This window comes from Trachemys scripta, chromosome 2 (assembly GCF_013100865.1).
Source record: "Trachemys scripta elegans isolate TJP31775 chromosome 2, CAS_Tse_1.0, whole genome shotgun sequence".
Taxonomy (NCBI): domain Eukaryota; kingdom Metazoa; phylum Chordata; order Testudines; family Emydidae; genus Trachemys; species Trachemys scripta.
Genome location: NC_048299.1, coordinates 150110977 through 150174543, shown reverse-complemented (window position 1 = coordinate 150174543; position 63567 = coordinate 150110977). Strand labels below are relative to the sequence as shown.

The 63567-nt window shown below is 42.9% G+C and overlaps 1 protein-coding gene across 1 annotated transcript; it reads left to right on the top strand.

Annotated features, from left to right (window-relative positions):
- The first annotated feature begins 13639 nt into the window (after window positions 1-13639).
- Window positions 13640-57259, top strand: LOC117872949 (zinc metalloproteinase-disintegrin-like ohanin). Its single transcript, XM_034761833.1, has 25 exons — window positions 13640-13812; window positions 21362-21474; window positions 22614-22690; window positions 24531-24609; window positions 26650-26726; window positions 28086-28278; window positions 29623-29685; window positions 33845-33916; window positions 35411-35580; window positions 36669-36753; window positions 38186-38316; window positions 39685-39862; window positions 41427-41516; window positions 42868-43063; window positions 45923-46025; window positions 46595-46751; window positions 48438-48518; window positions 49491-49569; window positions 51159-51261; window positions 51619-51706; window positions 52228-52293; window positions 54288-54344; window positions 54555-54632; window positions 55734-55796; window positions 56805-57259. Exons 1-25 carry the CDS (start codon window positions 13761-13763, stop codon window positions 56835-56837), a joined length of 2484 nt encoding a protein of 827 aa, XP_034617724.1. The 5' UTR covers window positions 13640-13760; the 3' UTR covers window positions 56838-57259.
- The last annotated feature ends 6308 nt before the right edge of the window (window positions 57260-63567 follow it).

The following is a 63567-nucleotide window of genomic DNA, read 5'->3' as shown; positions in this document are numbered from 1 at the left end:
CACCTCCTGCCGCCCCAGCCCAGGGCTCTTCTCCCCCCCTGCACCCACACCTCCTGCCGCCCCAGCTCTGGCCCTCACCCGCATCTCCTGCTGCCCCAGCCCAGGGCTCTTCTCCCCCCCTACACCCACACCTCCTGCCACCCCAACTTCGGGGCTCTTCTTCCCTCCCGCCTGCCACCCCAGCCCAGGGCTCTTCTCCCCCCCTGCACCCGTACCCCCTGCCGCCCCAGCTCTGGCCCCCACCTGCACCTCCTGCCGCCCCAGCCCTGGGCTCTTCTCCCCCCCCCACCCAGACTCCCTGCCACCCCAGCCCTGGGCTCTTCTCCCCCCCTGCACCAGCACTGCCTACTGCCCCAGCTCTGCCCCCCCCCCACACCTCCTGCTGCCCCAGCACTGGGCTCTCCCCCAAAGAAAGAATTGGGGGGACTAAATGGACATTGCACCTCTCTATCTGAAGCCTAGCAAGGCAGGTACATGGATCCCACTAGAATTTAAAATGAAAAGTAAGGGAGGGGAGGCTCTACTAGACTGGGCAGCTTTAGATACAGTACCAGGCACGTAGGAGGATTTACACTTCTGAGCCATGGAAGCAGAAATTGACTTCTCTTTTCCAGATTTAGCTAATATTCAGAAAGGGAATCCAGCACCTGCCTTCCAGATTTGAACATCCTCAAAATTCAGGAGTGCTCAAGCTCAATTTGGGCAGCTGTTACTTCATTTCTCCCAAATCAAATATACTGATCCACTGTAACTTGCTGTAGGAAAATGTAGAATAAATAGAGCAAGAAATGCTTCCCAGTGGTTATTAGGACTGGAATTGCTATTTTCAGCCATTGCTTTTTTTATTATTATTATTATTATTATTAAGTTTTAGTTTTATTTGTTTAAAAGGAAGACAGTGATATTGTATTGGCAAATTCCCCATAGAAAGAAAGAGTGGAACAAAAGAATAATAAAGGCACCTCAACTTTTCCTCATTTATGTAGGACAGTCTTATAATATGCATCCAGATAGCCTTCAATCACACAAGCTGAAAATTGTTCCACTTTACTGCAGTTCTGTAACCATATGGGAACCAATCCTGTCTGTGTTCTGTGCACATCCAAAATTCCTGCTGAATGACCCGTCCTGGGAACGAGTTACCAGTGACCCAGGGCTGGGGCAGCAGGAGAGTGCGGGGGGGGGAGGGGGCAGCAAATAACCTAGAGCCGGCCCTGCCCATGTCTAGGTCAGAGTGTTTCAGGCTGTACTAAGTTCCCACAGGGAATCTGTGGCAGAGATAGGAACTGAATTTAGATCTCCATGGTCCTATCCTATCCTTTATACAACATGCAGACGTCATGTGTTCTATGATATTACAAAGAATGCTATGGTAGGAAAGTTATTATTATTCTTCAAACACGCTAATGCCGAGTTATCATCAGGTAAAAAGAAAGATTACATCAGAATGCCAGGGTGGACTATGCAGCCTTTGAAGTTGTAAGCATTATTTTCTTTTAATAGTTTGCGTCTAGTCAGCTGTTCACAAAATGTGACACCTTTGTAAATTCTGGTATCTCACAGTTTGTCCAGTGACATAAAAGGTGCAGCTTTCTGGAAATGAGAATTTCCAAGAACATGAAAATACACTGCTTTCTCTCTGAAGGGATGATAGCTTGATTTATATGCTAACTATTCTGAAGATAATTTCTCTTACTATATATTTATTTGCAGAATATTTTTTAAACCCCTTGGAGAGCAAACTAATATAAAAAATAAAAAACGACTTACCACCAGCAGAATGTTTCTTCAGCGTATTTTGCTACTATTGTGTCAGGAATGGTCCCTCATTAAATCAAATTTTCCAAACTGGGCCATTAATTTTTCACACACACTTTTGCATGCACTCCCCCTTACGCACCAAAAGATTGCCTTTGTAAACACATGCAAATTCTATACCTAATTGCAGGGTAAAATTTCCAAAAGCACATCTGCCGTTTAGGAGGCTCAGAGCTTGTCTATACAGGAACAACTCAGGAAAATGAATCCAAATTAAATAAAGGTGTGACTTTCAAGTGGATTAGTTAAACCTCATTAAACCCTGTGTGAATGCTCTTATTCAGAATTAAAGTGGCCTTAGTTTGGTTTATCTTATTTATTTAAAGCCACCTAAATTCTCAATAAGACACCTATACAGGGGTCTAATGCAAGTTAACAAATCCACTATAAAATATAAGTCCTGAATGTCCCTGTGTAGACAAGCCCTTAGCCTCACTGACTTTCAGTGGGACTGCAGGTGCATTAGAAAATGATATTTAGGCTCCTTAGTGATTTAGGTGTTTTTTAAATTTTACCCACATCATTTGCATATGTAGATTTTGTTATTTATATCTGCAGCATACCAGTGTGTGCAGAAATATACATTCAAATACATACTTGTAATATGTGCAGTCATAGAAGCCAGGCTCAGGCTCCTTGTAAAATTTGCTTTATCTTAATAGATTCTCACTTAATATAAACTAGGGCTCACTTATAAAACAGAGCCAAATCCTGTTTCCATCTCTTATTGAATTCAAGGGGAGTGTGACAAAGTTCCTCCTCTATCTTGATGGGTCCTGCGCTTATTGGCAGATTTTCTTGCCTCAGAGATTCACCATGTGGGTTGGGGAACAGCCCAGAGACCTTCCCCTCTGGAAGAACCCACAGTCCAGGTCAATTGGGAGGTTTGGGGCCCACCCTCTACTCCAGGTTCCAGCCCAGGGCCCTGTGGACTGCAGCTGTCTATAGTGCCTCCTGTAACAGCTGCATGACACCTACAATTCCCTGGGCTACTTCCCCATGGCCTCCTCTAAACACCTTCCTTATTCTCACCACAGGACCTTCTTCCTGGTGTCTGATAGTGTCATACCACAGCCCCTCCCCCTCTCAGCTTCTTGCTCCCAGCGCCTCACACCACAAACTGAAGTGAGCTCCTTTTAAAACCCAGGTGCCCTGATTAGCCTGCCTTAATTGATTCTAGCAGCTTCTTCTTAATTGGCTCCAGGTGTCCTAATTAGCCTGCCTGCCTTAACTGGTTGTAGCAGGTTCCTGATGACTCTAGTGCAGCCCCTTCTCTGGTCACTCAGCGAACAGAAAACTACTCATCCAGTGACCAGTATATTTGCCCTCTACCAGACTCCTCTACCCCACTGGTCTGGGTCTGTCACAGGAGTTTAGCCCAAATAAGGATGGCAGGAATTGATCTATGGTGAATCAGGACCAGTAGGGTTACCATATTTCAGCAAGCAAAAAAGAGGACGGGAGGAGCCCCGCCCCTGTCCTGCCCTAGCCCCGCCCCTGCCCCACCCACTTCCCACCCCCCTCAGAACCCCCAACCCTCCTCTCTGCTCCTTGTCCCCTGACTGCCCCCTCCTGGGACCCCTGCCCCTAACTGCCCCTCAGGACCCTACCCCCTACCTGTACCCTGACTGCCCAAAACCTTATCCACAGCCCCAGAAAGCCCCCCCCCCCCCCCCCCCCCCCCCCCCCCCGTCTCTTGACTGCCCCCTCCACAACCTCCCTGCCCCTTCTCTGACCCCTTGGCCCCTTGTTGTTGGCCTTTCTTCACCTAATGTCTCGGTGAACTTGCTCAGGAACTGCCTGAGCCGCTGGGCAGCAGCGGGGGAGGAGCTCCAGACTGCCGGAGCCGATCTGCGATGCAGGGAGGGAGGGAGGGAGGGAGTGAGTGAGCTCTGCTGCAGGGGAAGTGGAAGAGGGACTCTCTCTCGCTGTTGGAGCCCCATGTAAGTGGCACCATCCGGCTGCCCTGTTAGCCGCGCGTGCTCTGCATGGGGGGGGGGGGGGGGGGAGTCTGGACATTAACAAATTCCCCCCGGATGCTATTTTTAGTTCAAAAATCCGGACATGTCTGGGGGAATCCGGACGAATGGTAACCCTAAGGACCAGTGACTCTTTGTTTGTACTACAGTGCACGATAGGATGCAATACTCAACTCCAGTTATAGCCAAACTCTACTAGGAATGCAAATTTTCTGCAAAAATAAATGCTGTTGTACTTAAGTACCATGACCACGATGGGGACAGTTTCTTTACATTTAGATTGGATTTGCATTTGTGTAACTCCATTAATCTCAGGGGAGCTACTTGTGATTTGCTGAAACAACAGGAGAAGATGGGCCACACATGAGTGTACATTCCAAGTGTGAAGCTTTACCTCATGTTAGCTTATATCGAGACATGTCTAATCAGTGTAAGGCTGTAGTATAGATATACCCATAGATTTCTCTGCCAAAAGATCCTACAGAGGTAGCTTTAAAAGAAGCAATAACCACTAATGGAAGTTTGATTTCAAAACTGGAATATAATATCTTCCTTTCTGCTAGGCTTCCATTGCATAGCTAGAAAAGAAATAATTTACTTTGTGAGTTAGCGAGACTGGTAATTGTTTCATAACTGTTTTCTTAGGTCTGTTGCCCAGATCTGGTTCTGATTTCTAAGAAACTAAAAGAAGAATGTTCCATCCAAGGCAGCTTTAATGTGCAGTATTTGGGGTCCTTGACATCATATTCCAGGAATGACGAGTTCATATTCCTCATGCCTGAATTAGTAACTGCAGCTCTGTCTGTAGTGGGGGTAAAAAAAGTCACAGAGGGCCAGTATACGGTATCTCCCACCACAGACCTCAAAATAGGGCTTAAGTGGTACATAGACCTTGGTACTGGCAGGGCCGGCTCCAGGCACCAGCTTACCAAGCAGGTGCTTGGGGCGGCCACTTCAGAGAGGGGCGGCACATCCAGCTGTTTGGCGGCAATTTGGCGGATGGTCCCTCACTCCTGCTCGGAGCGAAGGACCTTCCGCTGAATTGCCGCTGCAGATCGCGATCGCAGCGTTTTTTGTTTGTTTGTTTGGCTGCTTGGGGCAGCCAAAACCCTGGAGCCGGCCCTGGGTACTGACCCTGTGCACCAGTGTGCATTTTACCATAGGCTCAAAGAGTTCCATACTCTTATCTGGAAAATAATATTAATTAGAAATATAGAATTTTCCTTTTGTGGGAAATTTCACTCTGTCAAAGTTATTCTCCATTCTGAGTTGGAACAAAAATTCAAAATATTGAAAATTTTCACCAAACAAAAAATTCCAAACATTTCAAAGTGGATGTTGACATTTTCAATCAAAACCAAATGATTCAACATTTCAAAGCCAACATTTTTCACTTCAGTTCTCCCTGTAGGAACATTGACCAAAAAAAAAAGGAATTAGACATTTTTCCCATGGAAAATTTCAATCTTGACAGAATTACATTTTCCTATGGGAAAAGCAACAGAGGGTCCTGTGGCACCTTTGAGACTAACAGAAGTATTGGGAGCATAAGCTTTTGTGGGTAAGAACCTCATTTCTTCAGATGCAAGTAATGGAAATTTCCAGAGGCAGGTATAAATCAGTATGGAGATAAGGAGGTTATGCTCCCAATACTTCTGTTAGTCTCAAAGGTGCCACAGGACCCTCTGTTGCTTTTTACAGATTCAGACTAACACGGCTACCCCTCTGATACTATTTTCCTATGGGAACATTTTTGGCAATACAAGTTTTAACCAGCTTTAATATTAATGTTTCTTTGTGTTTTCTAATCTATCACAATGTTACCAAACCTACTTCTCCAACAGAGCCCATATGGATGGACAGGAAGTGTTAGAGTCACAGATCAAGTGCTTATACATGTGTGCCTGGCAAGGGCATTCCAGAAGGCCTCATGCTTCTAGCACCAGAACCTATTATCATATCAGAGGTCTAGGCAGATGCATGGAGCTTATGAATAGTATAGTGTAGAGGTCAGAGTACAGCAGGAGGGATACTTGTGGGCCATATTTTGGTCTCAGGAAAATCAGAGTAACTGTGAGTTGACTCTACTACCTTGGGTCTAAAACACCAGATTGAGACTCATGAAACCTTGGTTTTAGTTCCTGGCTCTACCATTAGCCTGCTGGATGGCCTTGGGAAAAGTCATTTCCCCTCTTTGTGCCTCAGTTTTCCCATCTGTGAAATGGGGACGATGATACTGCTCTCCTTTGTAAAGTACTTTAGGATCAACTGATGAAAAGTGCTATATAACAGCTAGATATTATTCTTAATAGATTCATTGGGTCAGCTTCTCATTCACAATAAGGCAGTGTAAAAGGACCTTAAAGTGTGCTTCAGTTACATTCACACTCACTTTACACTCTCAGAGCACTATAAAGGGTGCTTAATGTAAACGAAAATCAAGCCCACTCTGAATTAAACTGGCATAACAGAGAATTTGGCCCCTCCATAGTTGTTACACCAGGGCAAAGTAGGTGTAAAGTTTTAATCCATTCTTACATTCACTTTGCACACAGATACAAAGAAGTGGAGAACCAGGTTCAGAGCACTCGGCTTACTGGGCCAAACCACTAGAAATGGAGGCTGTTTTTTTCTAGCCAATCAAGTCTTGAGTCCTGTTTCCAGCAGTGGCCAAAACCTGATGCTTCAGATAGAGGCTAAAGGCAAAATGTCCCTGATTAATTATAGAATGTAGTATTTTGGAGGTGTGGGAAATTCTTTCCTGTCCCCCGTGGGTAAGAAATCAATCACTTACCAGATAATACCTTTCTGTAACCTCCACATGTCAGCAGGGATATATCACACAAAGGAACTGTTGTATTTTCTATCAGATGTGACTCAGGTGTGGTAATAGTCAGAAGCAGGAAATTGTATTCCCAGAAAACAAAAGGGCCAAATTCTCATCTCAGTTACACAGGGGGTAAATACAGAGTGACTTCGCTGAAGTCATTAGTAGGCTTGATTCTTCACTGCTTTGTATCTTTTGTAAGGATTTACATGTATGAAAAGTAGGGTGACCAGATAGCAAGTGTGAAAAATCGGGACAGGGCGGGAATTAACAGGTGCCTTTATAAGACAAAGCCCCGCATATCGGGACTTTCTCTATAAAATCGGGACATTTGGTCACCCTAATGCAAAATGGGTGCATTCCTGGTTGAAGAACTTTTACGTTTTTGTTGAATCAGGGCCCAAAAGCTGAAAGCCAAACTCCCATCGACTTCAGTGGTAGCAAGATTAGACTGATAGGAAAGATCAGGTAAAATATTTGGTATGTGCTGTATGTGACAAGAACCCATTGCAGAAGCATCATCCATGTACAACTATTTCTGCTTCCCCCTTTGCAAATAAATAAATACAGACAAAAGGGATGTGCCTGACTCTCTTCTGAACTTTTCCCAGTGACATAAATCCCCAAATTAAAATTAAGGATCAAATTGTGACCCAGCTTGCAGGGCAACACATAGGACCAAGAAAGTGTAACCGGCCCTTTAACTTGTTTGCACTGGCTTACTATACCAGTGTTTGAAGCATGGACAGTAGATCCACTGGTGGGATGGAGTGGAGTTAGCCTTTGCTCCACTCCCCCAATGCACTGGCTAGAATGGCTGCACTGATATGCTGGGCCAGAGAGGCAGGTATACTGCCTTAGTTATAGTCCTGGAGTAGGGTGCTTCCTCGGTGGAGCATGGGAAGACCAGGATATAGGTTGTGAGACGGAGGCCTTGTCTACACTACCAAGTTTTGTCGCCAAAAACTGCCTTTTGGTGACAGAACAGCAAGAGCGTACACACTACAGTCAAGTATCAGAGGGGTAGCCGTGTTAGTCTGAATCTGTAAAAAGCAACAGAGTGTCCTGTGGCACCTTTAAGACTAACAGAAGTATTGGGAGCATAAGCTTTCGTGGGTAAGAACCTCACTTCTTCACACTACAGTGGGACTTTTGTCGCGAAGAACGCCCAATTTTGGCGACAAAAAACTTCCATCCCTCTGAGAGACTTTTGTCTTTTCCCCTCCCTTTAGTGTCAACAAAGAGCCAGTGTAGACGCTGCCGATTGTTTTGTCGAGAGAACTGGCTTCCGCTAGTATCCCACACTGCCTGCCCGGATTGCTCTGCTCTGTGTTTTGATCTCTGCTGCCCTCCCCTTTCAAAGCTCCGGGAAGTATCTGTGTGCTGCTCCCTTTGGGGAACCAATAAAGGGCAAATCATTGGAATGCTCCTGTTCTGCCCGGCACTAGGAACACAGCAGCAGGCAGACTGCTGCTGCGGGGGCGGGGAGGGGGACAGACTGCTGAGCTGCTTTGCCATTCCTCAGCACGGAGAGCTCACGGAGCTGTTCATGATGCTGCTCTCCGCAGCTGAGGGGGCTGTGGGAGAACTCTGAGAGAATTCCAAGATGTGCAGCGATCAGCTCTTCCTTCCCACAACACTGCACTGTGGGATACATACCCACGGTGCATTGCTCATCCTGCCGATGATGGTGTCCCCGGTGTGGACATGATCTGTCGACAGAGGGAGCGTGAACACTCTTTTGGTGATTTTTGTTCTGTCGACTTTTGGGTATCAACCTAAGTTCTGTCAACAAAACTTGGTAGTGTAGACAGGCCCCGAGTCATAGACTCGCTTCCTTCTCCACTCTGAGGCCAGCACAACGACTTGCTGCCCCTTTGCAAAGCCACACTTCGATTTGATTTTAAAGGAGAAAGGAACGTCTTCTAAAAGAAGAGTTTGATGATAACAGGGCCTGATCCTCCATTGCTTTGCCTCATCATTTACACTGCACACTTTGCACTGGTGCAAATGATGGCTCGGGATGCAGGGCAATGAGGAATCAGGCCCCTATTAAGACAAATTGTTAGGAAAAGTTAGAGTTACTCCCCCTTCTGCCATGCTTCCTCCTGCAACACGTGCTGTGGCAGTCTTATTCCTCTTACGTACTGATGCGGTGGAAGGATGAGGTAAGCAAAAGACAGTAGACATAGTGGAATCGGGCAGGAAGTTGTAATAATAAATGAATTCCTTTAAAATAAAAGGAGAAGGAAGGAATAGAGGGAGGGACCTAGGACAGAGTTTTCATTATCATCTACTTATATTATGCATATGCAACTCCACAAGACAGAAAGCGTGACATGGGCCCAGCCTTAAAGAGTTTGTGATCTAAGGCCCTTCCTTAGATTCTAAATGGACCTGAGTGGGAAGTGAGGGGACTCAGTATCACACAGGAGAGACTCTGCACTTGTGAGATTGCACCTTATTACAAGTAAGACCAAACAGGGTAATCTAGGCGAATGCAGGGAGACCAAGAGAGGGGAACGCTTCATGGAAGAAGTAGGTTTTAAGGAGGGATATGAGGGACAGAGCCAAAGTCCCTTGAAGCCAATAGCAAGGCTTTCACTGACTTAATTGGGCTACAGATTACCTGTAGAGAAGGAGGGAGGAGATGCTGGGCTGGCAAGAAGCAGCAATATGTTGGGGGAAGGTTAGAATGTAGCTGAGAACAGAGAAAAGGAGCAAACAGGGACAGTCGGCCTAGAACCCTGATGCTCAGAGACCATGCAAAAGCTTAATGAATTTGTATCTCAGAAATATTTTTTTTTGGATGTAGCTTGGGTTTGAGTTCTGGGAAAGGAAATGTGGAGAAGGCAGTGGGAAGATGGGCATTATTATTTCATCCAAATCAGTTTGCCCATCACCAAAGGAATGTTCTGGGATGGCAATTGGGTCTCAGATGTCACATGCTCACTGAAAACATACCAGCAGGGACTAACTTATTAACAGTCAGTCCCCATTTGCTGAGAACTAGAAGTTGAACCACTCTCTTGAAATTGTGCATGGGGCCAGCATAAAGTCTCTGCTATGGTAGTTGCATGGCCCTCATTACCTTAAGCACTGAGCACTTCACAGCTGCTAATGTCATGAACCTCACAGGACTCCTGTGAGATAGGGAAGTGCCATAATCAGCATTTTACTGGTGGGGAACTGAGGCCCGGAGATCCAACTTCTATTGAAATTAATGGGAGTTCGGTGCTTCATCTGCATCTTTAGGCATCTCAAAACCTTTGACAACCGATTCCTAATTGATTTGCCCTAGGTCATACAGGGAATCAGTAGCAGAGCTGAGAATGGCACCCTGTTTTCCTGAGTCCCAGCCTAGCATCCTAACCACTGGACCATCCTTCTGCATTTAATCCACATTTAATTCCTAATCTCAGGATGTAAATGCAGCATAGGGTTGTGTTGGGCCTCTGCACAGGGCTGAATTTCACCCTTAGAGATTATAGATTATTGTGGGATTTTGATAACACATCTGGCTTTTTCCTCCTTTCATTAAACAAAGCATGTGATGCATATTTAAGGTAAACTAACTAGCGGTGAGATGCAAAGATGCTAGTTATCGAAATTAAAGGTGGAATAAACCAAACTTGCAAAAACTGTGATAAAATTTTACCAGCCCAGGAACAAAATCTACTTGCCTGGCCATTACAGTGAGGATGAATGATACTGAAAAAGCAAATGATAGCTTACATGCCAATCAGATCATACTGTATGAATATATTTCTGATCCCCTACCTAGAGAGACGCTAGAAAGTATTAGGCCATTAGGAAATCCCTGAAACAAGAGGATAACCATTTAAAGTTACATCCAAAGCCCTTTCCACTCCATCCAGGGACTTCGTTCATCATCACATGGTCTGGTGCTAATATTGTCAGCTTCTTGGCATGCCGTAACCGTCTTCAGGATTAATTTGTATTCATTTAGATTTTGAAAGTACAGTTTTTTTAAAAAACAACAATTAATTTATGAGATCACTATGGACACGGATGATGTTCAAAGGCATTGTATTGAGTTCATGCCTTGGGATGAATGCTTGGGAAGAAGCCAGACAATTGTAAGCATAATTGTTCAGATGAAGATAATTTTTTTGGCAATCGAGTGCAACCATATTTATACTAACTGAGGATATGGCCCAGTAGATTTACTTTATAAGTATTCTTTTAAACAAAAATGTTCTCAGATTTCTATGCACATCTACAATAAACAAGCAAGCAAACAAACAAGTAAATACCTAGCTCATCTATAGCATTCTTCATCCATAGATCTCAAAATGTTTTCGAGGAGGTCAGTATCATTATCCCCATTTTACAGATGGGGAAATCAAAGCACAGAGGGGCAGAGTGGCTTGCAACAGGCACCCAGCAGGCCAGTGGCAATACATTCCAAGTCTCCTGAGTCCCAACTCAATGGTCTATGCAGTAGGCAACACTGTCTTTATTTATAATTATACATATTTTCTCACTTGCATAAGACCTCTCAAATACCTTACATCAGCTAGACACCTTGCAAACACGAATTAAACCATGCAACCCCTCTGCGAGGTTTGCCGTTATTAAAATACAGTTACATTGTGTGTGCACACACCCTTCACAATGAGGCCTCTTGAGGTACTAGTGTTGATGGCTCTTGCCCTGTATGGAGCAACCATGGCTGGTTACACCTCTTGCTTTATTTGGAGGCAGCTGTCTTGCAGAAAGTAAACATTCTGTGTCACCAAGCAGGAGTGCCCCAAAGTACTTACCTCCAAAGAGCCTTTCTGTCCCAGGGGTGTTGCATTACAACTTTGTCCCAATGAGGTTTCGCTCCTTACAGACCTATCGCAAGAGGCATGACGTTAATGGAGATGGGAGAGAACCGTCCACCGTGGTGTTCTTTGCGTGGGCAAAATACAGTCTGAAATTAAGACAGATCACATCAGCGGAAACAAATAGAATTAGAGATTATCATTGGCATCAATTGTCAATTGTGGCTTGTCAAAATGCCTGGGTTCCATTCTTTGAATATAGGAGGGGCATAGACCTAGTCACCAGTGCTGGAGATCAGGACTGTTCCATGTATTCTCTTCCATGTTCTGCCACTGTGTGGCCTTGGGCAAATCACTTAACTTCCCTCAATTAAATGCCTCGGTGTTACCCATCTGGGAAATGGACACACTGTATATGGTGTTGGGAGGTTTAATTAAATAGTGTTTTTTAAACCTCTATGAAAGGGGAACAAAGATATTGGGTACAAATATGTGCACTTCAACTCTTTTAGGCCTCTATTCTGTGGCAGGTTCTATTAGCACAGACTTCTGGGCCCATGCAGTGTTCACTTGAAGCCAGTGTGTCTCTTCATAAGCCACAGGGTTTGCACTAGCAGATCCCAAAGCAGGACCAGGGCCCAGATAGGGTGTTTGGCCCACATGATCTCCTGTGAGGAAGGATTTTACATTTGTGACACTTTGTAAAAAAACGCTGTCACTGTGCCAAAGCTTGGGCTAGATTCTCCACTACCCTGCACTTTATGTAGTCATTTACACTAGTGCAAAGTAAATGCAAAGTGATTGCAAAATGCTACCATTCTAATTTTGTAGAGTTTTACACCCATTTTACAATAGCTTTAGCTTAGTGTAATGACTACAAAAAGTATCAGGCAACAGAGAATTGGGCCCTTGTCTTGGAATCAGTTTTTATTAAATTGCTACCTCTACTGATAGACTTACATATTGCAATCAGCCTTGGACTTGTTTTACTAATCCTTGTGAATCTAGACTATTAAGGAAAGCTCAATGTATTGAGACTTACAATACTGACTGACAGACAGACAGACAGACCCCTAACTCTCACTGCACCCTGTAGATTAAATACATGTTATCAAAGCTTTTTAACCAAGGGTTAGAACTGAAAAACATGGAGGTTAATACCAATATTTCCAAATAAGGATGCTTTGAGATAGACACCTAAAACTATGTTTAAACACCTAAGTAAGGCCTGTTCTTCACTTGAAAGTTTTACTGGTATAACTACTTCTGTTAGGAGATGGAATTTTTACTGATATAGTATAGTAGGGGGAAAAACCGAGTGTGGACAGGGTTATATCGTATAAAGATGGCTTATACCAATATAGTTATTACACTTCTCAAAGCTAAACTGGCATAAAGCCCCTTTATTCACATAACTGCTTCTACTCTAGGGGGTTTGTACTGCTTTAGTTACACCGATATAGTTAAAGCAGTATAACTTTGTAGTGTAGGCAAGGTCTAAATTGTAGAAACTTACTTTGTTTCTTTCCTTCTAGATTTTTGACTTCCAGGTTGTTCTCATTGATTTCATGATTTCCATTTTCACTTCTCAATATATTCCAAAGCTACATCATCAGCCCAAAGCGAACATCACTCATGCAGGCGTCATGGGGGAGGGGACATGAGTGCAGTGTTTATAAAATGGAAATGATTCACAGACTGGCCATTATTTTCCCCTTACTTATTGCTCAGAGCCCTACCCTGCCTTACAATTTAAATGCTAATCAGCACAAACTGAAATTCACATTGATTAAATGGTGATAAGTCAGGACCTGAAATCTTTGTGGTGCTGAAATCCACTGCATATCTTTAATTCTCCATGGAAGTATAAGGTGCTCAACATTCCACAGTCTCTGATCCTCTCTTCCCTAACCCTGTATTTACATGTAAAGGCATGAACATACATATAATCCCAACTCTAACGGCATAAAAAGAAAAGCCCCCTGCATTGTAAGCAGCCATGTTTGTTTTCTACCAGCCAGGCTAAACTAAAAAAGAGCCTTCGGACAATTCCAGTTCCTTTGGCGAGAGGCAGTAGCTCTGTGAAATCATTTGAAAAAAGCAATCAGTATATCACAATTCAAGTGACACCAACTAACTGGCAGGAACTTCCGCATGTAGTGGCATTGCTGTAACTTGAAAATTGTGCAACACCTTTAGTAAACACTTCCTCATGTAGGAACAAGAATAAAGCTGAAGGACCCAGTCTCCCTCCTTCACTGCAGAAGGCAGGGCAGGTTAAAGTAGGAAGAAGCTAGAGGCCAGTCTTTTTCCAAGCAAGGAGACCGCTTTCCAGGCTTAGCTGACATGATTAAAGTACTTCTGATTTCTACAGCTTTGCTCCTTTCTCAACACCGAGGTAAGTTTTTTCCCCTTTTATCAAATCGCTGCTAAGTACAGTGACAAATACGTTTCTATAGCTTTTATGAGTTTTTAATTATTAACAGGTGGCTGATACTGAAGAACCATGATTTCATTTGTTGTACTCACACCAAATGAAGTCACTTGAAGACAATGGCGTTGCTGAATATAGAGGTTTTTGTTTCACTACTAAAGTTAAAAAGTAATCATTAAAATTCTTGAGAAAGGCAGATTAGTAAAGAAAACATTTTACCCGATTGACTAAACTGGACAAAGATTGACTCAAGACTTGGAACAAGTTTGTTCTGAGGAAGTGAGAAAACCATTTTTCGACAATTGTGAGAGAATTTATTCAACTTGGCTAATTTGTTGCATTTACAACATTTTAATTGTAAAAGAAATAATTTTATTGGAATTAAATGAACAGAAGTCGTCTACTTGCAATTGAAATAGAATGATAAACATATATTTATGCAGCACCAGGATAATACCTTGAGATCACTCAGAATATGATTAAATAATTATATATTAAATCCTTTCAATATTAAGTAAGTATAATTATTTAACCATATTCTATATGAGGTGCCATACATTAGTTTTTGAGTGTATTCTTGCTTGCTTGCTTGCTATTTGAATCAGGAGCAGATTTTCAGACCACGACATGCACAAATATTCGCACATGCAATTCGTGGTCACTTGGACATGTAATTGTCTTCAGTGCACACACATATTATGTACAGAATTAAACAGATTTGTGTATGGAATTATATGCATTTTCTTGTGAAGAGTTCTGAAAATCTTCCCCTTGAGACTTTATATATCTTGATCAAACAGATTTCGTTTTCATGTGTAGATCCACACTAACTAGTGGTGTTAATTCCTGATTTAAGATGGTTGGGAAATTGCAGTATTTATTTATGCCTTATCACCAATATTTTACCTGTTGTAACAGATCCAGAATACATTTCTTGCTCAGAAAAAACTGAGTTAAAATCATGCCTGAAGCAAAACAAGATGACACTGTACATTCACTCTGAAGAACTGACTCTAGGAAAACTATTAGAAACAGAACAAAATATAACTGCCTACTTAACACACCCAGAATCTTGTAGCTAAAAATCCTCATATGAAATACATACCAAAGGTATTAAACTGTAAGGCTTGTCTCGACTAGAGAAAAGGTCAGGTTTAGATCAGGCTACCTAGCTAAACCCAACCTAACTTGAGCAATCGAGCCTGTAATTTGACTTGCTAAAAATCAAGCTAAAGGCGTTACTGTGAATCTGCAATAGGAAGTTTTGGTTAGGTTGATTTTACTAACACCACTCAACCACTTTTCCTATTTTAGACAAAGTCAAGCTAGGGGCTGTTTCAGGAACTCATATTCTCTGATTAGTGCTCGCTCACATTATTCACTGAAGAGACCCATTGATTTCACTGAAACTATTTACATAAGGAAACTATTTACTTCTCAAATGGAGTAGCTGCAAAATCAGACCCATAGAAAGTAACATTCGTTGGGTGCTGAGCTCTTTTGAAAATCTATCTACAAGTGTCACAATGGGAGATGCTGGGTCCTGAGCGCTTAGGAAAACCTGGCCTTTATTTATGTGATTAAAATAGGAGCTGACCTATTTTTGAAATTCTGGTCCCAAATGTAGGTGATGAACCCTTGAAAATTTGTCCCTTAGGGTGAAATTCACCCCCATGCAACAGGATTAAAGGGGGCTTATGCGGTACATAGGCCTTGTGATATCTCAAGGATAGAATCTGATTTTCAGGGACTCTGAACACCTTCAAGGGAAGTCACATGTGCGAGCACCTCTGAAAATCAGGTCGTGATACACTGATGTTCTTCATGTGCAGAAGTTGAAAAACTCTTCTTACCCTTAGTAAGCTCTTCACTACCACAATACCTCTACCAGAGGGGTAGGCAACCTATGGCACACGTGCCAAAGGCACCATGCAAGCTGATTTTCAGTGGCACTCACACTGCCCGGGTCCTGGCCACCAGTCTGGTAGGCTCTGCATTTTAATTTAATTTTAAATGAAGATTCTTAAATATTTTAAAAACCTTATTTACTTTACATACAATAATAGTTGAGTTATATATTATAGACCTATAGAAAGAGACCTTCTAAAAATGTTAAAATGTATTGCTGGCACGCGAAACCTTAAATTAGAGTGAATAAATGAAGACTCGTCACACCACTTCTCAAAGGTTGCCGACCACTGCTCTACCACATACTTCACTACTAAACAGACAGACATACAACATATCCACGTACACAAGGGGAGATGGAAAAAGGCCATTTGGGTCATCCAAGATGTCTCTCCTGCCACCTCCATCATGTACATGTATGTTCCCTACCTCCAGCACATTTTCCAGTGCTTTGCCCAGTCCATTTCAAATGCCACCAGCCACAACGGGTCAAAAATGTCATTGAAATAGAAACTTTTCATGGCAATGTGTCAATTTCAACAAAGTTTCAGTTTTTTAAAAACAAAAGTTGAAATGAAGCGTTTTGACCTTTTCAGAACAAAGCATTTTGAAGGTATGCATTGAAATGACTTTTCATTTCAAAATGTATTTTATTTTATATTATAAATTATGATACAACATAACATTTTAAAAAGTCAAAAATCAGAGCAAAACATTTCAACTTTAACACAATGGAATGTTTTGATTGGTGCAAAACAATTCCCCCCCCCCCTTCCCCAAAATCATTTTGTGGGAAACTTTGAATTTTTTTTGTTTTCATTCCAATTTGGACCCAGGAGCCCCACACCCGGATTCTAGTTCTGCACATCCTAATGCCCTCTCACTCTAGTGATCCTAATGGATTCTGGATGTGGCTCCATGCTCCAGACAGGGATATCAAGAGCTTTCACACCACATCACACTGATACTAGTGTATGACTCACACTGGGCGCGATCTGTCCAAAACAGGAGTGTGGTTATCATCGAGAGCAGGGGTTCTCAAACTTCATTGAACTGCGATCCCCATTCTGACAACAATAATTACTACATGATCCCAGGAGGGGGGACTGAAGCGTGAGCCCATCCAAGCGGGGCGCCAAAGCTGAAACCCCAGGGCTTCATCCCCAGGTGTGGGGCTTGTAACCTGAGCCCTGCCGCCCTCAGCTGAAGCCGAAGTCTGACCCCAGGCAGGGGATTCGGGCTTGGGCTTCAGCCCCGGGTCCCAGACAGTCTAACTCCAAACCTGGTGACCCTATTAAAACAGGGTCGTGATCCACTTTGGGGTCCCGACCCACAGTTTGAGAACCGCTGGATTAGAGGATGAGGGAACAAGAGCAGCTTGGAAAACAAGAACAGCTGTTACCATAGATATTAGAGAATATTTCATGACTCAGTTCTGGATTGGTGACAAAGAAGCTATACGGATATGGAGATCTAACAGGTGCAGAGTAACCGTAATACTCTGATCCAGATCCAGCAGCTAGGATAGGCTGAACCGCAGTGGTACCAGTATTAGTCATTGTTCCATATCTGAAGTAGTGGGCACTGTACAGCCATTTACATTCCGATCACTTTGCAAACGCAATGGCTAATATTGCTCAGAAGGCAGCACAAGAGAACATTTTTGGCTACCAAATATTTTCGCAGCCTGGCAGCTGCTTGTAGCAGAAGCAATGCAAAAACTAGGAGACATGTTGCCCATTGGCCCAGAACACTCTGGGGCCAGGTGCATCCTCTTTCTGCTGGGAATGATAAAGGGGCCTTCCCTTCCATTGTGAGACTATTTCTAATTGCCTCATAAAGTAAAGTGAATAAATGCCAGCAGTTTTAGCTGAGCTGTTTGTTCTGTGGATACAGAATAGTGTCCAGAGGACACAAAGCTAGATCTTCTCTGGAATAGTTTAGACCAGGGGTTCTCAAACTTCATTGCACTGCGACCCCCTTCTGACAACAAAAATTACGACCGGACCCCAGGAAGGGGGTCCAAAGCCCGAGCCCTGCCACCCTGAGGTGGGCAAAGCCAAAGCCCAAGGCTTCAGCCACGGGCTGGGAGCCTGTAACCTGAGCCCCGCCACCCTGTGTGGTTGGGCTCGGGCTTTGGCCCTGGGTGGTGAGGCTCAGGCCCTGGCTCCAGCAAGTCTAATGCCAGCCCTGGTGACCCCATTCAAATGGGGTCCCAACCCACTTTGGGGTCCCGACCCACAGTTTGAGAACCGCTGGTCCAGTGCATCAGTCATATGGCTTCTGCTCTCTCAAAGCTTGTTGAAAGGGAGATCATGGTAGATGGAAATAATACAGGAGTAAAAGATTCACTGCAGCCACCTGGGATAGGAAGATAGATGGACTCGTGTATATACCCACATATGTCTAGTAATGATCAACATCACAAAGGAATCAGTAGCAATCCAGAACAATCAAGTTCTTCCTGAAGGCCCCTATGCAACTGGTCTGTTACAGCTATTATGTAATATGCTAATCGTACCTAATGGTATGCTAGATGCTACCCAATACGTACAAGTTCTCTGCTGCAAAGAGATTAAAAACTAAGTTAGACCCTGATTCAAGAAAGCATTTCTATTTAGGACAATACTTAAGCATGTGCTTATGTCCCATTGGACTTATATTTAAGTATGGGCTTAAGTGCTTTCTTGCATTGGGGCCTCAGATATAATGCAATAAATGGGTTGTACAGAAGGTTGGAGGAGTGAGCCCAGAGTTAAGATCATGGGGTTACTCAGCAGAGGCCGGTGTACAGCATGATGGAATAATATTTAGAGTAAACAGATTATAGCTGGGCCTAGTGCATAAAAGACACACAGGTGCCACAAATCCTGTGCAGCCTGAGTGGAAATTCTATTTATATTCCTCCCACTCAGAAACAATCAGAAATTAGTCTGTTCACATGAAATAGGTCAGATTTTTCAAAAACACTCATGCACCTTGAAACAGATGCTCTGTCCCAGTCTTTCTTCTGTGCACTGCTCCAAGGTCTGAGTTTGTCGACAGAGGGATCTAGAAGCAAGATCACATCTAGCCAGATCTACAGGCTTAGCTAATAATTTAATAAGGGCTGGGCTCCCACAGCCAAATCCACAATGCCCATCTGAAATGCAATCTGCTCTCCTACCCTTGCGCTGAGCTCAGCATTATACCCAATAGAGATTTGAGAGCCCTGAGAGGAGAATTTTGCTCTTCAGGTAGGACAGAAAACACACACTGGCAAAAAAACACTGGCAACATGACTAGGGCTAGATCGTGATAGCACAAGGGGAGCAAGAGAAGGAATGAGGAGCCGGCTCTGCATAGGGAAGGTACAATTGAAGCCCCCGGGCCTTCCTCAGCTCATGGTTAACTCCTTGCTATCACCCATTTGGTTGCAATCCACCCAAAAAGAGCCATGGTCCTGCTCCCATCTGCACACCAACCAGTGAAGATAGCCAGATGCACGGGGTGGGCGGGGGAGGGCAAGGGGAGAAGGGTAACTTACTGCACCTTCCTTAACACAATCCCCACCCACACCTACTCACCAGCCCCTGGGACAGCCGGATGCACCTGCCCCAAAGAACTATCTACCCTCGAGCTAACACTAGTTGATGCAGCTCTGAAATGGCCCCAGTGTGGGCAGGTGCCTATCAAAGTACAATCTGACCCTTAATACAGACTGCAGCTCTCCCATGGAATAATGGCACAGGAGACAACTGCTGGGTATTGCAAAATGTGCACATGCTGATGTACTGACTAACCATGAGGTTCCCTGATTACCTAACTGGTTTTCTTGTATTCTGGCATGATGAGTAGTGCTGTGCACAGCTGTTCACAGTGAAGTGTGCTGTCAGTCAGTCATGACCAAAGTTTCATAGCCTCAGGGCCTTTTAGCATTTAACTCACTCTGGTCTTGGATATCTACAGGGCTTTTGTGTGAATCCGTAGAACATTTAAATAGCCTAAAGAGGAGTTAATTAATGAGATTTGACCATACTAATACATACGCTTTGCTGGATAAAATATCCATATTCTACCAACTGATACTTCTAGTATGCAAGCATCTGTATGCGGTCTGTGAAATGTATTTTTCCCTAGGATAGTTCCCTTTGAAATTTTTCTGATTTTGGCATACAAAGATTCAGATTTTCATGTTTTCAGTGAAAACCCTCTTTTTTGGGGACAAAACCAGAACTTTTTTGGCAAAAATTTCTGTTTCATCAACAAGCCATTTTCCATAGGAAAAAAAGACATGTTGATGGAAATTTTCCAACTTACTCAAGTGAGAAGGGGCAGAGAAAAATGGTTAGATCACACGCCTAGCCATCTAGCCTCTTGGGGTTTATTCTCAGCTCTGCCACTGACTCACTATGCAACTTACTTACCCTTTCTATGCCTAAGTTTACCCACCTATAAAATAGGGCTAATAAAAATACCTGTCTCACGCCGGTGTTATGAGAATTAACCATGCACGGAAAATGCTTTGATATCCTCAAGAGAAAGGTGCAGTCTCAGCCCAGGCTATTAATATTAATGAGTTCAGGCTAAATTTTCAAAAGAGATTAGTGTCCAATTTTTCCAATGCTCAACTTGAGACAGATGTTTTAGCAGGGCCTGATTTTCAGAGCACGTTTGCTTAGCCCTTAATGAAAATCAGACCCTCTAAGGTTGTTGCAGGTTGGACACCCAAAATCCAAGGCACCAAAAAATCACTAGTCACTTTTGAAAATTTTGGCCGCACAATCCAGTGTTGCGTTTGGTTTCAGCACCATGTGGCGCCCAACTGCTTGTGCTATGGACTGGGCATAGTTTCCGCATGAGGAATGCAATATGGAAGCTCAGTTCTAAGGAAACATGGTGGTCATCAATTCTGCTTCCAGAAGAGATAGCTGCAACCTCTTGGCCAGCTGAAGATGAGAAAAAAGCCAATATGGCTGTTGCTGTCCCGGGATATTCTAGCAGCAGCTGAGGGGCTAACTACAAACGCAGACTATGAATCCAATCAACCAATGATGGGCACACCCTCAGTCTAAGGGTCTGATATCACTGCTGCCATCTCTTACAGTTCCTTCCTGTGGCCAATATCACTTGGACTGTATTATGCAGGAAGCCAGATTAGCTGATCGTAATGGTCCCTTCTGGCTTTAAAATCTACGAACCACTCTTTCTCCTACAAACATCCTTCTACACAACTATATTGATCACAAAACAGCTGGTATGAAGTGTTCTTATAAGGAACAAAACATATTCCATACTCCTATATAAAACCCCAATAAAAAGTGGGAGCAGGGAGTAGGAGAGGACTGAACAAAAGGAGAGAAAAAGACGACAATCAAAAGCAGAAAAGAGAAAAGTTTTCAACTATCACATGCACATAATCACACCCAGTAAAATATAATAGGTGAAACATGCTACAGGAGGAGGATTAACTGGAACTATTTCTGTGAAAAAACAAAATCGTGCAGTGCTAGAATAGGATTCTATGAATTGCATGAAAATTAAATAAAATGATACAGCATTTAGAAACTGTGGAATTTTAAAAAATAAATACATTTGTTTTGACAAATCTTTTTGTTTCCCCTAGGGACTGCACGAAGGGAATTACCTGGGGTGAAGGACTATGAAGTGGTATATCCACAAAAACTACACACGTTACATAAAAGAGATGTAGCAGGAAATCAAAATCCCAACAATGGGGTAATAAAGGAGGCATTTTTTATTTGTTTGCATGGGAATGGGATAGTTTTGTCTTGGATCAGAGTGTACTTAACTTTCAAGACAAGTTAGATCCAGACATCAGATCATACTATTGAATCCATTCCCCTGCAAGGGCAGGCCATGATAGTCTCACAGTAAAAGTAGGTGGCAAAGTTTAAATGCGATTGGTGAATCTCCTCCTAGTTCATGACCATACATTTATTCACAGTGTAAACCAACTCATTAGTTGGCATTAGTGGCACTTTTTGCTCAAAAGTAGAGCTCGGTAGATAGTGGAAAACAGTAGAACAGAAGCACCTAGCATTTCAGGGTGTTGAGTTTTAGATCCAAAGTATGCAGCACAGCCACACCCTCAAATCTACCTTTGGGTGGAGGTGGAACAAATCAGAGGGTTCAGGACAGAGTTCTACTCCTAGCTCTGCTACCAACCTGCTGGGGGATGTTGAGTAAGTCACTTAACTTCTCTTGGTCTCTCTTTCTCCATCTGTCAAATGGGGTAGTGAGACTTGCTGTACTTTATAAAGTACTTTGAGATCTATGGATAAAGGCCCCAACAAAGGAGAGCATAAGCACATGCTTAACTTTAAGCACTTTAATAATTATTACTATTATTGAGATAGTGCCTAGTGATCCACCAAGTGCCTATTGTGTTAGGCACTGCATAAACTGAGTAGTAGATAGTCCCTGCCCTGAAAAGTTTACAATCTAAATAGACAAGACAGATAAAGGGTACGGGAAAGGGATATAACATACCACTGAGTTCAACTAAGACAATTCATATGCTTAAAGTTAAGATCATGCTTAGGTGCTTGGATTAATAGGGATGGGATTATTCACATGCTTAAAGTTAAGCATGTGCTTGAGTGCTTTCCAGAATTGGGTCTTAAGCGAAGTAGAGACTCTTATGGAAGTCAGCAGAGCTGTACATGTACCTTTGAGAGCAGACTTTAGATTTTAGAGTTCAATTTATTGAAGTCATTTAAAAACTGATGCTTAGTCTAGAACTGAGAGCAGGTTTACTGTTGTGGCAGAGTTGGTGTTGGCATCTCAAGACCAGTAAATTCACAGTGAGGTTGGTGCTTATTGCTATCGACATTATGACACTCAAATATTTGCAGGCAAGATATGACGACAGGATGCAATATGAAATTAAAGTCAACGGCCAGAAAGTGATACTTCATCTTGAAAAAAATAAGTAAGTTCAATTTCTTTTCTTATAACATTATCACTCTCTATCACCCAGGTCACTGGAAAGAGGTACTATACAGCACTGAGGATACAGTTTCTAAAAGCAAATGGGACTTAGGATCCTAAGAGATGGGTGTATCTGAAATTTTAACTCTCAGATATCATAATGATGGCAGCAGAATAAGAGCCTTAATAGAATAGAATAGAATCAGTGGCACTATAGCAGAGCCTGGCTAGCATGACAAAACTCCAAAACAGATATAAGACATTTGTTGTGATTGTAACGACATTCCTGCAGCTTTGATTCCTGTTTGCAGGTACTTAGGCTCTCTCAGAATGAAAAATATTATAATAGTAATAATAAGAAGTCGTCCTGACATTTTACAAATGATCAGACTTCTAAATCTTACTGGGTTCTGAATTAATATTGCAAAATAAGAAACACATCCTGGCCTTAGAAGCTTAGCCTATACATATAGTATATGCAAGGTACATAGAGAAGAGGCTATAATACAAAACAGAGAATATCAGAACACTATCGGATCATACAGAGCAAACATGAAATAACGTGTAATTGTTATTTTGCACTGGCTGGGTGTGTCTTTTGAATTCTTTATGTTTGATGTTGTGTCAATTTAGGTCCGTTTTAAGTGGCGTGTTTTTAAAGATTGTGTAAATATGCCTTAAAGTGGCAATCGGTTTATATTAAATGTATCAGAAATAGAAACAGAAACAATAAATAAATGTTAGTCCCTGCTTTAATCTAATCAAACTATTTGAAGGGAGCAGAGGAAGAGGAATTGGGAAGCCTTTTTGTGTTAGCTTCCTTTCTTTAAAAAGATGGTGATCCGTCGAAATTGCTCATAGAGGTTTGGAACATTAGTACTAGCTGAAGTGAATTGGGCCCCAATTCACGACTGACTTCTGTGGGACTGCTCTGGTTACTTTAAATTAAGCATCTGTTTCAGTGCTTTTGTGGACTGGGACCAGAGTGCTCAGAAACTTGCAAGATTGAGTCATTGGTGATCAGTGTGCATGCAAGCAAGTCAGAATGCAAAATGAATGCAGTGTATTCAGTGGTTGCCGAATTAAAAAAATGTATTCCAGGGATATCATGTCCACATAGAATCACAGAATATCAGAGTTGGAAGGGACCTCAGGAGGTCATCTAGTCCAACCCCCTGCTCAAAGCAGGACCAATTAGTGTTTTCTATTTCTGTATCTACACCTATATGTATGTCTTTCTAAATGTAGCTATACTTACAGTGAAAAAAAATCAGCCTCAACTACAAACCAACTGTGGACAATTTCATCCCCACGGGTTAAAGTTTGACAAAGTTATAAATAACTGGAACAGAGGGTAATAATGGAAAGTATTGTTCAATCTCTATATGTGGGTGTGTCTTGTACATAGATGAGCCAGATCTTCCATTGCTCTGCATGTTAGTCAAAGTGGGTGGAAAGCACGAACACATCAGAATAGTAGCGTTTCACACTCACTTTGAACTGGCACAAATGACTATCCAAGGTGTAGCCCAAGAAAGAATCAGGTCCATATATGTATTTAAAAATGGTATAGTCTTTTACTCTCAGGAAGTTATTTTATATTAATACAATGAATGGGCTTTGGGTTGACTTTAGAAATCTCCCTTTGTTTGGATAAGGGTTGTGAAGAGGCCTAACTGTTCAGCGGCCTTAATTCTCTAGTCTTTTGATGCTAAAAATAACACCAGTATGCATGCTAGTGTTTAAAAAATGGTTTGAAGCTCATTATGTAATTACTTCTTCCCTTGATTACTCCAGCATCATTATTAGCTGGAATAACAGGCCCATTGTATTCTTTCCAGGGATCTATTTGCCAAGGACTACTCTGAAACTCATTACTCACATGAGGGTCAAGAAGTGACAACAAGCCCTCAGATCAAGGTAACATACGAAGGCTCTTCTACAAATCTGTAATCACATGGTGTTCCATGTGGGATTCACCGGCATAGTAGCAACAGCACAATCCACTCTTTAATGGAAGATATAGGTCCAGATCCTAAGATCCAGATCCTAAGCTTGTATAAATTGACATAGTTTCACTCGCCTTCATGAATGAGTGACTGAGGCTGTGTTTCTTGACCTCAATGGAACTGCACTGATTTACGCCACTTGAGAATCCGAACCATAGCTTTCTTTATAACAAAGAAAACATTTTTCATGTCTATAGCTTATGAACACATCTCCTGACCTGCTGGAATTCCTGGAGGAAAGGGAATGGGGCCCACTGAGACTAAACATTCTATGGCTCTGTATGCATAACTTAGTTTCACAAAAGGAGCAATGTTATTCATTTAAAGAGCCTAATCTCAGTGAGATCATGAATTCAGATAAACACACCTTCACTCACACACGTACTCTGCCTCCCACCCACATAGCAGATGCATTAAAATGTATTACAGGTTATACCAGATGGCTTCCTTGGACCATGACCAATCAGTTACTCAGTTATAAGCACAAAGGCAGTCACTGTACAAGTTCTTTTTTTTTTTTAATTAACTGTATGTCTGTGGGTCTTGACCCACTGAACTACAAAACTCCTCTATTTTAAGCCATTGTTCATTGTATGTTTTTTTAACAATTACAATTTGAAATGCAGAAATAAATATTCTTTGTCCTGGAGAGTAACAATAGAATTTGGATGGGTAAAATCTGTGTAAGGACTTCAGGATTTCTCCTCTTAATATTACAGAGGCCATTCCTCATTGTTCTATTTATTTCTCTCACCAAATGGAAGTTTGCATTTGGTTAAAGATTATTCCAAACAAGGCATGCTGCACAGACATCTGACATGCTGTATGACTGAGGAATTCCACCTTTGCTCATACTGCTCGGTGGTTAAACGTTTTTCAGGTTTCCTTGCATCAGCATGAAGTGTACAGCAATTGTTCATTATTTTCTCTAATAATGTTCCTTTCGTCAATGATTCTTTCATTGTAAAGAAGCTGACATATCATGATGAATGGATGTTAAACCGTAATGTGAAACCCAGCATCCATGAGCAATAAAAGAAGTACATTTGTATGTGGGTTTAAATGCCATTTCACAAGCCCGTATTCAAGAAAGTAGTTAGGGTAACATTTTCAAAAGTACCCAAGTGACTTAGGCATCCCATTGAACCCACGTGGCTCTATTGGAAGTTAGGTTCTTAAATCACCTGGGCATCTTTGAAAATTTTATCCTCAAGCACATGTTCACTTTTAAGCATATTCTTAATGGCTTAGCTTCAATGGGACTTGACAAGACTTAATCGTGTTAAAGTTAAGCACATAATTAAGTGCTTTCCTGCATTGGGGTCATACTGAAAGAACATAATCTGACCCCTGATTCTGCAAAGCACTTAAGCATGTGCTTAACTTTAAATACAGGGGTAATCCTAACCCTATTCCACATTTAAGCACATGCTTAACTTTGAGAACATGGGAAACACATGTTTAAAGTTAAGTACATGAAAAAGTGCTTTGCTGAATCAGGCCAACAGAAGGCAAATAAACTTGGCAGCTGTAATCCACTGGAAGATTCTTCTATGGAAGGGAAAGCCTGCGCTGGTTAGACTTGCCAAAGTTAGGGCACCTTTGTGCCAACAGACCAACAACAGAGCTGCTGTAACTAACCTGGGAATTGTCACCCTCTATTTCCATTTCAAGCAGGAGGTACCACAGGTCACAATTTCCTTTTGAAAGCATATGCAATTAAAGTGGATGGTGGAGGGGGTACCAGTCTCCTTTCTGACCAGAACACCGTAACTCAGATTTGATATAAAACAAAATTTACAATATTCAGAGAAAAATTATAATCTCCAAATGGGACATATCCGCAGATAATGTAACATGACATAATGCTACGGATGTAATTGGAGCTAAGCCAGTTCACACCAGCTGAAGATCTGGCCCAATATGACAATTTATCATTGCTTCCTAACAGGACCACTGTTTTTACGACGGTCACATCCAAAATGATAATGACTCAGAAGCAAGCATCAGTGCCTGCAGTGGTTTGAAGTAAGATTGTTGCTAATGGTCTTCACAGTGAAATGATACAAGAATGTACTTTTTAATCTACAAGGCTTTTTGTTCACTTGCTCTTTATTTACAGTCACAGTTGCAGCCAGTGCTATGAATCAGTAAGATCTCAAAGGTTTAGCTTTACAAGCGTGAAATAACCAGGGGCGGCTCCAGGCACCAGCGCAGCAAGCGCGTGCCTGGGGCGGCAAGCCGCGGGGGGCAGCCTGCCGGTCGCCGTGACCAGCGGACCTCCCGCAGGCGTGCCGCCAAAGGCCACCTGACTGCCGTGCTTGGGGTGGCAAGAAACATAGAGCCACCCCTGGAAATCACTATGAGAATGGGTCTGAGTAGTTATCCTATAGATCTCCTTCTGAAGAAAACTGTTTATAAAGAAAAGGGAAAAGGATAAGAAAAAGCTAGAGGGTATCAGCAATTGTTTGGAGGGGGTGCAATGGCATATTTTCACTCTGGTTCTAATACTAGATAGGAAACTAAAGGAACACCGATGTGCTGTAGTAGGAAGTTATGTTGATGCTTCAGCAGGAAATGCTGAATCTTCTCATTCAATGCTGAACCAGTGCTTGAATATGGTGTTAGGTGGAGCTGTGTTGATGGAGATCCAGTCTTTTGCACGAGACAATCAATTCAAAGATCTGTCCTTTTGTAACCATTAAAGATTCCATTGCACAATTTGAAGGGCTGGGAACATTAGTCAAACAATTTTCAAAGGAATATTTTTCCATCAGAAAATGGGGTTTCATCCACACAGAAATTTTCTGGGAAAGATTGATTTCAGCAGAATTCTCTGTCTGAATGTTTTGTTTCATGTTAACACACTGAAATGAAACCTTCTGATTTTGGAATGTGAAAACATTTTATTTTGATCACAAATGTCAAAACAAAACATTTTGACATTTCCAATTAAAATATTAAAAAGAAAAGTTCTGCATAATTTTAATCTTTTCTTCTTGAATTAGGATGAACACAAACGCCAAAATATCAAATTTCCCATGGAATCAAAATTCCATTTTCTGGTCAGATCTTATCAGTATAAAAGTCATGAACAAAATTCTGTTCCACTGGCTTAATTCCAGTTTGAGTAGTTTTACTTTTCTAACCTAATTTCCCCTAGAATTTCAGTTTGTCATGGCATTTTTTACTTCCTGTTGTATATTGTATCTGAGGGCTGTTAAAATTCTACTATGTACCATTACACTAGTGTGTAGTGTGATCCTTATACTAGGGGAGAAAAGTGCTTCACAAATGTGAGTCATCATTATTCTGATAAAATCCTATGGATTCTCAAAGATCCTCACCTTCATTCTAATCTGAAGGTTTTAAAAAAATGTTTCATAGAGGATATTTCAAGACCCATGGTCAAAGATACCTTATCCAACCCCTGAAGCTCACAGACAGCGAGGAACATGCAGTCTTTAAATATGAAAACCTGGAAGATGTTGAAGGCCCAAAAACTTGCGGCGTAACCAACACTACCTGGGAATCAGAAGATCCTATCAAAAAGTCCTCTAGATCCAGCACCAGTCTGGAAGTGAGTACCGACCTGAAGATAAACTAAATCACTAAGAACATTTCTGAGAATTAGTTTTGTGATTCTGGCATAAAGTGGTGAATTACACCATATTTTGAAAATAAATAATCAATTATTCCTACCCAGAAGGGCAATGTGAGACAGGATCTTAGGTGTAGTTAGGGATTCACCATGCTATTGCTGGAATAGAGGCAATCTGTGTTTCATGTTGTCTGTGCTGGGTAACTCCACAAGAGAATTACGTGTTTGTAAGACTAAATAGGTTCTTCATTAAAGCACCTATTTATAGAGATTCTGCAACTGTGACTAGCATTCTAGCCATGTGCACACAGACTGACTCCTGGTGCCTGCTCTGAACACTTCTCTCCTGCAACCTGTGCTCCTCCCTCCAAGTTCCATGCAGGTTGCTACACTTTGTTGTTTTAATTGGGACCCACAGCTTAGAAAGGGAGGAAAATATTATCCGTTTTCAGCTAATTTAGTTTTAAAGCAGTACAGATAAAATCCTAAAGTCAGCTTCTGTAACCACGGGCCTGATCCTCAGTTACAGCTCCTTTACATCAGAATCAGTCCCTATGCATGAAAAATGCGCAGTTCCATCCAAATTACACATCAAATGCCCCAAATTTAATGTGCAAATATTGCATCTGCAAATGCACATTTTCCACATGGAAATGGCACAGTTTGCACACAGATTTTTGGAGGCATTTTGAAAATGTGGCCTTGACAGGTACACATTTTTAATATGAAATCACAGATCTGAAATGTGACTCATGCTGTTGAAACCTGTACACAGCTGGAGGCAACCCAATTTATCTTTCATTAGTATTGTGCAACGTTAATTAACATAGTAGCAGGCAGCTTTAAACACAAATAAAGGCAAATTCTGCCTGCAGATACAAGCATGCAATTGCCAATGGGGAATCAATGGATTGAGTTCACCCACTACAGGTTTGAATATTATTGGTCAATATGAGTTGCACATTGATCTAAGGCCAAAATTTAATTAATTTCATTTTAAAAAGAACTATGGGCTAGATTTACGAAGGTATTTAGGCTTAGTCAATGAGACTTAGGTGCCAAACAATATCAATGGAAGTTATGCACCTAACTGACTTAGGTGCTTTTGTAAATTCTACTAGGTGCCTGTCTGCATCTTTAGGCACCTAAATACCTTTGAAAATCTGACCCTGAGCTTCTCAAGTGTAAAATGGGGATGACAGCATTTCCACTCTCAGTAATTTAGAGAGAGAGAGATTATATGATTATAAAATATTCTTCTTGAATCTAAAGGGGGCAGATTGGAACAGGTCCTAACAATCTTTTGCAAAATATTTTTCTTAGAAACAGGAATACCTGAAAGCAAAGAAGTATGTCGAAGTCTACATAGTTGTAGACAATGCTGCGGTGAGTATTCAGACAAACATTTTTCATTTTACCTTTACAACAACAACTATGGATTTAATTTTTCAAAGCACTCAGCACTGGTCTAACTGTGCCCCCATTGAGATAAATGGGAGTATTATCCTTGACTTTAGCGGTGGGCAGAGTTAAGCCAACTTTGAGCAAGGAAGATCCTGCCCTATGAAGATTTGAAATTCACAATGGACAGCCAAATATAGATCTCGAGTAAGACTGATTGGAAAATGTTCGTCAACACATTGACATTTTTTGGATGACAATATACGTGTATGGCCTGGATCTCTGTTGCCCTGCAACTAGTGTCAAAGCCTAACCCACATGCCATCCCCAGTTGCACCACATAAGAGCGCTACAGTGGAATGAAGAAGACCTAAAATCCCCAGTTCTAGCTATGGGAGGATTCCCCTAGAGCAGGCACTGAGGGAGACAGCTGTAAGTCTGTCCTCTGAAGATCCTTCTTAAGCCCTAGCTTATGGGGCGTGCTGGGGCAGGGGCTGCAGAATCCCAGGCAAGACTGCCATAACTGAGACAGACCCCCAGGGCTATCTACATTATATCAGGCGTCCTGGAGCAGGCAGGACCCGAAGGTGACTTAGCCACCATAGTCTTCTCCGTCCCCCTGAGCTGCAGGTTCTGTGCTGTGCCTTTAAGAGGCACAGGGCAGGATATCATATGAGCTAGCTGGTAGTAGTAGGAGGCTGTCACCCTCAATGTGGACCAGCCACATGACACACTTTGACCCTGATCCCACAAGCTGCTCCACACAAGCAAATCACTGTGCCCAGGTGGAACCCCCATCTATCTCAGTGCAGGGGCAGCTCTATGTATTTTGCCGCCCCAAGCACTGCAGTCAGGCAGCCTTCAGCGGCATGCCTGCAGGAGGTCCGCTGGTAACGTGGATTCGGCGACATGCTTGCGGGAGGTCTGCCAGTCTCGCACCTTCGGCGTACCCGCTGCCGAACTGGCGCCAAAACCGCGGGACCGGCAGACCTCCCACAGTCATACCGCCGAAGGCTGCCTGACTGCCGCCCTCGCAGGGACCGGCAGGCCGCCCCCCGCAGCTTGCCGCCCCAGGCACACGCTTGGTGCGCTGGTACCTGGAGCCGCCCCTGCCTCAGTGGGACTCTGTGGAAGCACAGGGGTCCACATGTGCAGAATAGCGTGTAGGATCAGCTCATTAGCCTGTGTGATCCTGACCACCATCTCGTCCCCAATACCTTTAACAAGTATTTTCAGCAGCATTTCAAAGATTTGGGGCCCACCTGAGCAGAGGGAATATGGAGAGGAGCAGAGAGAGTTATGGCCACCAAAAGTATTTATGGGCCAGGAGAGGTTTGCAAATAAAGAAGGAGATTTTGAATACGAGAGAATCGTAGCTGATCGGTTACACAACCTGCTGTGTAGGTAAAATATGGATATTATAAAAAGGCCCTGATCCTGCAAACAAATACGTGCTAAACTTCAAGCACAAGAGTAGTCTCGATTGCAACCAATGGGCTTAAAGTTAAGCAACCTGTGTTTGCAGGATCAGGTCCACAGCTGATAATATTTCTGATAGACACTTTCATGCTTACTGATTCATGCTCCTCTCATCTCCTCACATTCATGCTCCTCTCATCCACTGGACCCAACACTCGGAAGCTACATCACGGATGAATGTGTTTCCATTAACTAAAACAGCGCAGTACCAGGAAAGACGAATCATCTTGGCATGAAAAATAATGAACAAAAACTAGAACAATTTTTTTTCCAAATCGTCGTTTCTTCTTTTTTTCCCCCCCATCAGCATATTTTCTAAGAACATTACTATATTTGGTGTTGTGAAAGTATGACACTTCCATCATATGTCCCAGTTTTCAGGGGGAAGTTTACTCAGCCTTAAATATTTGCCAAAGGCAGAAACTTGACATCAGTCCAGGAGCAATCTCTTTTAAACTAATTTTCATAAAACCTGCTATTACCGTTTTTTTTTTTTTTTTTTTAGATTCTAAGGGCCTCACTCTCATTTGTACTAAGGCCCCTTTCCACCCCAGTGGAAAGGGGCCTTAGAGTGAGTGGAACTTTACTTTACACCTAGTCTAAGGCTCCTTATTCTGCCAGAACAGTGTAAAGGGGCTTTAATGTAAACCAGACCCTAAAAAGACAGGAAGAAACTCAGATCTGTATGAGTTGAGGCTACTTTGTCACCTTTGTACAGCATCCTCTAACACTCTACAAATCTGATTCTTCCTCACTTGCACTTGTGTCAATCAGAATTAAACCAACTGAAATCAGTGGTGAAAAGTGGATTTTGGTTGTGATCAGAATCAGGCCTGGGGTGTGTACCTTCTATTTTAGCACACAAAACACTACCAGATGTAAGTAAAGCCCAATCCAAAGCCAATTGAAATCAAGGAAAGTCTTTCCACTGACTTTAATGGGCTTTGGATCAAGCCCTTCGTGTTTATTATGAGGACTAATGCCAATGATTTCATATTAATAAACACTTATGGTAATGCTACACCTGATAATAAGTGTTTGCAGGCCTCTTAGAGTAAGCCCACCAGACCTCCTAGGCTTGAGAGCCTAAGCCGCAATCCAAATCATGAAGTTCACACTGATATTTAGCTTAAACTCCACTAGCACAATTCTGTCTGCCTGGGCTGGGAGACTCGCTCCCAGCTGCAGTGTAGACGTACCATTAGATATTTACAGGTGCTGGTCATCCTAGTCTCTAGGCACTGTGCATTAAAAATAATAGGTCAGATCCATAGCTGGTGTAACTCAGCATTAATTTCAATGGCACTATGCTGATTTACATCAGCTGAAGACCTGGCTTAATATCTAGAACGGCTGTTATTTGACAAAGAAAAACAAGAATGAGGGACAGGATTTGGGGCCTAATCCCTGAGCCTTAAATTCTCAACCTACACTATTGTGATTACAGTACAGTAGGTGTTGCGGGCTGCAGTACCTATAGTGCTGCATGTAGGTGTATGTAGAAAAGAGACAAATAAGGGGGAATATGATTGAGGTCTACAAAATCATGAATGGTGCAAAAAAAGTGAATGGAGAAGTGCTGTTTACTCTTTCACATGATACAAAAACTAGGGGTCACCTGATTAAATGAATAGGCAGCAGGTTTAATAAAACCGAGAGGAAGTATTTTTTCCACAAAATGAACTAGGGTGACCAGACAGCAAGTGTGAAAAATCGGGACGGGGGTGGGGAGTAATAGGAGCCTATATAAGAAAAAGCCCCCAAAATCAGGACTGTCCCTATAAAATCGGGACATCTGGTCACCCTAAAATGAACATTTACCCTGTGGAACTCGCTGCCATGGAATATTGTGATGGCCAAAAGTATAACTGGATTCAACAAAGAACTGGATAAGTTCATGGAAGATGGGTCCATCAATGGCTATTAGCCAAGATGGTCAGAGACATAACGCTAGGCTCAGAGTGACCCTAAACCTCTGACTGCCAGAAGCTGGGAGTTGAAGACAGTTGAAGAAATCACTTCATAATTGCCCTGTTTTGTACACTCCCACTGAAGCTCTGCTACAGACCACTGTTGGAGACAGGGTCCTGGACATAGGGTGACCAGATAGCAAGTGTGAAAAATCGGGACAGGGGGTGGGGGGTAATAGGAGCAGAAAAAGACCCAAAAATCAGACTGTCCCTGTAAAATCGGGACATATGGTCACCCCACCTGGACAAGATGAACCATGGTCTGACTCAGTATGGCAACTCTTATGTTCTTAACATCACCATCTGCTCTCAAATAGCTATTCACATCTCAACAACTAAGGGGTGAAATTCACTGCTGTGCAGACAGGCAATACAAGGCCTATGCACCACTGAAGTCTCACTTAAATGCACAAAATAGAGCATAAGAGGGGGGACTTCAGTAGGCCTTGTGCTCTCCCTCTGCAAGGGCTGAATATCATACAATGTGAGGGATTTGAAATATACAATATGATACGAACAGGAGATAAATAGTAAACTGAGATCAGTTGCTATACTAATACCTTCATTTCACTTTAACAAAGACCACTAATTTGTGGTGCAGTTTTATTTGAAATGTTTCAGGTCTTTTTTCCCCAATCATTGTTTTATTTTTTCCCCTTATCCTGTTACTGATGCTTTCATATTTATTTTTGCAGTATAGGAAGTACAACCGCAACATGACGAGTATAAGAACACGGGTTTTTGAAATAATCAATTACATCAACATGGTAAGCTGTGTTATTATTAAGTAAAAATGCTACAGAATTGATTAAGTTTTGCAATCTCGGGAGTTTTCTGTAATTACACCTAGAAAAGAATGAAGAAAATCAGATCTGCTGGCATTTATGAAAGTGAATAAAGCAGAAATAAAGGATCAGATGGAAAAAATGAAAGGAGAATCTGTGCCTTCACATCTATAAAAACAACAGAACCATGATATCAAACTAATGAATTTTTTCTCATAGTCCACAATGATTTGGCTGAAAACAACTGTCGACACTGGATCTGATTCTTTACTGCTCCATGCCTTGCACATTTTATTCACAGCAGTGAAAAGGGGGTATGAAATGCTGCCAAATCAACATAGTGGCTTACACCATCTTTGCACTCAAGCAACTTACTACACGAGGTCAAGTCAGTGGCAATCCATGCTCATGTAAAAGGCAAAATTATAATAAATGCTACAAAGGTCTTTTTTTTTTTTAAATTAAAAGACCAGCTCCTCACAAAACCTTTCAATTTCCATCAAATTTTCAAAGAAAATTCTTCCTTAAGAGGAAACTCTATGCCAAGTTTCTTATAGACTGCATTTTTATACAGTTAGGCTCCAATCCTCCAAATGCTTATGCATGTGCTTAACTTTAAGCATATGATAAATCGATCTCATTCAACTCCATGTGCCTGATGCTCATTTACATTAATGCCCCATGTATTATACTGCTCTTAGAGGAGCCTTACTAGCACAGCAGCTAGAGATCTAGTCCCGAATGAATGCCACATGTCTATAATATCCCCTGCTGTATGTTCAGAAGTGAGGGAGAAAGAATTACATACCTAAATCAAATATTTTAAGGAAGGGTTTATGGTGTCAGTGTCTTAGCAATTGTTACAAAGAACTGATTAGAGTTCATTAAAAAGAAGGTGTGAAAAATTTCCACATTTTTTCCTCTCTTAAGATTGTAATTTCTTTAAATATGCTGCTGCAATTCCAAAATGGGACTTATTTTGACAGTTTCTTCAGTTGGTCCAAAAAATTGGGGAGGGGGGAGGGAAGGGGGAAGAGGTGGAATTAAGAAAAATCATATTTTTTCTGGTTTTTTTTTAAGTTTCAAAACTTCATTGGAATTTCAGAATTCAGAAAAGTTCATCTAGTTTTAGAAATGACCAAATGTTATCAGAATAAGTCCCTGCTGTCCGAAAAAATTAGAAGTTACTTAGGGTATGTCTACACTACCGGCCAGATCGGTGGGCAGCGATCAATCCAGCAGGGATCGATTTATCGCGTCTAGTCTAGACGCAATAAATCGACCCCCGAGCCCTCTCCCGTCGACTCTTGTACTCAAGCACCACGAGAGGCGCAAGCAGAGTCGACAGGGGAGCGGCAGCAGTCAACTCACTGCGGTGAAGACACCACGGTAAGTCGATCTAAGTACGTCGACTTCAGCTACGTTATTCACTTACTTCTTCTTACTTCTTCTGTCCACGATCTCTCCTTACTGCAGGTTTATAAAGCCATAAACATTCATGTGGCTTTGATTGGTCTAGAAATCTGGTCAGCTGGGGATCCGTTCACTGTGAATTCTTCAGCCGGCACCACCTTGGACAAATTCTCAACATGGCGTCAAACCAACCTGCTGAAACGGAAGAATAATGACAATGCTCAGTTACTCACGTACGTATCATGTCCTTTTCCACTTCTATTTCTAAATATGCCAGAAGAATTTGTACCCAGAAACTTGTTTACAAAGATAACCAGAGATGCAGTCTATAAGGGTCCTAGTTTTGTCATTTCAGACAGTGAGTTGTAATATTCACAAATTGATAGGGTGAAGCCCTGGCCCCGTTGAAGTCAACGGGAGTTTTGCCACTGACTTCAACGGGGCTAGCATTTCACCTATAGGTTTTTAAGGACAAAAGAGATTGTTATGTTCATCTAGTCTGAGCTCCGGCAAAACAGGAATACTATAAAATGTGGTACCATGCAAAGTGTTGATATAAATGCAAATAAAATGAATGAATAGAGATGGACCTAAGCACCCAGGCATTTTGGAGGGGGGAAGTTTAATATCCAAATGAAGAGCTGGATATGAATTTTGCAGCTGGCTATCTAGCTATTTGGGCGTGAAATACAGAGCTCAGACCCAGATTCTGATCTGAATCCAAACTTTGGAGAGGTGCCCAATTCAGTATTCTGGCACGAGCCCACTGGGCCTGGTTTACCAAAGCACATGTTTACATTTAAGCATGTGCTAATGTCCCATTGATATCAGTGGAACTTAAGCACATACTTGGCATTAAAAATGTACTTAAGTGGTTTGCTGAATCAGGATAAATTTAATCAAATATTTAAATGCTTTGATAAATTTTGTCTTGCAGAAAAGGGGTGAAATCACTCACACACTTAAAACTAAAACAGTGCTTAAGTGCTTTGCTGAACTGGATATATCTGAGCTGCAAAGTTGGAATTCAGATCCAAAATTCAGGATTATTCAGCTGCAGTGTCGTATTTGTGACCCTCAGGGAGAGAGTCAAGGGCACAAATGACAGATAAGTGCCTAAATCCCACTGAAGGCCAATGAGAGTCAGGCTCCTAAGTATTTGTGCCCTTGAAAATCTCTCCCCATCACATGGTTCTGACTAAGGGGACCGTGCCTAAGGGAACTTCCAGTTCAATCAACAAAACCACCAGCAACGTCATCAGATTTGCATCTTTGTGACAGATCGCTGGGCTTCACGCTGTGTGTTTTTGCTTCCTTACAGAGCGATTGACTTTGATGGGCCAACAGTAGGCCTGGCCTTTGTGGGAACCATGTGCAGTTCTACTCATTCCTCAGGCATTGTTCAGGTCTGGTTGGTTTTTTGGGTAACATTTAACCAGCAGGCAACCGTCACTGGAATGGCATTATTTGGGGTACATTTCATTGCTGCATCAGGCTGAAGAGCGTACAGAGTTGTTTATTTATAAACTAATATAAGGGAGAGCAGAACCATATACCGCGATTTAAAAGAAAGGGATAAACGATGGAATCAGTTTTGACCAGGATGCCCCAAATCACAACACTGAGCATCTTAAATTAGAGATGGATGAACTGGTTTGGAAAAAAAAAAAAAAACTACTAGATATGGGCCTAAACCAGAACATTAGATGCAAAACCTCTCCCTGAAAGCAGGGGAAGTTCACCTCTGGACCCAAAGTTCACTGACTGAGCCAAATGCTTTAAAGGACCGAGCCAAATCTCTAAAACCAAATACCCCCTGATTTTTAAAGCAGTTGAGATTTGGATGTGAAACCAGACAGAACACACTTTAGAACACACAGGGGCCAAGAGGTAGCAGCATGTACTGCAGTGTCTGATGGGGATTTTGGAATAATGCAGCACACCTTGACTTTTATGCCATTCTATTATCAAACTGCTTATTTATTTAGATTTCCACCCAAAAGCAACTCCTTACCAAAGAGATAGCCAGCCAGAGTTCCGGGAGCCCTTAGCATATATTTAAAAGCAGACAACCACAAGAGATATAAAAAACATGAATCATCCCTAGCAAGAGTCGTTCTCTTTACCCCTTATCACTTCTCCCTACCACACATCATTTAATAACATGTAAACATATTACAGTGTTAGATGTGATAGACAGAGGGAGAGGGGCCGGGATTTTCAAAGAAGTTTAAGGGATTTAAGTGCCTAATTCCTATTACAATTCAATAAAAAATGTCTGCCTATCTCTCTTAGGCCTGGTATACACTAAGAATATACTTAGATCAGTTGGGGGTGTGATTTTTTCCCCCTGATATAGGTATTCCAGTGTAAACCCTAATCTGAATACAGGTATATTGGTATAAAGATGCCATGTTTTGCTATAGTTTGCTTCACTTCCTGATCCAGAATAAGCTATCCTGGCAGAAGCACTTGTATACCAGTTTAACTGCATCCACACTGAAGGGAGGCAAAGAGTTTTACTGCTTTAACTGTACTGGTATAGTTTCTAGTCTTAAGACTCTTTTGAAAATTCCAGTCTAGAGAGACAGATGGAGAGAGAATTTTGAGCTAAATAATTTTGTTGCTTTCTAATTAAGATGCAATTATTAAACAACTAAAAAAAATCCCTTTCCAGGTTTATACAAAGTAAAATAGCCAGTTCTTCTGCATTTGGGGATATTTATTTTGGGATTCCGATTTCTTAGCCATGTCATTTCTCTTATGCTGTGCTCTGTTCCAAATCGGCTTGCAGGCTTATAGAAATAACTGACAGTTCTATTGTTCCCATCACCTCAGGACCATAATTCCAATCCAATTTCAATTGGAGCCACCATGGCACACGAGATGGGGCATAATTTTGGCATGAATCATGATACTAGCTTCTGCAAATGCAATTCTGGATCTTGTATCATGGCAGCACAACTCAGGTGAGGCATTTGCATCTGCAATAAGGGAACAACAAAGCCCACGAGTGCTTTAAAATACAGCTGGGCCCGATCCAAGTCCCATTGATGTCAATGGGAGTCTTTCCATTTGCTTCATTTTGGATAAGGCTCAGAGTGTACTGTTGAAATGGATCTGTCAACTATGCCACAAACACTTACAATAACTATACCGTGTGAAACAATGCGCCCAGAAAGCATGATTCTTCATGTGTTTGCGGTGAGACAGAACTTACCCGGTCTTTGCATATCCTGTTTCAGATCCTGAAAATCTTGCTTGTAACTTAAGTGGATTTCTCTTGTAGAGAGACCTGCCCTAGGTACCTGCCTCTCCAATAAGCAGCCAATTGAAAGCATCCCTGAGGTTTCCAGTACAATTTTATGTAACCCACTTCTCCTAGACATCAATATTCACAGTTCCCACAGAGGCTTGCTTAAGATTAACTTCCCTTTATACTCGTGATGATGGTTCACTTCCTTTTGTTTGTGTTTAGCTGCAGAATTGCTCTTTTCTCAGCATTTAGTTAATGTGGGTTTGCCGCACTTCTGTCAGTGATCCCATCTATACTCAACTCATCCAGGGCCCACTGACGTCGGCATAAAGACTCCCATTGATGTAGACTGGCTTTGAATCAGATCCCAGCTGATTACAATTTGTGTAGACCAAGCTTGACTCCTCTAGAAATGTGGCTTTTCATTCTGTGTAAGCCTCCCACTCTCTCTCTTCAATTGTTTCACCAGTGTTTCTCTTACAACCACACGTCTTTTATTCTCTCCCCTTTTGTTATGTTATTTTTCTCCTCCTTTTTCATGTCTGAAGCATGGGTGGTTGAGGCAATATATTTTTGGTTAAAAAAAGAAAAACAAATCCTGCCACTTTAGTCCATGTGCCAAAACTCCAGTAAGAGAGGAGGAGAACTTCCTGAGGTCAAACTATTCAACATTGATTTGAGACTTTAGGATGTTGGTGGTTGAGACATAGAGATCCCCGATTAATCTTGCTGCCACAGGACCATAGTAGGGAAAACTGGGTACTTCAGGTGCCAGAAGTAACCACTGTATCACATTGGTCTTATAGAGCTAGGAATTTATGATCTAAGATGATGATCTCTCCATGTTATCAGTATCTCCAAAAAAAAAATTGTTTTTGTTTTTTACTTTTTCACCCCAGCAAAAATATTTGTAAACGCCCAGAAATTAAATTAAATGTTTCAGGTTTTTAAGAGTATTTGGGGAAACTACTGTATTTGATTAATTGGGACGAGGGCATTCATTTCATTCATATCCTATACCCTCTCTGTGTGTTGTTGTGTAATTAGTTGTCACTGAAATCATGTTGATTCATCTATGCAGCTACAACATCCCCAAGGATTTTACTGCATGCAGCCTCCAGGATTTTCAGAAATACATTTTGGACCGAACACCAGTATGCATTACCAATATGCCTGCACTGAAAGACATAGTAGCACCCCCTGTTTGTGGGAACAACTTTGTAGAGAAAGGAGAAGAATGTGACTGTGGAACTCCAGAGGTACCTATGAATAGTTGTGAAAAAATAATATTTATCGAGAGGTAGAAACCCTAGAGAAGCTTCTGGCTCTTTGAACGTAGCCTTGTTTTTTAAGTCTACCTCACTCTTCTACAAGTAACCCCTGATTGTCCAGAGGTCTTGGGAGAAATCTGAAACTTTCTGCTACTTGAGGGTGCAGAAAACTCCAAGCTGCAGAGAAGGTGCCAGATTCTCTATTGCTCTGCCCTTTGTGTAGCCATTTAGCCCAGTGCAACAAGGTTATGAAATGCTACTACTCTGCTTCATACCTTCCAAAGTCCCAGGTTTCATGGGGCTGTTCCATTTTAACTCACAAATGCCCCTGTTCCCAGTTAAAGCGACTCTGGGCTTGGCTTCCCATTCTGGGCTGCAAGCATTATGACCTGCTCCCCGTCCCCCTTCTCCTCCCTGGCAGCCTCTCCCCTCCCTACTCTCCCATTCTCTCCTCACTCCCAGCTTTGCCCCTTCACTGGCCTTTCACACTCCCTCCCTTCCATAAACCAGGCATGTGCTCAGACCACTGGAGCCAAGCCCAGCCAGCCCTGCAGTACAGGAACTGCAGGTGCTGCCAGTGCTGAGTGAGTGCAGGATGGACTTGCAGCTCCCCCGTTCCGCCCCCATCGTCCCCCGCACCAGTATCCCACCTCTGGGGGCAGGACCGGTCCCACTTTAGCCACTGGCAGTGTTGGGAGGTGTGCTGATTTGGTAGCATTTTCCATCCACTTCGCAATTACCCCTACATTAAGGCTCCTTTACACGGTAGTGTAATTGAAAATGAGGCCCTTTGTCTTCAACCCTGAGAAGCAGAGGAACTCTGCAGGAGGGAAGGTTACCAGTCTTGCAAAGGGGGAGCTTCAGTCAGTGCTGCCTTAGGGAGCTCAGAATGCACCTTAAATTAACCCTAATCTTCAATTAAGCCAGCATTACAGCTTGTTGAGTTTTACGTGCTTCTGAAGTATAGCTGGAAGAATCAAGGCCGACCCAAATGAAAGAATTTTCTTGCTCGCTCCCAGAATGAACTTCTGCCAGAATATGCTTCAGTAGCATTTTTCCATGGAATATCCATTCAAATGCCACAAGACACACAGTACAGTCATTAGGGCCACAAAAACAGCTATGTGGAAACATATTTCTAAGAACACCGCGTTTCCAGCTGATTGTCAAGGCAGAATGTGTGTGTTGGGGGACAGCAGAAAGCTGAGTGGTGAGGCGGAGCTGAATTGTAAGCTGATTCAGTTACAATAAGGAAAAGCTGTATGTGATCTGTGCCTAAGAAGAAAAAAAAAATCAGCCGTTCCCTGCACCACTTGATTCTGGAGTTTTATAATCAAGCATGCTTCGTTGTCACGCACAATCCTCCTAAAGAATGATTAGTATCAGTTTGCTTTGCCGTAAAGCCATTTTAGATACGTGTTGTACAAATGCGTCTTGCTCTCTCTTTAAGCGAAGTACAGGCTGTTCTATCAGAAATGTGCTACTGGGAAAAAAAAAAAAAAATACAGAGCACTGTACCGTGCCCATAACTTTCTCTGTTATTGTTTCACAGGAATGCACAAATAACTGCTGTGAAGCTGCAACGTGCAAGCTGAAGCCGAATGTCAAATGTGCATTTGGAGAGTGCTGTGAAAACTGCCAAGTGAGACCCCTTTTGCTCTCAGCTATTTCTTCACATTTTGGTGGTGTTTTTGCGCAAAGCCAGAGGACCCCTTTAAAATGGAACAATGGCTATTATTTATCATTGATGCAGCATTGTAACAATAATCATACTTTGCACTTCTCAAGCACCTTCCACAGGGAGTACCTCAAAGTGCTCCACTGATATTGATTAATTCAACCTGATGTTAATTAACTTAACTTCCCAACATTCCTGTTTGCCTCATCTCTCCAGATAGGTAAACTGATGCATGGAGCACCAGATTCTCAGCTAGTATAAACTGACATAGCTCCATTGAAGTCAGTGGAACCACCCTAGTTTACACCTGCTGAGGCTTTGGCCCAGAAAGTTTATGTAATTCATGCAGTGTGGCTGTGGAAGAGAAGGGAATAAGATCCACATCTGACTCTCATGCTTGTCCCTTAACCACAAGATCATCCATTTCCCTTATATCCTTCCTACTAAGTCATGGGTGGCAATGGTATGTTAAGGACAACTAAATAATCACAGGGCTCTTCTCCAAAGAGCTTGCAGTCTAACTTAGCCATAACACAGCCAGGAGTGCTTAGAAAAGGTGTGTAGGGGAGAGCATAGGAGGTACACAATGCATCATTGCCACTCCGGCAAGGCCCATGGCTGTCCCTGTGTGATATGCCGAATACCTTTTGCTATAAACCGCAAAGTAGTTTATTTGCATTATTATTAACACCCATTGTGCTGGGTTTGCCACATCTCTGATTCTCATAGTATGATGTAGCTTATTTTTTTCCAGCCTTCTTTAAAATGGCGGTTGCTGCTTAACCAGGGATATCTCTGAACCTCATTGGAAATAACAGTAGCCAGCAAATAACTGATCTGCACCAAAGCTAAAGTAATCCTCTCCCTGGAAATTATATTAGGTGTTTCAGAGCAATGGCACATGACTCTTAAAGATCACTTCCTAGAAGCATTTTATAGCTAGCACCAGTGAGTTTATAGGATGCCTGCCAATGTCATTGATTAGCAGGCTCCATGAAAGGGCCCAATGATGCAGTCGTTATATATATATGCACAAGTCCCACTGATTTCTCTGGGAATTGGAAGTTCTACTAGTTTCAATGAGGGAGGGAGGGAGGGAGGGAGGCATGCATGGAAGGACTGCACAATTGGTTCCAGGTGGCCTGGTTTTCAGATACATCAAACTCACCCTTTGCTCTTAATGGGTAACATGGGTGTTCAGACCATGAGAAACTTTTAAGTCCTGTCCAACCCTGGGGTAAGTCCATTGCTGGGTATTTTAAATGACTTGGGGGAATGGCATGCCTAAGACCACTGCGCTCTCTCTCTGCTACAGCTTAAAAGAGCAGGGACTCTTTGCCGACCTATAAAGCATGACTGTGACCTGCCCGAGCTGTGTACTGGCCAGTCCCATGAGTGCCCAGTGGATCGATTCAGAGTCAATGGATACCCTTGCAGAGATGGCCAGGGTTATTGTTACATGGGGAAATGCCCCACCCTGCTGAGCCAATGCATTGCTCTTTGGGGATCAGGTGAGTGGATGCTGTCATTAAATTAATCAGATTGTTTAAGATGAGGGGGGGAGTTTAGGACAGATGTGTGACAATTTGTCAAGTACATTTTGAGAATGGGAGCCAATACGTCAATATAATTGTGCTATGAAGTTATGCAGGTGTAGTCCTAGAGTCTTAACATTCCACCTGTTGTGGAGGGGGCTGTATTTACAGCCCTGTATTTACTTTGTCAGCCCGGTTTATCATCAGGATTAACTGGTTTTTGCAAGTATTCAATTACCACTTTCCCAGCATGGCAAAACATGTGTATAAGGCATGAAGGGACTGGATAGTTTTAAGCCTTTCTTCCACTGGAGAACCTGGTTAATCTCCTTTTCTCATAGTCACATTCATTTAGAAAACAAAGCCCACAGAAGCTTTTTGGAAATCTGTTAATACTTCCTTTAAAAAAGGGAGAGAGAGTGCAGTGAAATTAACCTCCCTTTTCTGTCTTAATGCCTCAGCGCAGATTTGTTGGTACTGAGGTTCCTTGAGTGCTTGTGTGTACAAGCCACGGAGTTTTTCTTGCACCCTACTGGTAGGTCAAATGGTTGATGGTGGCCGGGCTTCAGACTCTCGGGGTGTGAACTGCAGTGTTTATTAGCATGCGCTAGTGTGCTGTACTGTAACTGCCCACGTGGACACTTCCAGCGTGAACTAAAAGGTCCAGGATCACGAACTAGGTATCTTTTTGTTTGTGCCAACGGTGTCCACGCAGGAGAGCTATAGCACCGTATTGTAGTCCAAACTGTGCGGCTATGTAGATACGTACCAAAGGCAACCTCAATGTGGAGTAAGTGAGTTAGTGCAGAGTAGCTACTGGGCTTTAAATTCACACCCTAGATCACTCCTCACTAACTTTTCTTTGTAGAGAAACCCTCAGTATTTGCAGCTGGTTTATCACACACCTCCCCTCCTTCCCCCAAAAAGGAGGAAGAAAGCTTTAAAGATTTCATTCCGTTGGGGTTTTTTTGATTGTTGTGTCGTGTGTCCGGGGGGAAGTTCCGGCTTGAAATTAGACGAAGGTTTCTGACCGTCAGAGGGGTGAAATATTGGAACGGACTTCCGAGGGAAACGGTGGGGGCGACGGACCTGTCTGGTTTTAAGATTAAGTTGGATAAGTTTATGGAGGGAATGGTTTAATGGTAAAACATAGTAGCCAAGGAAAACCAAGCAATGGTACATGAATAGCATAATGGCCAACAAGGGTCAGGCTAGAGACTCTTGCCTATATGCTCGGGGTATTACTGATCGCCATATTTGGGGTCGGGAAGGAATTTTCCTCCAGGGTAGATTGGCTGAGCCTCTGGAGGTTTTTCGCCTTCCTCCGCAGCATGGGGCAGGGATCACTAGCAGGAGGGTCTCAGCCGATTGAAGTCACTAAAACACAGGATTGGGGACTTCAACGGCAGAGTCCAGGGAAGGGTCTTGCGGCCTGCAGCATGCAGGGGGTCAGACCAGATGATCATAATGGTCCCTTCTGACCTTAAAGTCTATGAGTCTATGAGTCTATGAGTGTGCGCTTAATCTAGTATTTTTACACCGCCACTGCATCAGATGATCCCTACCAGTTTCATAAGCTCAGTGCCCCATTTCAGACACTTTTTAATATGCATTTCTGCGGCAAGAGGAAGTTGGAAAACAATTCCTCTTTTGCACAACATTGGAAAAAAGGTAGCCAGGGACTGAGTGGGGAATTATTTACATGATAAATTGAAGAAATCTCTCTGTTTTCACACTGATGTGATGATGATGATGATCATGCTCCCTTTTTACTTAATAATCAAAAAATTGTTTTTGTGGCACTACAGGGCAGGGAGAGCAAACAAGATGCCATTCTCCCTTGCTTATTATCAACAAATTCTAAACTAGGTTCCAACTGCATCATTACTGATGATGTTTTAGAAGACAAAGAACTCAAATTAATCTTTAGATCATAAGCATATTGTGCTTGTTGTCTTAAAATCCAGCCCTCAGAAGTGTCAGCTGCTCTTCACTGGGTATTATTAATTTCATCACACTTAGCAACTCCAATGTGCAGGGCACTGGGCTAACACACAGTAAGAGAGAGTCCCGGTTCCAAAGAGCTTATAGTCAAAATAGGCAATGCATACCCAGGGGCAGCAGAGGTACAGAGAGTGGTAGGGACATGGCCAAGGCCACACAGCAGGTCAGTGGCAAGCTGGGAATAGACCTAAGGCCTCCTGACTTACACTCCAGTGCCCTATTCACTGGACCATGCCCACCTCACAGTTTCAGGCACTAAAGGCTTATCTGCAAATGTTGCCCTCATTTACAGCCATGCACCCCCGCATTTATATAGGTTTACATGGGACCGGATCCTCAGCTATGTGCAAGGAACAGACAGTGCAGGTTGGGGGTGAGGCAGAGAACAGAGGGGCATAAAGCTCACCTTTGCCCTCCCCTAAACTTGGTCAACTAGCCTGGTCCTCCAGCGTAATCTAGAGCCACCTGAAGTTACACCATGGGCCTCAAGGAGTCAAAATGAAAAGCTGGGGATTGGTGTGTCCCAGCCATGCCCTCTGGCCATACATACACTCACTGATCTGAATGTACTTTATCCCTCTCGTCTATTTCTTACAGAGATATGCTAGCACCTAGAACATCATGGGTGCTGCTATAGTGCAGGATTCATTTGTGTGATGTGCCACTGCAAATCCGATTAGACGTATGTGTGATGTCAACAGAATAGATCATTTCCTCAGCTGGCAATGTCAATGGAGTTCCACCACTTTTCCATCAGCAGAGGATCTGGCCCATGGCATACTGTTTTCCATGCTCTTCATAGCTTGTCTGTCTTCTTTGCCTCCTTCCTAGGTGCTACAGTAGCTGTAGACTCTTGTTATAGGACTAACCAGAACGGAGTTTATTATGGACACTGCAAAAAGGGGAACGGCACATTCATCCCCTGTGCAAAAAAGTAAGCAAAAAAGTACTTACCTCATTGAAGTCTATGGGGTTCTAGGAAACAGAGGTAATTCATGTCCATATGAAGAGGCAAGAAACTAGTAGAACTCTCTTCTAACAGCTCTTCCTTTCATATTGGGGCTGGTTTGTTTTTCTCTTTTTAAGCTGGAGGTTGCAGTAAAGCAGGGCAGTTTCTGATGAAGAAAGAGAAGTACAGTTTCTAAATACAATTCTGATTCAGGTAAAGAGCGCATAATAAACTAGAGTGAGATCAGTCAGAGAGAGAGAAGCTTTTGAGTAAGGAAGAATGAACCTGAAGAGAATCTGAAGTGGGTTTCAGTTAAATTAAACATTCTGTCCTGCAAAGTTCTGTGAGCAGCCTCAATTCCCCATGGAAGTCGGTGAGAATTGAGCACCAGGACTTGTCTACACACAAACTGGAGCTGAAATAACATGGGTTATTATTCAAATCTTTAGTTATTTCAGTTCTAGTCTGTGTGTGGACTCAGGGATATGCCATATCCCTGAGTTTTGCTGTGCTCTGACATTATTCTAGAAAATAAGCTCTTGTTTTCCTCACAGAGATATACAGTGTGGGAAGTTATTCTGTACTGGTGGTTCACATATGCCTACAGCTGGAAACCTACTATCTTTTGACACATGTAAAGGCAGTTTTCCCAACGACAATAATGAAGACACAGGCATGGTCGCTGCTGGAACTAAATGTGGCAATGGAATGGTTAGTGAAAGAAGTTTTTATGCCTGTCGTTTCTTTTCCATTTGTTTCGTTAGTTGTTTCTTGTTTATAATCACAGACACTCTTACAAGACAAAAAGGACTTTTAAAAGTCATATTCAAGGTGACTCAACTGCGTAAAATCTGATTTTCTACTACCTCACTCTTTGTGCCATCATTTATTCCTGTACACATTAAAAGTGTACCTTCTGATTTGGTTGCATTTTACAGTCTGCACTGGGATAAAGTTACTAATGGGACATGTGGAGTCTAAGGCTGGGTCTACACTACCCGCCTGAATCGGCGGGTAGAAATCGACCTCTCGGGGATCGATTTATCGCGTCCCGTCGGGACACGACAATCGATCCCCGAATCGACGCTCTTACTCCACCAGCGGAGGTGGGAGTAAGCGCCGTCGACGGGAAGCCGCAGAGGTCGATTTTGCCGCCGTCCTCACAGCGGGGTAAGTCTGCTGCGATACGTCGAATTCAGCTACGCTATTCGCGTAGCTGAATTTGCGTATCTTAAATCGACCCCCCCCGTAGTGTAGATGTAGCCTAAGGTGTCTAAAGCTCATAAGAATGTTACTCCCATTTATTCCCACCTCTGCATTATCCAAATCCCTTCCTCATCCCAGACCCCAAAACAACTGCCTGTGTGCAAACCCCCAGCTAGCCACCCTGCCCAGCAGCTGGAATGCACGCAACCCTCTCCCACAGTGGAACCCCCTGCCCAGCCGCTGGTAAGGCCGGCTTTAGCAAGTGCGGGGCCGATTCGTGGGGCTTGTACTTACCAGGCGGCGCTCTGAGTCTTTGGCGGCACTTCGGATTGCCGCACTCCAGCCGGGGGGAACGGGGCTGCAGGACTTGCTGCGCTCTGGCCGGGGGGAGCGGGGCCGCGGGACTTGTGATTACAGCAAAGTCTATACCCTGTCCAGCTGTTTCCGACTGCAAGAGAGAGCACTAAGGGCACTGGGATGAAAGGCTGCCATCTTGATTATCCCAACACCTGATTATCCAAATAAAATCTCTGGCCCCCCCAGCCCAGGTTATTCAGATAAATGTGAGGATGCTGTATTGGGGTAGTTTCTCAGGACCCTAGTCATAGACCAGAACCCCATTGTGCTAGGTGCTGTACAAACTCAGCACACGATATATAAAAGATTTAGTAACACCTCTTAGCCACAGTCAAAGCTGGTTTGGAAAACAGGGAAGGGGGATATTGATATAAACACACATTTTCCCTTTTTAGTAACCTATTCACAATTCAAAGTTTCAATGAAAAATGACATCAAAATTTCCAGTTTCATAACATTTCTACCAATCCTAGGTACAATAAAATAACGCTTTGGGCCCCAATTTTCATTTACATGAACTCCCCTGTATGCTGCTGTAGCTTGAAATGTGGAGTCAATATAATAGACTCCCACTTTAACACCCTTTTAAACTGCTGTAGCAGTGTACAGTGGTCTTGGTGTAACTGAGAATCACACTCTTTTTCTTTATACAGTGTCTGATTCTTAGTTCTATTAAGGACCTTTTACATCTATGTAAAATACATTTGTACACACACTTTAATGCCCCTTTACACTACTCACCACATTATAGTTGAGACAATTACTACATTGTGATGCAATTTATGAAAGCTGAAAGTCCCTTCTTGTTGATCACACATGCACTTTGCATTTCAGGTGTGCAGCAAGGGACAATGTGTTGATATCGAGAGAGCCTACAAGTCAACCAACTGTTCCGCCAAGTGCAATGGCCATGCTGTAAGATTTGAGTCTTATTGCCAATGACACTAAGAAAAGCTCTTGTGTGTGAACTAAAGCCCAGTTATGATGTTACAGTAACAGCTATAGGATTTTTTTAAGTCCAAGGGGTTGGGAACGTGTGATCAAATGAAAGAATCCAAATGAACCGAGTCCGAAACTTCCTATGGTTTCACAGGTTTCAGAGTAGCAGCCGTGTTAGTCTGTATCCGCAAGAAGTACAGGAGTACTTGTGGCACCTTAGAGACTAACAAATTATGGTTTCACAGGAGCATGTGTAACCCAATAATATATCAGTACCTTTGCTTAGGAGATCACATACAATGATAGCATAAATGATTTTTAGGAGGGAACATAGTCCTGGAGTAGCAAACTGGATGGAAGGAAGGAGACCTGGGCTCTATCCCTGGGAAAAATTCACACCTCTGAGCAATGTAGTTAGAGAGATCTAAATTTTAAGCATAGGCCAGGCCTTACCCTCCTTTATAAAGTGCTCAGAGGTCTAGAGATGTAGGACCTGATTCTCTGCTGCCACACACCTTGTGTAGTAATTTACATTGGTGTAAAATGCCATGGAGATGGACATGGAGCACTCTGCATTGGCTTTGCATAGGGTTACGGGACTGTACGAGGTGCAAGAGAGTGGAGAATCAGGCCTGTGAATGTGCATTGTAAGAAGTCAGTACTATGATTACGTGAGCTAACTTCTCATCCATCTGAATAGGAATTTTACACTTCACTGCAGTGGGACCATCATTGAAAGCCTGATCCAAAGCCCATTGAAGGCAGTGGAAAGATCCCCGTTGACTTCAATGGGCTTTCAATCAGGCCTGATATACTTATGTATAATGGGCCAAATTCTGTTCTTACACTGGTAAGAATGTGGATTAACACTAGCCACTGGCATTAAGCCAGCTTCTTCACTCTCTTGACCCTGATTTAAAGACTAATATCAGACCTCTGTTTCCTTAGGTGTGTGACCATGAACTGGTATGCCAGTGTGAAGAAGGATGGGCACCACCCAACTGCGATAGCTCTACAACAGTTCAATGTGAGTAGGCTGTGATAAAGTGAGATACTGGTCAGACAATAAACTGTGGGCCAAACCGAGCTGGTGTGAGCTGCACAGCTCCACTGACTTTAGTGAAACAATAGGGATTTGCACCAGCTGAAGCTATGACCATAAGGGCTTGTCTACACTTAAAACACTGCAGCACTGAAGACACTACCTATGCCGACGGGAGGGGTTCTCCCATCAGGGTAGGTAGTCCACCTCCAGAGAGACAGTAGCTAGGTTGATGGGAGAATTCTCCCATGGACCTAGGGCTATCTACACCAGGAGTTAGGTTGGTTTAACTATCTTGCTCAGGGGTGTGGATTCTTCATAGCCTTGAATGACACGGTTATACCAACCTAAGTTCCTAGTGTAGACCAGGAGACAGCACCTTCTTTCCCCACGTATCTGCTCTCTGCATGTCTGTCATAGCTGCTTATTTGAGTAACTAACAAAAGCTGTTATTTCTGATAGCCCTAAAGAATTGGCACATCGCGGAGGGAGGGGAAGGAAGGAGGCTCTGTCTTCACTGTTTTAAAATGTGTTTTTTACACCTGTAAAATCCTGGTAGAGACCATCTCCCTGTAGTTTTTACCACAGAGTAGCTAGGTGAGGACAACGCTAAACCGCTTGCCCACAGTTGACTTCCCGTAATTTTGCCTCGTGGTAAAACTACGGTGCGTTTTCTCCACTAGAACTTTACAGCAGGATAGCTAATATGTTAGTCACCCCATGGTAGAAACACCTTTTTAAGCAGTGAAGATGACTCATTCCTGCCTTCAAGTATCTCCAACAAAATAAAAAGCTAAATTGCAGTCAGAGGGGGTCACATGCAGAACTGGTGTAAGCAGCTGCATACCTATTGTGATTGGTTAGAGGAAAGCCTTCTACACCAATTCTGAATTTGGTCCAGAGTCCCACAGAGGCGCTGTGAGGATTAGTATGTGTAAAATGCTTTGAAGACAGAAACACCCAAACATACTGAATTTTATTAAGTCCTCACCTGCCCTCTCCCCAACTTGTGTTATTGAATAGGAAGCTTTTTAAGGTCATTATGTGCGAAATTGAGCTTGAAGGCTGAGCTCCCAGTACCGACAATCTGACATTACACATCCGCAGGAGAGGCACTGGGGAGACGGAAAATTGTGTCTCAGAGACACCACTCCAAATCACTATTTCTCTGGACTTCCATCTTTCATTGGTTGGAGCAATATGCTGCGTCAGCCTTTTCTGCAACACATCCTCCTCCCCCTGGCAGCCCTCTGGCTGACACAATGTCCTGATCTACTCTCCAACCTTCCGCCCATCTCCCTTGGGAGGTGATGAGTGAATATCGAGCAGACATGCAATTCTTGTTCTCCCCTTAAATGCCCAGACCCAGGATTCAGCTAGACACAGCACTACCTAGTCATGCAGAAGAACAGAGTGGAGTCTGTCTCCCTCCTGTGGCTGCTTGTGACAGGAACACAATTTAGCCTTAAGAAAGCCCTTACCGTAGGAAAATGAGGAGGCCATATCTACATGCCTATGCTACCTCTCAGTGTTGTTGAGAAACAGTCACATATTGCAATGTATCATCTCTGCAGATTTCGCCATCATTGCCGGTGTGCTAGCTGCCCTTGCCGTCATTGTGATAAGCGCTGCTTTAATCATCCGCTACCGAAACGCTAAGAAGAAGCAAGTTCAGAGGTACCATGTTTATCCTTTTGGAATCAAAAAAATCTTGAAGGAATTTAGGCTGGAGCTTTTCAGTAGGAGATGGGCTCCTAGCTCCCCCAGGCTTCTCTGAACTGTGCAGGAAGGATGTGAGATGTCAACCCCGGAACCTGAAAATGCCATGGTCTCACCCTGATCTCTCAGGACTAATTAATGTCCATACATTGCTCTTTAAAAAAGTAAACTGCTATATAAGTCAGTAGTAAGTCAGCTATTTAAACTCAACATGCGGAATGCTTTCCATGGTACAATGCCTCTTTTTTTAAGACAATTGAGATAACACATACAAACCGAAGTGCAAATTATAAGTCACATGGAATGTCTTTGTAGTGGCCAGAGCAGAGGTGTATCTGGAGAGACAAACCAAGGCTTCTCAGGGCAAGAACAGAAGAGAAGACAGAATGCTGCACCTGTCCAGGTGAGAATCTGGATGTATGGTTGAGTTACAGACTGCTTGGTGCACCACATATATTATCGCATCACTGTAATAGAATGGCTAAAATTTCAAAACTTATCTGCAGTTACTTAATAGGTTACCTAGGAAGATGGTGCAATCTCCATCCTTAGAGGTTTTTAAGGTCTGGCTTGACAAAGCCTTGGCTGGGATGATTTAGTTGGTGTTGGTCCTGTTTTGAGCAGGATATTGGACTAGATGACCTCCTGAGGTTTCTTCCAACCCTAATCTTCTATAATTAATAAGGGCCTGAGTCTAAAGATTAATCTAGTGATTAGAGCAGAGTGCTTGGAATCAGGACTCCTGAGTTCCATTCCCAGCTTTGGTAGGGTGTGAGTGTAGCTTAGTGGGTAGACCAGTTGGCTTAGAGTCTAATTTCTGTACTTTGTCAGTCTGGAGTGGGGGGCTGCGAGCAAAATCAATAAGCAAGATAAAGATTTTAAAGTAAGGCTCATGTCAAATTGCTTCTCTTTTCCTGTTTTCAGGTCCACGACACAAGATTCCTCCTTCCCACTCCTCCACACCAGGCAAACAAGCCACAAGTCTATGTTGTAAGCACAACTGGAGACTGTTTTCTTTAAAACAAAAAAAAAAAACAATTTTATTTTTGATAAAGCCAAACACAGCATTCAAAGGGATGTAATGGTCAGCCCCCGCTGGGGCCAGATCCCAAGTCCATGGAAAGTGGACTGACTTCCATTGATGTCAGTGGACATTGAATCAGGCCCCTCTGTGTTGTTTCAGGGCTAACATAGATGGTTAGAAAGAGGGAATAATGCAGCCCACGCCTGCTGTCTAGAATATATTCATATCCAAACAAATGCATTCCTTGCAAAATGGACACTGGCAACTCATCCCAGGATTATAGATCCCAGTCTAGCAAAGCACTCATGTACCTACTTAGCCAATCTGTTCATTATCTGCTTATTCAATGAGACTATTCATAGGCTTAACGTTAAGCATATGCCTAAGGAATTTGCTCAGTCAGGAACAAAGAACTCGCAACTGAGAAAATAACTGAATAGCTGCCCAACAGTGAGAGCTTGTGAGCTCCTATCTGGCCTTTAATTGCTAGCAGCAGTAGGTGATATATGCACAAGAAAAGGTGAAAATGCTCTCAACCTTTTAATGCTTCTCTCATTTTGCTGAAGAACGGAGCCCATTTCACAGAAAAGTTTGCCAGGTTTCAAAGTTTTCACAGGAAAACGGACCCTTTCAAAATTCAAAAAGTCGAACATGGAAATCTTAAGCTTTTGATGCAGAGATAGTAATTTCTTTAAATTTTGCGGGAAAGAAAAATGTAATGGGTGTGAAATCACTAGAAACAAATAAAAATATACCTTGTGCAAAAATTGCTACCAGTTTTGCTTAGCTCTAATATACTTCAATACATTTTGGAGATCTTTCCTCTTTGATGATGGGTGTCCAACTCCCATTAATGCTAACAGGGGACTTGCATGTGCATATCATGGAAGAATAGGCCTCAGAGAGTAAAAGATTATCATCACATATTTTGATATGCTATTGATCCATTATATATATATATATATATATATATGCGCAACTGCAAAGCATATGCTACTGATCCAATATATGCACAACTGCAAAGCATCCCAGGTCTACAGACTCCTACACCAATTTTCAATTCCACAGTATGTCTAGGCAAGTCTTCTGTTTGTCTGCTTGATGGACTTGTTTCTGTGCACCTTCATGAGTTTGCTATGAGGCCACCTATGAGCTATAAGAGCTTGACACGATGGAAAGACTTCCATTTGCCTCCTAGGCAAGTCCTTTGGGTAGATTCAATATACAAAGCCATGCCACTTTAATAAGGCTTTTGTAAATATTGGCCAAGAGACAGGACTGAGCCCGATTCCACAAAATGCTTAGTGCCACATCATCTACTCATGGATGCTCAGCATCACGAAGTAGGTGATTTGTATCTTTCAGGATTGGCCCTATTGTGATTAGAAATGGGCCCAAAACAAAGCTCTAGATCTAAACAATCCCTAACGCTTTGGGAAATTTGTGCCCCTTCCCCCCTCCCAATCCAAATTTGTGTGTTTCAGGCCCATCTCTAGTGGCGACATCTGAGCCAGAGCAAAATAATCTCGGCGCTACAATGATTAGAGTTCATAGACTTGAATGTTTAAGGCTGCAGGCAGAGTATACACCTTAAAGAATGCTTATTGGATTGGATTTATCTTGATATTTATAAAAAGACCCCTCTCCCATCTTCAGGTGCATGCTCATCAATTATAAAGCAATTAAAAACACAAATAGTTAAACTGATACATCAGCTCCAAAGGATTAAAGAGAAGACCAGGACAAAAACTCCAACTTCAATTTGCCACCACATCCCCTCTGGTAAAAGCCTGGGGGAACAGATATGTTTTATCAGTAGCGTCCTAGATGTCAAGTACTACAATCTGTGCTATATTCAGCTGTTTGATGTTAATAGTTCAGCATGTTGTCTGCCAGAAAATTGTAAGCTGCCTTTTTGTTCTGCAACACTAACATATTGTAACTTATTGTTGCTCCCTAGAATATCCCAGAGGAGAGATCCAATGGCAGGCCAGCCATCCACCAAAATACAAAAATGGTGAGAACCTCGTAAGTGGATTTAAAGAAGAGTGAAATATTGGTCCCATTGAAATCAATGGCAAAACTCCCCTTGACTTCAATGCAGCCAGGATTTCATCTCTAGACTTGTAAGGTTGGGACAATTCTGAATTAGGGACAGAGGCCTTTATGTTTTTTCTCTCTCACGCACAATATCTCAGAGCAAACATTTTATTTTCTTCTTTTTCAGCCTATCGTAAAGCCAACCATTCCACCACCTCCAGTTCCTACTGCCAAACCAGATTTTTCTCCTGGCATGGGCAATTCTGTAAGTAGACTTCCATAATCCTGGTCCATTCTTTTCTCATGTATTTTATCTAACCAAGTTACACATGTGATATAATCATGATGTAGTGGACACTAGCCAGTGTTTTCAGTTTCTAGTTTTATGGTTAAAACTGATGGAAGCTAATTCGATTGTAAACTCTTTGGGGATGGGACCATCTTTTTGTTCTGTTCTGTGTTTGTAAAGCACCTAGCACATTGGGGTCCTGATCCGTGACTCGGATGGCTAATGATACAAATAATTAATAGATTCGTTAGGTCCCATTTTTGCAGTGTTCCTATGTATAGCGGGTCGAGTAGTCACTAAAATGGTCTCAGATATACTGAAGAGAAGAGGTCATTGATAATATTTTAATACAATTGAGGAGAAAATAATTTTAAACACAGTGGGTCTGGTTTGCATTTACACTAAGGCCACATCGCACTAACAGAGCTGTAGAAAGGCACCATTGGTGTAAACGAGAAAAAGGCCAGGAAGTTTGCCTAAAAAGCAAAATACCCAACCAAACCACCACTCAAACTCTTGCTGTCACTGGGCTTGAGCCTCCAGTCCTTATTCAGACTAGCAATTTCTTCTCCTGCTAGTAATCCCATCACAGTCAACGCTACAGCTTGCACAAGCAAGGATTTTTCATTAAGATTTTGATTCAGCAAAGCACAAGCATGTGTTTAAAGTTAAGCGCAAGTCCCATCGACTTCAAATGGGACTTAAGCACACGCTTAAAGTTCAGCATGTGCTTAAGTGCCATCCAGAATAGAGATGCTTTCCTCAGTCATTGCCTCAAACACGTGCCTGGCTTTAAGTAGCTGAATAGCCCTACTGACCACCCTTTGCTGATAGAGATGAATTTATATCCCATGCATAAAGTTAAGCATATACTTAAGTGCTTTCCAGAATCAAGACGTGTATTTCTGTCTGTTTACATTTGTTATGTGTGTAGGGGAAAGATATTTAGGATCACAATGCTACTTGCTTATCTACTTTTTGTCTCTGGAAATGTCTTGGTAAATATGGGAGAGAACCTCAATAGCACCTCAACTCTGTACTCACTTTAAAAGGAAAACAACTATATTTTTGTCACAGGTAGCACAGACGAAGTCCACTCCTTCACCAGTCCCTAAGGGCAAACCTGCACCCCCACCACAGGTAAGTCAAGTGCACCATACACATGATCTTCCAAGTATGACTGAAGGCAAAATAGAGATCAAGAAAAATCTTAACACAGTGCTGCCAATTCAGGATTTCACTGTGAGCTGCAGGATTCCTGGTATTTTTTTCCACAAGGCCCATCCTCCTGGAGTCATGTTACAACAAACTCAAAAACAGTAAGTTTTTAGCACTCATGGCTGTGGAGAAGAGATATAAAATATGATTCCTTAAAGGCTCAAAAATGTGAAGACAAAGAGAATCCAGTCTGCTTACTTTGGGGGGAGAAATGGGGGAGCAGCGCAGAACCAAGATTTTTGGACACACAGAGCTGTCAAAACTGTTATCAGCACAGTCCAGTAGTTGGTATTTAAAATGCTTTTACTTTCTAATTTTCTTCTCCTGTTTGCATTACAGTGAAAGGTTTGAATCCTGTGATAAAAGTACAGAATCTTAGCAGCACTACTCTGCACACGATCTAGGCTCTGACCCTGCAGAGACTTATCCTGTATGCTTAACTTTAAGCATCTGACTAGTCTCAGCATGTGCACAGGTCTCTGCAGAGTCGGTGCCTTTGAATGATTACTCTTTCATTCAGGGATTGTCATGTTGCTATATATGAGTACAATGTCTAGCATAATGGGGCCTCTACATACTACTGCAATACAAAAATTATTCTGTAGAACTGTGGGCCAAATTTCAATTACCTTTACTCATGCTGAGGAGCATTTTATACAACATGTGATTCAGTGGGACCATTCTCAGAGTAAGGTGTCATTCAGAATGAGTAAAGGTACGAGATCTGGCTCTTAATAGGGTTGCTGGAATATAAGATCAAACCATTTGTCCATCAAGTCTAGAATCTGCAGCAATGGCTATTCTGAGGCTACAGAGATATGAATCCCACTCCCCCACAATGCATCTCACCACATTGTGCAATGCTGAATAGAATTTGTGGAAAATCTTGTGCCAGTCACTTGATTTGTTCATTTGTTTGTTTTCACTCAGGCTTTAAAACCACCAGTCAAACCCAGAGTATGAAGCTACTGAAGAAGAATTGAGCGAGATTCCTGACATTCTGAGGGACTGTTTCTATCTCTGTTCACCTTGTGGTTCCTGCCTTTGCCAAGGGGAAATGATGATAGTACCAATAACTTTTTTTTTTGTAAATGGACTAGCAATTTCCTTGAAAGAAAACGTGTTTTTTTCAAATAATGTTGTAGTCCTTGGATAGTGACATCAGCCTGCCATTCCTGGCTTTCCTGACGAAAAGCTAGGGGAATAGCAAACTGCACTGAGGGGTAGACCATATGTGAGTTATTAAACCAGCTCAGTGTATGTTTTAGGTTGGACATTAAAAAAAAAACATCTTAACTGTCAGGGTGGTGGTTAAGCACTGGAATAAATTGCTTAGGGAGGCTGTAGAATCTCTGTCATTGGAGATTTTTAAGAGCAACTTAGACAAACACATCAGGGATGGTCTAGATAATACCTTATATTATAATAATAATAGTCCTACCATGAGTGCAGGGGACTGGACTAGATGACCTCTCCAGGTCCCTTCCAGTCCTATGATTCTATAGTCTAAGATTTGGGAAAGTCTGTAAATTGCAAACTACATGTAAAGTTAAAGGACCATCAAAGTAGCTGGATCAATGACCCAACATTACCTTCAGTGGTGAACAATACCTGATGTTTCAAAAGGAGGTGCAAAGCTGTCCATAGTAGAACAAAATTCCTTCCTGACCCTTGGAGGAAGTCAGCTTGTATCATTGAAGCATGAGGCTGGATTACCTTCCTGTTGGTCAGTTCATTAGCTCTTACACTGATTGGCAATGCTTGAGAAGTATTTTGATTTGGAAAAGATCCTTTGGGATTATAGTACCCCTTTATTCTCAATCACTTAAAAGGCCCCACAGTGAGCCATTTTGAGTTGGGAAGATTGGAGACATGATCAGAGACTGTATGAGAGTCAACCAGCTAGTTGCTTGGATCACAGGTCTCCTGGAGAGCATGCTTTGCCAGCCTGACATGGAACTTCAGATGCCATAATTGAACTCCAAGGACAATGAAATAAAATCCCTTAATTTGTTTTATTCACCACTTAGTTCCAGAAATATCTACTTCACCCACTCCATTCCAGCAGCAACCAGGGCTGGCTCCAGGCACCAGCCGAGCAAGCTGGTGCTTGGGGCGGCAGCTTGTAGGAGGCGGCATTCCACCCAATCCTACGGCGGCACGGCCGCTTTTTTGGTTGTTGTTGTTGTTCCGCTCCGGCCGCCCTGTAGGGGGCGGCGGCGTGGAGGACGGGAGCGAGCTGCAGCAAGCCCAGCAGGGCAGCCTGTGTCCTTCCCTCCCAGCCCACTGGAGCGGCACGGAGCCCTCCCGGCAGGCGGTGCGGCAGGAGGGGCCGCGTGGCAGAGCCCCACTGAAGCCCTGGCCGCCCCCCTTCTCTCTCTCCCCCCGCTCCGTCCCCATCCCCCCGCTAGCCGGGAGGGGCCGCGTGGTAGCGCCCCGCTGAAGCCCTGGCTGCCCCCCTTCTCTCTCCCCCCTGCTCCATCCCCCTCCACCCCGCTAGCCGGGGCACATCTGCAGGGCAGGGAGTCCCTCTGCACCCTGGCTCTGGCCACGCCGCAGGGTTTTTTTTTTTTTCTTGCTTTGCCGTTTTGGCTGCCACGTTTTTTTTTTTTTTTTGCTTGGGGTGGCCAGAAAGCCAGAGCTGGCCCTGGCAGTGACACACTGGTATTTTCTTAATTGTAGGATTACTCTTTGCACTCTGCTGTATTATTGTAAGTGTGCTGATGAGTACTAGGCTGGGCACATTGATTTATTATTGTAAGACTGCTCCTGGGTATGGGGCTTTGCACACTAAGATGTTACTAGAAGGTTGTTCATTAGTTCTGGGCTGCTGGCACTGCTGTTATTGATACTTGTGGCATTGATATGATTGATGTTACTAGCATCAATATATTTAGGTTAAAGCACATGGGAGTATGTGTCAAGGAAAAATGTTACAAAAAATAAGATTAACCTTGTATCCAAAGCACCCAAAATTTCATAGAGGTTCCAGTTTGAACCAAGTTTGGTTCTAGGTCAGATTCAAAAGCAGAATGGTCCTTTCATTTTCAGAACTGGTTAGGATGTGGCTCAGGAAGGCAGATTTCCACCACCTGAGCACAAAAGTGTCGCTAAGGGAGATCTTCTCCCGGCTAGAGAACCACCGAAGTGAAGTCATAGCCTTGAATTAGCCTCCACGTGAAATTTGGAATCGCCTCCTAACTCAAATCCCGATCAGGTTCTGAGCACTCCGTTTGGCCTGTTCTTTAAAATGAGCCATATCCTCAGCTGGTGTAAATCTAAGCTGCATAGATATTAGCAAAGTTGTGCCAATTTGCACTAGTTGAAATTCTGGCTTACAAAAGTCTTATTGATAGTCAACAGCTACGTTAAAAAAAAAAAAAAAAAAAAAAGAGGTAGATAGAAGTATTGACCTGCCCACTGTTTCTCTGAAACAAAAACAAAAATGTGAAAAATCTCCGTTCCTCCTTTTATGCTGTGATTTCCTTTGGGCTGTCAATCAAGCACTATAAAATAAAGAACAATGCTATGAAATGATAATGTTTTGTTACTTGCCTTGTAAGCTGTCAGTTTTGGGTGTACATTTATTTTTAGATTCAACTTTATTGTGAGAACATTTGCGTCTCCTACTATGGGATCATTTCTTCTCCATTTGTATTTAGAGATGTATTTAATATAAGCAAGTTTAAACATGGTGTATGAAGATTTTAAAATGTTATTTTTATTACCTATAAATAATGTATTTACAAAGATTTCTGTATTAAAATGTTCTAACAAAAACAGAGTATTTTTTGTAGAACATTCTCCATTGCACATAATACATATGAAAGAGGAGTGGGATACTTTATAATCCTATAAAATCCACGGGACTCCAAATTTTGCTCAAAGTGCCCAGCAAAGTTTTGTATTAATGCAATGGGATGGATCTTCAGCGGATGTAAATTGGCATAGTTCCATTGAATTCAGTTTATATTAGCTGAGGAAATGGCCCAATTGCTCTGAATCAGAGAGAATAAAACCCCTAAATGCTTGGTGTAAAAATCCACCTTCTTTCACTTGGTCTATCCAGCTAATGTATCTAGCTGGTGGCTATATAGATAATTATATGACCACAATCATCATAGTATTGGAGCACTTTGAAATGAGTAAAGCAAACGCCCAATGCTCAAGAGTTGCTTCTCAATTGGACCAGTCTTCCGGACAATAGCGCATGTATGCAGCAATAGCATATAACTTGTTCACCTTAGCCTCTAAGGATAGAACCAGAAGCAATGGGTTTAAACTGCAGCAAGGGAGGTTTAGGTTGGACATTAGGAAGAAGTTCCTAACTGTCAGGGTGGTTAAACACTGGAATAAATTGCCTAGGGAGGTTGTGGAATCTCCATCTCTGGGGATATTTAAGAGTAGGTTAGATAAATGTCTATCAGGGATGGTCTAGACAGTATTTGGTCCTGCCATGCGGGCAGGGGACTCAACTCGATGACCTCTCGAGGTCCCTTCCAGTCCTAGAATCTATGAATATGTTGCTCTCTATCTTTACTCTAACATAGACTCCTGCCAGCCATAGCATATAAACTCCAGAGTATATTTGTACATCCCCATTGTTCTGTTATACAAACATGACATCTGCTGTTAGAAAGCCTCAACTGCAAGCAGAAAGCAGCCCAATCTGAGCCAATAATATACAGGATGGAAGAATACTTGTGACATTTTCAGATGACAAAACTTCCAGGGCCTGTTCTGCTGCCCGCAGCTGGTGTAAGTCAGCAAAGCTCCATTAAAAGCCAATGGAGTTGCACTGATTTACACCATCTGAGGCTCTGCCCCCAAATATTTGCTATCTTTGATCTGGCAACAATTACATAATGCGCAGTTGCAAATGAAGGCTATACTGGAGGGCTGGTAGGTCTGAGCATTTGACAAGTCTCAAACCCTTGTGTTGTCACCCGAGTTCAGCTGAAAAGGGGGCATGGCCAGAGAACAGGTGCATCTTTGGAAACGTAGGTATGTCTATCCTGCAGTCACAGGGTGCAATTGCAGTTCGAGCTGATGTACTTGAGATAGCTAACTAGGTTTAAGCTCGGGACCCAGATCAATGAAGACAGCAGTACAAGCTTCAGTGTGGCTTTTACAAATCCATCTGGAACCCTGGGTAATTACTCATGTGGCTAGGCCGCACTGACATTCTGGGACCTGGCCTAGCTTGATTAAAGCTAGCTCAGCTACATCATGTGGCAAATGGCCCACACTCCGGTGGTGGGTCCCATGCTTTTTCTTAGTGTGGTGGGTCAGGGCACTGCCCCTGCCCCTATTCTTGGGTGTCAATGGCTCTGCTAGTGCCCTGGTCGGGGAGAAGCAGAGTGTGAGAAGGGACCCGGGTCTGCCCCCTAATCCAGGTCCCATCCCCTTCAGTTTAGCGGACTTCTTACCCTCTTTGCCCTTGGACAGGGTTTCTCTTGGTCTTCCTGCCCGAGCAGAGGGACTCCCCCTGGCACAGGTTTCCTTTCCCCTGGTACTCTGATCCTTTGGTCAATAACAGTACCCCTCCAGACTACAGTCAGCTCTCCTTCCCACCTCCTGTCTGACTGAAGCAGGGGGTTATTAGGTCTCTGGCCTGGCCTTAATTGGCTCCATGTGCTCTAATTAACCTCTCCTTAATCCACAGGGAACAAGGCCTGATCATCCTGGGGCTCCCATCTCTCACTCTCCTGCTGCATCACAGTCAGCTGAAGCTGTAATTGTATCCTGTAAGGAATGGACTGTGCACAGACTTGCCTAATGGTTGGAACTGGGTGACCGGGCATACAGTCAGAACCCAACTCAGGAGAAAGTTACCAAGTCCAGAGAGCAAGCCAGAACTGGGGTGGGGGCGGAACCAGGGGACCAGGATGAGATTAGGAGCTGGGAATGAGATGGAGCTGAGAGCCGGAAGTCAGAGGTCGGAACCAGAGTATCAGCTGAAGCAGGAACCAAGAACTGGGAGCTAGAGATCAGGTGTGGGGACCAGGGACAGAGGCAGGAGCAAGTGCCAGGAGTGAGGAGGGAGCCAAAAAACAGGAACAGGATGTGCAACCAGAAACACAGCTGTGGGCAAGGAACACTACAGAGCAGCCAGCAACCTGGGAGGCTGCAGGGCTTAAGAATTTGACTGCTAGAGTCTTTATCCTGTCAGGAGGCCAGGTTCATTAACTTGAATCAACTGAGTACAATGAGCTGTGGGTCCTGACACACCCTATGATTGCAGTGTAGACATACTCCTCTCTCTTAAGTGAGACCCTCGTCATGCTATTTGTTCCCATGGGTGGTTTCAATCCTAGTGCTAGGGAGCATCCCAGCCATGTGCTCAACATGCATAGGGCCAAGCCACCCTGTGCGCCTGTTCCATTCCACACCTGCACTGGGCAGCATCAGAATGGCCATACTGGGTCAGACCAAAGATCCATCCAGCCCAGTGTCCTGTCCTCTGACAGTGGCCAATGCCAGATGCCCCAGAGGGAACAAACAGAACAGGTCATCACCAAGTGATCCATTCCCTGTCGCACATTCCTAGCTTCTGGCATCATGACCACGGTGCAATATTTTACAGTTACGGGTGTAAGAGATCTTGGCCTGGTGGGATCAGTGAGTAAACACTGGGGCTGGTTGGGAATTTCAGTGAATTTTTTTGGAGGGGGGTGGGGGAAATGCCTATTTGTTGCATCCAAAACAGTTTGTGAAACAGGTGCAGTTCCAATGCATCTCCTGACTCCAAAAAGAAAGAAAAAAAAAAAAAGTGGTGAAAAAAATTCCAAAATTGTCAGAAATGTCCCACTTCAACATTTTTGAATCAGAAAATTTTGTTTTGAGTTGAAATGACTTTTCATTTTGAAATTTTAGTCTTAAAAAAAAAAGTTAAAAAAAAAACAAGGTTGAAATTGAAAAAATTGACTAAATTTGAACTTCTCTAAATGAAATGTTGCAATTCCAATTTCCAGTTTGTAAAAGTTTGAAATTTTTATCCCAACTTGGAACATTTTTTTCACTCTCTCAAAGACGTTCCCGGCACAGGAAAACAGCTTCCTTCCCCGCTGTATTTAACAGAGATAGGGTCAGCTTTCACAGATTCAGGGATTCAAGTAAGGGGGAATTGTGGGGGAAATGCACCACCCCTTCCACTACACTACTACTACAAACAAAGGGAGAACTTCTAATCCCCTCCCTGGCTTGGATAAGTGCTCCCCCCCCCCGCCAGTACCCTCTCCTTCTGGGCTGGTGCTGTGAGAGCCCCTCCTGCTGTTTCCATTGACTTTAAAACCCTGCACTCACCCTCCCAAGTCCTCAAGAAATTTTGTTGCAAAAAGCGGCCACTCCCTTTTCCCTGCATACCCACAAAGTCCTTGCAGAGCAACTTCCTGGGGTCAAGGGAAGGTTGGTGCATACTGCAGAATTACCACTGCAGCCTGGATCCACTAACATCTTCTACCTTCTGCAGACAGGCTCTTTTGATCATTCAACCCCTCTGGCATATGGAACATAGGTAGGGTTACCATATTTCGAGCATCCAAAAGGAGGACACTCCACCGGACCCCGGACCCACCCCCAGCCCCGCCCACGCCCCAACTCCGCCCCTTCCTCAAAGTCCCCGCCCCAACTCCGCCCCCTCCCCTGCTTCCCGCGAACATTTGATTCGCGGGAAGCCTGAAGCAGGTAAGGG

What these genes read in the sequence shown, in the direction of transcription:
- LOC117872949 (XM_034761833.1), top strand. Translation starts at nt 13,761, where the DNA reads ATGATTAAAGTACTTCTGATTTCTACAGCTTTGCTCCTTTCTCAACAC. An exon ending in AGTGCTGTGAAAACTGCCAA is followed by an intron (nt 41,517 to 42,867) that starts GTGAGACCCCTT and finishes TCTCTGCTACAG; the next exon opens with CTTAAAAGAGCAGGGACTCT. An exon ending in CATTGCTCTTTGGGGATCAG is followed by an intron (nt 43,064 to 45,922) that starts GTGAGTGGATGC and finishes CCTCCTTCCTAG; the next exon opens with GTGCTACAGTAGCTGTAGAC.